General features: G+C 43.0%; 1 pseudogene; it reads left to right on the top strand.

The window, feature by feature from the left end:
• Nucleotides 1–13,592: 13,592 nt before the first annotated feature.
• LOC125446467 (zinc finger protein 91-like) lies at nucleotides 13,593–34,269 on the top strand (annotated as a pseudogene).
• Nucleotides 34,270–72,089: the final 37,820 nt, after the last annotated feature.

Here is a 72,089-nt window from a genome sequence, read left to right on the forward strand (position 1 = left end):
TAGGCAGCCCTGCCTTACTCCAAATCTGCTGAGGCAGATTTCTGGCTCTTATCCATTGATTGAGACTGCACTAATGATGTTGCCATGGAGCAGTTCGATCAAGTTGTGGATTCCCTCCTAAAAGCCCATTTTAAAGAGCATGTCCCACATCTACGTGAGCTATATCCTGTCAAACGCCTTCTCCTGGTCCAAGGAGATGAGGCAGGCGTCCATCCTAATGTCCTGCACTTAGGTGATTGTATCCCAGAGAAGCATGAGGCTCTTAGAGATCATGCTACACATACAGCATAGGCTTGGTCGGAGTGAATCACTGATCCTGGAGCAGACCTGACCTGGTTGTTTTCTAGGCCCGAAACGTCAGCTTTTGTGCTCCTGAGATGCTGCTGGGCCTGCTGTGTTCATCCAGCCTCACATTTTATTACCCTGACCTGGTTGTTGATGGCTTTGGACAGGATTTTTGTAAACTTTATTCAGCAGTGAAATTGCTCGCCAATTTCTATTTTCCTCCCTCTCCCAATTCTGCTTGTAGATGAGCGTGACAATACTTTTCCTCATGGATTTGCACATGCTACCTGACAGAAACATACTGTTGTACACCTCCAGCAGGTCATGGCCAGTCAAGTCCCTCAGAGCTGAATACAACTCAGCTAATAAGCTGAAGAAGGGTCTCAACCCAAAACATTAACTTTCCTGCTCCTCTGATGCTGCTTGGCCTGCTGTGTTCATCCAACTTCACACCGTGTTATCTCAGATTCTCCAGCTTCGGCAGTTCCTACTATCTCTCAGCTAATAAGCTGTTGCTTCTGGGGTTTTATTCTTTTCTGAGGACTCAAGGGCCTTGATCAGCTCATCCAGAGATAACAGCTGGTCTAGCCTTTCCTGTGCTATCATCTAAGACCTCCATCATACGGATAGGAATGATTGGGCTTCATGTCATACAAATCATGATAAAAGGATTTGCTGATTCTCAGGATGTCACACAGAGTTGACATTGCCAAGCTATCATCTTCCTGCAGGCTGCTCAGTCAGAGCTCTGCCTGTGCACCTTCTGGAAGAAGAAATGCGAGCGCGTCTCATCCACAAAGCGGACCCTGGACCAGAGGATTATCTTGGAGGCCTCCAAAGCAAAGAACAAGGCTTGCTGGCTCCTCACCTCCTGGAGATCCTCCTTGACATCGGCCCCATCATCTGCAGCAACAGTAGGTTCTGCATGCTTTTCTGCAGTTGGAAAGATTCCCCGTCTCTCTCTCTCTCTCTCTCTCTCCCCGTCTCCCCTTCTTAACACCTTTCAGGATAAAGAACCCCTTGATGTTCCCCTTGACTGTTTCCCACCAGTTCTCTGGACACTGAAAGAGCCGTTGTCAGTTCTCCAACCTGTGTAATTCCTTTTGAGCTCCCCGATGTTTTCCAGGACCAACAGTTCCATGTTCAACTTCTACACTCTCTTGTAGATTGGCTGGTCATCCTTCTCGGTGACAGTCAGCCAGCAGGAGACAGTGGTCAGAGAAGAACAAAAACAAAGCTGCTAGAAAAGCTTAGCCATTCAGAGAAGAACATTGGCTTGACACTGGTACATCTGATCAAGAACATGCGAGGTGCAAATAGGAAATTTATCCTTGAGTGGATAAACCCGTCTGGTAGCATCCAACTGTAGCTCAGTAAATCACCAACACACATGCGTCATAAAGTTAACCATGTATCTCCAAAATGTCCCACCATCTCCTTTTCCACTGATTCTTTCTCAAACATTTTCCCTTACTCTTCAAAGTTTTCTCAGCTGATTTCTGAACTGATACACTTTCAGCAAGTCAATGATTTCTTTTGACTCTCCATAACTCCTCCACGTGCATGAAAATATGTTCAAACTGACATCCCACTATCATATCCCTGCAGTATCTGATTATACAATTACAACTTGCTGAGCCAGTAACTAATCAGGACACTGAAAGGTGAACCAGTCAGAGAAAGTGGAAAAAAACAAAAGAACTGCGGATGCTGTACATCAGGAACAAAAACAAAGTTGCTGGAAAAGCTCAGCAGGTCTGGCAGCATCTATGAAGGAGAAAACAGAATGTTCTGAGGAAGGGTCACTGGACCCGGAACGTTAACTCTGTTTTCTCCTTAACAGATGCTGCCAGACCGGCTGAGCTTTTCCAGGGCAAATGAAAAGACGTCCACTGTCAATGTGAGTTTGGGAATGAAATGTGGTCAATATTTATTCCAAAACCAGTCAGTGGCGTGAGAAACTTCGGGGTGAAAAATAGTCAGATGCTGCACCATTTTTTTTTGTGAAGCAACATAGTGTAAATAGTTTGCCCCTGCTTTCCTGTGCTGATCTATCCAGTGCATGCTGTCACTGTCTTGGAAACTTTCGCTCCACCCTGATTTGCTGTCAAGGACATCAAGGCTACACATCGCACGTTGAAGTTGTCAATTTGAAAGCCTCTGAGATTGAAAAGTGCTTTTACAAGTAAAAAAAATTACCAGGGGATCTGAGACTGCTGCAAGTAAGGTTTTATTCAGATGAGGCTGATCCCCCATACTGTGCACTGCCGCCTCAACACTTCTCCTTATTGCTATCACATCTGTGACTAAATTCCTGTCCAAGTGTTAACTGTTGTGCCTAAGTTTATGTACTGGTGTTAACTGTAGTTTAACCACTGTCCTGTAGCACTCCATTTCTATCACTACTGAGTGAATACCGTTCTTCATCTACTGAGGCTTTCAACTGACATCCACGTGAAATGCGTAACTGTGGATGTGTATGACAGTAGATGAGGAGAGGTAGACTCACAGCATCAATGGCAGTGATAGCATAGGATGATGGGATCAACCCATGCATTGAACATCCAGCCTCACATTTTATTACATTGAACGTAGGAGATAGGTAGAAAATCAAAGGGGTAGGGACACTGACACTCAGTCTAAACTGCGGTATTGGATTTGATTCTACACTGCAAAGTGACTCACAATTCCCGAAACTTTGATTCCTCACTCCTCACAAGGGCTCTCCACTAACCTTGCCCCTCACCTGACATCCCACCCCTTTTCTAACCCCTTACTTTGCCCTCAGCTTTCATCTGATCTGTGTCCTTTTGCAGGGTTTGGGAAATAACAGCTTATTGAAGGATTTTGGACCGGAAAGGGAAATTGGAGATGGGACAGTATTTTTACAAGAAAGTAAGACATGAATATGTTAATTCTTCACAGGATGGTATCAGCAGACTCAAAGGACAGGAGGACAATATCTGAACAGTGAGAACAATGAGCAACCTCAGCAAATGTGAACCAGGAGGGAAAGTAAGTAATCAGTTTATTTAGAGTAAGGAAGGCTCACAGCATCCAAGACAGTGATGACATGCAGTTTTGTGTTCAGCACAGACACAGGAGGGATGGACACCAGCAACAGTAACAAAAAGAAAGGGGGAGATGAGATTGACTGATGGTTTCAATGAGGTTTTTGAGCTTGTTTTCAAATCCCTCTGTGCCCTCATTGCTTCCTCTCTATAATGTCCTCTACCCCTCAATACTGCACTGGAGTGTCACCTAGGATTTTGTGCACAAATTCCACTCCCAAGACTCAGATCCCTCTGACTCATGCATTCAAGTCAAACTCCAGATGAATAATTCAATGGATATGGATTAAAATTGTTGCCAGGGTCACATGAATAATTCTATATACTCTGGGCTGCCTGTACAATCCCCCCATGTTCTGACATCTGTTAATTGAAACCATCATATTACAAAATGAGTGAAGAAATTCGAGACACTCCCCTCTTTTACCCGGTCTGCCCACCTAGCTCCTGGATAAAAATTTGAGGAATGGGGCCCAAATCAAGTTCATTCAGAGCAACAGCAGGTGAGGAGCGGAGTGGAACAGAGTGAGCCTTCACTGAATCCAGAGGCAGAGCTCCTGAGGTGACATATGGAGACATGGCTGCTTAGCAATCAACTTTGGTGAGTGAGAATCACCGAGAGGGAATCAGATTGTAAAATCCTTACAAAAACAAAGTTGCTAGAAAAGCTAAGCAGGTCTGGAAACATCTGTGAAGGAGAAAACAGAGTTAACATTTTGGGTCCAGTGACCCTTGCTCAGAACTGATAGTGGCTGGGAAAATGTCAGTTTACAGGGAGAAAATAGGGAGGTGGGTGGGGTAGGGAGTAAACGATAGATTAGAGCCCAAAGAGAGAGAAAGACAGTTAGTCAGACAAAGGAGTTGCTAATGATCAGGTTGGGAGGGTGAATAGTTGTTCATGGGGGCTGTGAGTAACAAACAACAAGGGGTGTGTAATGGGAGGCTATGTGATAACAAGGCCTGGTGTGTGGAATGGGGGCGCTGGTACATGGGAGAGTTTAGGCCCTAAAATTATTGAACTCAGTACTGAGTCTGGAGGGCTGTAGGGTCCCCAAACGGAAAATGACGTGTTGTTCCTCCAGCTTGCGTTGGGCTTCACTGGAACACTGCAGCAAGCAGAGACAGAGATATTGGCCAGGGAGCAGGATGGTTAATTGAAGTGGCAGGCAACATATAGTTCAGGGTCTATTTTGTGAGCAGAACGTAGATGGTCGCGAAGTCTGCGCTTAGTTTCCCCAATGTAGAGAGACCACATTGTGAGTAGCGAATGCTGTAACCTAGATTCTGGGAAGTGCAGGTGAAGTGTTGCTTCACCTGGAAGGTACGTTTGGGCCCTTGGAAACTGGGGAGGGAGGAGGTGAATGGGCAGGTGTTGCACCTTCACCGGTTATAGGGAAAGGTACCGTAGGGCTGTGGGGAGGTTGTTGGGGGTGAAGGAAGTTTGGACCAGGGTGTCCCGGAGGGAATGGTCCTTGCAGAAGGCAGACAAGGGAGGGAAGGGGAATATGTGTCTGGTGGTGGCATCTTGCTGGACGTGGCTGTGCTCCACTCCCGCCACCTTGCTCACATTGTTTTTGTTCCTGATTTACAACATCCACAGTTCTTTTGTTTTTTTTGTAAAGTCCTTACTAATATTTTTTGTAGTTTGTTAAGAATTGGAGAGAGAGAAAAGCTTTGGTGAATAGTAGGCAAGATTGAGTAATTGGTTCCAAATTTATTGTCTGGAGCTGATAAGCTTCACAATGGCAGGAAAACTTGGCGCTGTGGAGTGCTCCTGCTGCAATATATGGAACATTTCCACTGTCTATGGTGACCACGTAAGCAGGAGGTGTGTTCAGCTGCTGCTCCAGATTTGATGCATGAAATGACTGGAGCTGTGGATTGACTCACTTTGGAGTATCCATAAGGCTGAGATTGTTGTGGATAGCACTTTTAATGAGCTGGTCACACCACAAGTAAAGGTTTACAGGCAGGAAAGATTGGGTGACCACCAGAATGATGAGTCAGCATGGACAGACAGTGCAAGTGACCCCTGTGGCTATTCCCCCTCTCAGACAGGTATAACATCTTGGATACTGTTGAAAAGCAATGGACTTTCAGATGAAAGCCGTAACAAAGAAGTTTTTAGTACCACAGTTTACTCTGCTGCATAGCAGGAAGAGGGTGGCATGGTGGCTCAGTGGTTAGCATTGCTGCCACACAGCACCAGAGATCCGGGTTCAATTCCAGCCTTGGGTGATTGTCTGTACAGAGTTTTCACATTCTCCCCGTGTCTGCTTGGGATTTGTCCAGGTGCTCCAGTTTCCACCCACAATCCAAAGATGTACAGATTGGCCAAGCTAAATTGTTCTTAGTGTCTGGTGATGTGTAGATTAGGTGCAATAGCCATGGACAATACAGTTGGGGGTGGTGTTGAGTCTGGTTGGGATGGTCTTCAGAGAATCTGTGTGAACTTGTTGGACTGAGTGGCCTGTTTCCACACTGCAGGGATTTTATTGATTCTATCGAGTAAAACTGGAGCGTTTTAGTGATTGGGGTTTGAATTGGCAGGGGAATTGACAGGCAGTGCTGTGGCACAAACAAGGCTCTGAAAAAGTCTCAAAAGTCTCCCCTTGCCTCACTGCATCCCAAAACCAGCCCAGCCTGTCTCCGCTTCCTTAACCTGTTCCTCTTCTCACCCATCCCTTCCTCCCACCTCAAGCCGCACCTCCATTTCCTACCTACTACCTCATCCCACCTCCTTGACCTGTCCGTCTTCCCTAGACTGACCTATCCCCTCCCTACCTCCCCACCTATACTCTCCTCTCCACCTGTCTTATTTTCTCTCCATCTTCGGTCCGCCTCCCCTTCTCTCCCTATTTATTCCAGAACCCTCTCCCCATCCCCCTCTCTGATGAAGGGTCTAGGCCCGAAACGTCAGCTTTTGTGCTTCTGAGCTGCTGCTTGGCCTGCTCTGTTCATCCAGCTTCACACTTTGTTATCTTGGATTCTCCAGCATCTGCAGTTCCCATTTTCACTCTCAAAAAGTATGTTGCCTCCTGATGCTAGGATTGGGGATGTCTCAGAGCAGCTGCAGGGCATTCTGGAGGGGAAAGATGAACAGGCAGCATTCATGGTATTTGTCGGTACTAACAACATGGGCTTTTCTTAAAAAAGAACCCTACATCAGGAATTTAAAGAGTTGGGTAGTAGATAAAAGAGTAAGATTACTAAAGTTGTAATCTCTGGACTGCATCCAGTGCCATGTCCAACTGAGTACAGGAATAGGTCAGACAACCATGTGGCTGAAGGGATGGTGTAGAAGGGAGGGCTTTCGATTTTTGCATCATTGACAAAGCTTCTGATGTAGCTGGTACCTGTACAAGCTGGATGAGTTCCACCTGAACCAGAATGGGTCCAATGTTCTTGCTGGGAAGTTTGCTGTTTGGGAGGCTTTAAACTGATCTGGCAGGGGCAGGGGGAACAGAGCGAGATTCAATCAGATGTAGAAGGAATGCTCAAACTGTCTAGTAGGTACAGAAGACATGGGCAGTATCAGACATATAGAAAGTCTCAAAAGCTCTGTTGTATCTATTTTAATGCAAGGAGCTTGACTGGTAAAGCAGATTAACTTAGAGCATTGATCAACACGTGGGAATATGATATTGTTGCAGTTGCTGAGACATGGTTGAAAGAAGGACAGGACTGACAGCTCAACTGTCCAGGATTAGAGATTTCAGGCACAACAGGGTGAAGCAAGAGAGGTGGGGTCACTGCATTACTGATCAAAGAAACCATCACTGCACTAACAAGGAAGGAAGTCCTTGAAGGGTCTTCAAATGTGGTCACCTGGGTGCAGCTTGGAAATAAAAAGTGAGCTGGCATTATACGACAAGCCTCCCAGCAGTCAGAGGGAAATGGAGGTGCAGATAAATATGTAAATCTCAAAATGATGTGAGAAAATCAGGGTTATATTTGGAGAGGACTTCAACTTTGCTGACATTAACTGGGATCACCTCATTGTGAAAGTATTAGATGGAGTGGAATATTTAAAGTGCGTTCAGGAGATCTATTTGTGCCAGAACGTATATAATTCTACTAGAGTGAAGCAGCGCTCAATCTAATTTAGGGAATGGATCTAATCGAGTTGAAGTTTCAGTGAGCGAGCATTTTGACAAGTTTCAAAGTCATTATGGAAAGAGGCAAAGGTAGTACAGAGGTTAACTGTCTAAACCGCGGAAGGCTGATTTCAATGTCATTAGGCAGAATCTGGCAAACGTGTCTACATTCGGAAAGTGGGAGTCTTTTAAAGTAGTATTGTGAGAAACAGGGACAGCAGGTTCCTCTTAAGGGTAAAGGCAGTAAATCCAGGGAACCTTGGTTGTCAAGAGATATCAAGAGTTTCATAAAGAAAATGAAGGAAGCGTATGTCAGGTATAGCACATTAAAAACCCAGAGACCCTTCAAAAATACAGAGAGTGGAGGAGCTGCTTAAAAAGAAAATTAGGAGGGCAAAGGGGTCACAAAATATCTTTGGCAGATGGATCAAGGAAAACCTTTTTTATAAGTATGTTAAGAGTAAGAGGAACCTTTTTGAGACCAATGGGGACTGTGTGTGGAGTCACTGGATGTGGGTAAGGTCTAAATGGATTATTTTCATCTGTATTCACAGAGGAGAAAGACATTCTAGCCAGGATTTTAGTTGATATTGGGACGTTCTAGAACACATTAAGATTAATAAGGAAGAGTAATTGGATGTTTTAGTAGGCATACAAGTCCATATCCAGGGCCTGATGAGATGTCTCCCAGGCTACCACGGGAGGAAAGGGAGGAGAATCCTGAGACTTTGGTGGAGCTATTTCATACTTCACTGGCCACAGGCAAGGTGCCAAATAACTGGAGGATAACAAATGTGGTTCCTTTGTTCAAGAAGAGCAGCATGGAAACACCAAGTAATTACAAACCAGTCAGTCTGACGTCAGTGGGAAGGGAATTATTGGAAAAAGTATGAAGGAGAGGATTAATTGACACTTGGAAAGGCAGAGATTGATCGGGGTAGTCAGTATGGACTGGTTAGAGAGAGACACTGCCTAAATCAGTTACTTGAGTTTTTTGAAAAGGCGATTAAATATATCGAGAGAAGTGCAGTTGATGTAGTTGACATGGACTTCAGTCAGGCCTTTGACAAGGTCGCACATGGAAGGCAGGTCCAAAGCCCATGGGTTCCAAGGCAAGTTAACAAACTGGATCCAAAACTAGCTTAGAAATTTGAGGCAAAGCGTGATGATGGTGGGTTGCTTTCGAATTTGGTAGTCTGTTACCAGCAGTGTACTACAGGTTTCTATGATGGAACCTTGCTGTTTGTTATTTACATTAACAATTTGGATGTGAAAGTAGGTGTAATTATTAAATTTGCATTGACATGAAAATTGGTGCTGCTGTTGATGGTGAGGAGATGGTCTGAGGCTACAGTCTAATATTGATCAGCTGGTAAATTGGGCAGAACAAGGGCAGATGGAATTTCAACCCAACAAATGCAAGGTGATACATTTTGGGAGGTCTCATAAGGGAAGGGTATACACAATGTAAGGAAGGTCCTTCAGCAGTATGAAGGAATAAAAGAATCTTTGTGTAGAAGTCCCTGAAGGTATCACAACAGGTCAGTAGGGTGGTGAAGAAGATTTACAGGATGCTTGTCTTCATGAGCCGGGGCATTGAATAGAGGAACACAAAGTCTTGTTACAAATTTATAAAACATTGATTAGTTTGCAGATGGAACACTTTGCCTCAAATTTCTAAGCTAGTTTTGGATCCAGTTTGTTAACTTGCCTTGGAACCCATGGGCTTTGGACCTGCCTTCCATGTGTGACCTTGTCAAAGGCCTGACTGAAGTCCATGTCAACTGCATCAACTGCACTTCTCTTGATATATTTAATCACCTTTTCAAAAAACTCAATTAACTGTTTCAGGCAGTGTCTCTCTCTAACTAGTCCATGCTGACTACCCTGATCAATCTTTGCCTTTCCAAGTGTCAATTAATCCTCTCCTTCATACTCCTGGTTGTCACACTGTCAGAAGAACGTGACTGTGGGGAAGGTATAGAAGAGATTCACCAGGATGCGGCCTGGGATGAAAAGTCTCTGTTATGAGGAGAGATAGTAGGAACTGCCAATGTGGAGAATCTGTGATAACACGGTGTAGAGCTGGATGAACACAGCAGGCCAAGCAGCATCAGAGGAGCAGAAAAGCTGACATTTCAGGTCGAGACCCTTCTTCAGAAATTCAGATTTCTGAAGAAGGGTCTCGACTCGAAACGTCAGCTTTCCTGCTCCTTTGATGCTGCTTGGCCTGTTATGAGTAGAGACTGGATAGACTGGACTTGTTTTCTTTGGAGCAGAAGAGGCTGAAGGGGAATTTTATTGAGGCATACAAAATTATGAGAAGTATAAAGTGACTAGATCATGATAATCTCTTTCTCTTGGCAGGTGTATTTAATACCAGAGGGCATAAATTTAAGGTGAATTGTAAGTAGTTTAGGAAATCCTAAGGAAAAAAATTTTCACCCAGAGGGTGATGGATATGTGAAACGTGCTGGCTGAGAGGATGGTGGAGGCAAGTACTTCTTTAGGAAGCATCTGGATGAGTACTTAAAATACCAGAGCACAGTAGACTATGGACTAAATGCAGGTAAATGGAATTAGTGTACATTGGTGTTTATTGGTTGCAATAGGTATGGTGAGCCAAAAGGCCTGTTTCTATATTATATGCAATGTATACATATGGAGCTACTATAAATAAACTCTCAAAACTGGTATTTGGCTCTTCTATGTGATAATGGTCTGTGCTCAGGTGATGAAAACGTTAAATAAACCTTTTCACAATCTCATTGATTGATGTTTACAGTCATTATTGTCGTCCTCTCTTCAACCACTCTTTTGTCTATTCCACACCTGTTGGGGGTGGGGGAAGTATCTACAATAGAGTATGTAAGTACAGAATTTGGTACAAAACACAAATAAAAATGAACTCACAAATTATTCTGATTAAGATTGATAGGACTGAAAATTATAAAAAAAAAGGAGAGGCGTTTAAAATATCTTGTAAGTCTGACAAAATGATCCAGTCAGTGTTTACACACTGCACTGATCATGAAGCCAATCAGAAAATGACGTACTTCTTTTTTATAAAGCTGCTTTCATTGAGTACAAACAATTTTTTCAATGTTAGCTTCCGTAAAATTTATCAATTATATAACAGCAAGCGCAAAGCTTCTGGCTGAAAATTTACATTAGCTTGTGTCTGTTTTAATCTGTGTAAAAGTGACTGTAATTGGACTTGTCATTTTAAGTGTTAGTGACATCAAGTATAAATTGAACACTTGTGATCATTGATACTGTTTTGTTAATCATCAACTAGATAAGTCCCCTGGGCCGGATGGGATTTATCCTAGGATCCTCTGGGAAGCCAGGGAGGAGATTACCGAGCCTTTGGCATTGATCTTTAACTCGTCATTGTCTAAGGTATAGTGCCAGATGACTGGAGGATAGCAAATGTGGTTCCCCTGTTCAAGAAGGGGAGTAGAGACAACCCTGTTAATTATAGACCAGTGAGCCTTACCTCAGTTGTTGGTAAAGTGTTGGAAAAGGTTATAAGGGATAGGATTTATAATCATCTAGAAAAGAATAAATTGATTAGGGATAGTCAGCACGGTTTTGTGAAGGGAAGGTCGTGCTTCACATACCTTTTTGAGTTCTTTGAGAAGGTGACCAAACAGGTAGATGAGAGTAAACCGGTTGATGTGGTGTATATGGATTTCAGCAAGGCGTTCAATAAGGTTCCCCACAATAGGCTATTGTAAAAAGTGTGGAGGAATGGAATTGTGGGAGATATAGCAGTTTGGATCGGAAACTGGCTTGCTGAAAGAAGACAGAGGGTGGTAGTTGATGGGAAATGTTCATCCTGGAGACCAGTTACTAGTGGTGTACCGCAAGGGTCGGTGTTGGGTCCACTGCTGTTTGTCATTTTTATAAATGACCTGAATGAGGGCGTAGAAGGATGGGTTAGTAAATTTGCAGACGACACTAAGGTCGGTGGAGTTGTGGATAGTGATGAAGGATGCTGTAGGTTGCAGAGAGACATAGATAAGCTGCAGAGCTGGGCTGAGAGGTGGCAAATGGAGTTTAATGCAGACAAGTGTGAGGTGACGCACTTTGGTAGGAGTAACCGGAAGGCAAAGTACTGGGCTAATGTTAAGATTCTTAGTAGTGTAGATGAGCAGAGAGATCTCGGTGTCCATGTGCACAAATCCTTGAAAATTGCAACCCAGGTTGACAGGGCTGTTAAGAAGGCATACAGTGTTTTAGCTTTTATTAATAGAGGGATCGAGTTCCAGAACCAAGAGGTTATACTGCAGCTGTACAAAACTCTGGTGCGGCTGCACTTGGAGTATTGCGTACAGTTCTGGTCACTGCATTATAAGAAGGATGTGGAAGCTTTGGAAAGGGTGCAGAGGAGATTTACTAGGATGTTGCCTGGTATGGAGGGAAGGTCTTACAAGGAAAGGCTGAGGGACTTAAGGCTGTTTTCATTGGAGAGAAGAAGGTTGAGAGGTGACTTAATTGAAACATATAAAATAATCAGAGAGTTAGATAGGGTGGATAGGGAGAGCCTTTTTCCTAGGATGGTGACAGCGAGCATGAGGGGGCATAGCTTTAAATTGAGGGGTGAAAGATATAGGACAGATGTCAGAGGTGGTTTCTTTACTCAGAGTAGTAAGGGAATGGAACGCTTTGCCTGCAACGGTAGTAGATTTGCCAACTTTAGGTACATTTAAGATTTCATTGGACAAGCATATGGACGTACATGGAATAGTGTAGGTTAGATGGGCTTCAGATCGGTATGACAGGTCGGCACAACATCGAGGGCCGAAGGGCCTGTACTGTGCTGTAATGTCTATGTTCTATATTCTATGAAACTGGTTACCAGCAACAGAAATGACCATGACTCCAGATGGGAATAATCAGAGTGGTGAGTTTCTGCTAATTGTCTGAGGCAGCTCTTCAGATTACAGTTGGGGTTTTTGGGAGTTCATGCACCAACAGTCATTCATATTTCACAACTCCAATCTACATGCTCGAGCCAACCTTTTTTTCAGCAAACTACAGGCCCACAGATATTAGTCTATGCAGTTGTATCACACTAAGAGAAGAACTGGTTGACCATTCAAATATCCTGAGACAATATGTTCCAAATCCCTGACCATTTCTATCTAGATGGACAAGGACAGCAGATGTAAGGGAACACCACTACCTGCAAGTTCCCCTTCAAGCCAATCACCATCCAGACTTGGTAATATTCTTTTACTGTCACTGGGTAAAAATCATAGAAATCCCTTCTGAACAACATTGTTCAGCAGCTACCTACAGCATGGACTGCAGCAGTTCAAGCAAGCAGCTTTCTCAAGAGCAACTAAGACGGGCAACAAATGCTGGCCCAGTCAGAAACATCCATCTACCATGAATGAATACAATAAAATAATGTAGTCAGGATGACAATATTATTCTCAACAACATTTATAGAATTTTTTTTTCAAATTATGATAACGGTTTAAAATAGTACACTTTGTCCCTATCCCTCATATCTGTCAAATATACGATGAGATAAAGAGCAGGGGACAGGGAGAGGATTGAGGACAAAGGAAAGGTAGGAAACAGGATGGGCTGTGAAGAAGAAAGGAGCCAAGTTAGATCAGAGAAGAAGGGGAGATATAAAAGGTTGGAGGTGAGATATAGAGAAGACTAAATTGCTCCTCTTCCCAATGTCCCTTCCACCTCTGTCCATCCTTCCCGTGCTTGTGCTGATCCCACCACTGCATGTCATCACTGCCTTGGCTGCTGTGGGTCTTCCTCTTCTGAGCGACTGTCAAACACATCCGAGGATACACATCACACACTGATCCTGTCAGTTTGAAATTCTAAGGATGAAGCATGCTAATTCTACACTAGAAATTTCTGTCAAACCATTACCAGCAGAACAGAGACAGCAGCTGCAGTGAGGTTTTATTCAGGTTGGACAATGACAAGTTTATATCCCCACCTGATCTGCTGCTCAAAGTCACTTCCATTTCACTGGTCAGTTTCACAAGCTTCCGGAAGCTCATGTTGCTGCAGAAATATTTGGATTGACTGTGAGAGACGTCAATCAGAGAGCCCACCCACTCTGCCCATTCTCTCCTCTTCCTCTTCCAGAGCTGGTTCACTTCCTTTAGGGACTGAAAACCAAGTGAGGAGATGGTGAGTGAAGGAGCAGCTTTTATACACATTGTATCCCATAATATCCACACCAGTCTTCAGGCAGTCTGACTGTCCTGTGGGTAATCAGGGGTGGAAATGTCCCTTATGCTGTGTGAGAAGATCCAGCTGAGAGAGCTGTTTACTCGGTGCTTTGTGCTGAACTGTTAGACTGTAGCTGTGTGTTGGATATTGTGTGTGTTTGTTGGAAGCATTTCCCTTCTGATTTCCAGGCCGAGATTTGTTGATCGCTCATTCCCCAATCTGAGGAGGTGAGATGTAATTATCTGGGAGGTGCAGAGTGCCTGAGGATTCTTACTGATTTCCTGTTGTTGAGTTTTGTGTGTTGTGAGCTGGTTATCATCCTGTGGACAGTGAATAGTCACTGCTCTCTGTGTGTTATAATCTAAATGTATCTGACTTTTCAAATCTCTCCATAACATCTGGCCACACTATATTTGTAAATCCTTGCACAACATAAAAAAGCAAGGTTATGTAATTATGTAGATTCCTTCATGACCACTTTATGTCCCAAAGCACTCTGAAACTCACCCACTTAACACTGTTCCCTTTTCAATTGAGCTGCCATACCTGGACAGCCATTGATTGTAATGTCTTTGTCTTCTTTCATGACTTTACATGAAGGCCTTGAACTTTCCCTAAAGTGTAGATTTGGATTTGATAGTTTTGCCCAGTGCTGTGACTGAGAGCTGAATTTGGTGTGTCCCATCTGAGCATGTGCAGTGTATCTAATTTTCCAGGATAAACTTTTCAATCAGGCACACTGAAGCAATATTTTCTTTTAACTTTGAGCTCTTTGTGCCCACTGTGGTTTTGTAATGTAATTTTGGAGACCAAGGGTGGATGTGGTTGCATCTCCAGTGAATCAACACTTCTCCTGAGCTTTTTTCAAACTAAACACATACTGTTGGGGTATAAGCAGTCTTCATCAGCACAACCCAACCTCATAGTGGCATGTTAACTTATATCTTCCACCTTCGTCGGTCTTTTCCATTGCCCCACTGTGATTGTGAAGATGGAGGGTCAGGAGGAGAAAAGGAAAAAGTCACACTGTCTGCTCATAGTCACTGCCCCACCCCGCAACACATGCACACACACAGAGAAATTGCAGACTAGAACTCACGTGGAACAGTCTCTAATTGAGGAGTCAGCCTCTTCAGCAAAGGAGGAGAAGGAATTTTTGGAAATCATGTTTCCTTTTCCTGTTTTACAGAAGGATTGAGCTGTACTAAACCAGAGAATACAACAAGGATAGACACCTCAGAAAGATTCTAACCATCACCCAAGGAACAACTGCACAGCTGTGGGAAGATATTCGGTCCCGTCATGGCTTTGTTCAGTGCAAAGAGAGCTTGGCAGTGAAACCATCATCTGGAAATCAGTCGGATCAGGAGAGCTTTGACATATCATCAGATCTGACACTAGTCAGTGGGTTGGAGCATTCCATTAGAACCAACCTTTCTTAACGTTTGGCTATGGGTGTTCAGTCAAGCTGAGGCTGGGAAGAACTATGAGTGGTTCCAAGTATGATGAGAGCTTCAGTTAATCATTGAGCTTCATGAACCAGTGACTCACTCCACCAGATAAATGTCTGCTCAAATGTGACTTTATTGGCTCATAAATTTCGGAAATCTCAAGGAATGTTTGTTGTACAACTATAACAGAAAGGTACCCTCATGGCGGAGAAACCCTTCAAGTGTAAAATGTGCGACAAGTCATTCTCACGCTCATCCCAATTCTGCCTGCACCAACGCAGTCACACAGGGGAGAAACCATTCACGTGCGAGATGTGCAACAAATCATTCTCACAGTCATCAAACCTCCGTGCACACCAACGCATCCACACAGGGGAGAAACCGTTCACATGCAAGGTGTGTGATAAATCGTTCTCACATTTTTCAAACCTCCGTGACCATCAGCGCATTCATACAGAGGAGAAACCATTCACATGTGATGTGTGTGACAGATCCTTCAAGCAGTTATCGAACCTCCTAGTCCACCAAACAATCCACACAGGGGAAAAACCCTTCAAGTGTGAGATGTGTGATAAAGCTTTTGCAACATCTACAAAGCTCCTATCACATCAGAGTAATCACACTGGAGAGAAACCGTTCAAGTGTGAAATTTGCCAAATGTCATTCACCCAATCCTCTGATCTCCTGAGACATCAGAGAATTCACAGAGGAGAGAAACCCTTCAAATGCGAAGTGTGCAACCGAGCCTTCACACAGTCATCAAACCTCCGCGCACATCAACGCATTCACACTGGGGAGAAACCGTTCAAGTGTGAGGCATGCAACAAATCATTCTCATGCTCATATGACTTTCGTGTTCACCAACGAATTCACACACGAGAGAAACTATTTACCTGTGAGGTTTGTGAGAAGTCATTCTTGCGGTCATCAACCCTTCGTGAACATCAACGCCTTCACACTGGGGAGAAACCGTTCACATGTGAGGTGTGTAATAAGGACTTTGCACAACAATCAGGCTTGTTAAATCATCGGCGCATTCACGCTGGAAAAAAACCTTTCAAACGTAAAGTTTGTGACTAAGCCTTCACTCAGTCATTGACGCTCGCGAAACATTGATACATCCACACAAGGGAGAAGCCATTCAAGTCTGAGGTGTGCAATGCAGGCTTTACTCAAGCATCAGGCCTGATGAACCTCCTAAAGTTCTGCAAAGGAACTATTCACATATGAACAGTGTGACAAAGCCTGCATTAACTTATCGAAGCTGATGGTCCATCAGATGTTCTTCACAAGGAAAACCCTACTAGTGTGAGATTTACAATAAAGTCCTCCTGAAGTCTTCAAAACACCCTAGCACATGAGTAGATTCAAACGGAGAAACAATTCACATGTGACTGTGTTTCAAGGCTTATGCTTAAACTTTATCAGTATGAGTTCTGTATTAAAACCTTCACACTATTATTAAACTTCCTGGAATATCAGAGAACCCACAGTGAAGACAAGCCCTTGCAATGTGATATGTGTCCATATTGTTTCACCAAATCTTGCTGTCTTGCCACATAACGATGTCTCCACATGGACCTGCAGCCAGATCTGTCTCAAACCTCTACCACCCTCAGACCAATTATTTCAAGAGGACTAATTTAACTTTTGATCAAGTTGCCAAAAATCACCAGAAGAAGACATCAATATATATAGAAGTCCTGTATTTCCTCAAGCATTCTTTCAAGTGTGAAATTTATGTCCAGATTTCACCCAAATCTTTGCTTTCCTAAAGCACCAAAGACACCATACAGGTGCAAAACCATTTGGGAGACAATTGATGCAGATATTATAATAAAAACTTTACACAGCCATCAGACCTCCTGCAATATCAATGAGCAGGGATGGGACAGCACAGCTCCCAATGTGATGTATATCAGGATTGTTTCACATACTATTTGTCTCTGATCTCTCCCAACACCAGGTCAATTATTTCAAGAGGACCAAGTTAACAAAGAGAACAAAGAACAATACAACACAGGAACAGGCCCTTTGGCACACCAAGCCTGTGCTGACACATTTGGCTATTCTACTCTAAAACTGTCTCCACTTACAGGATTGCTGTATTCCCTTCCCAGTCATGTGTTTGTCCAGATGCTTCTTGAATGCTGCTATTCTGTCTGCTCCCACCACCACCTCTGGCAATGCGGATCAGGCACTCACTACCCTTTGTGTGAAAACCTTGCCTCGCACAAATGTTTTTTAAACCTCCCACCCTCACTCATTAAACCTGTGTCCCTTAGTAATTCACCCTTCCACCGTGGGAAAAAGCCTAATGTTTTCCACTCTATCCAAGCCATTCACAATTTTATAAACTTCTATCAGGTCACCCCTCAACTTCCTGTGTTCCAGTGAAAAAAAACTCAGCCTATCCAACCTTTCTCCATAAGTAAAATCCCCGCTACCAAGCAACATCCTGGTAAACATTTTTTGTACCCTCTCCAAAGCATTCACATCCTTCTGGTAGGGTGGTGACCAGAACTGTGTGCAATATTCCAAGTGTGGTCGAACTAAAGTTCTATAAAGCTGCAGCACAACTTGTCTATCTTTATCCTCAATGCCCCTTCCAATGAAGGCAAACACGCCCTAAGCCTTATCTACCTGCGCTGCCCCCTTTAGTGATCTGTGGACCTGCACATCTAGATCCCTCAGCATATCAATACTCCAAAGGGTTCTGCCATTCACTGTATAATTCCCACTTGTACTTGACTATCCATTTAAAAGGATTAAATTCCGTGTGCCATTTATCTGCCCATGCCTCCGACCGATCTTCGCTGCTTTCTCTTGACAATCCTCCTCACTATCTGCAAATTGACCAATATTTGTTTAGTCTGCACACTTACTATTAGACCAGCTACCTTTTTCTCCAAATCATTTATGTGGATCATTAACAGCAAAGGTCCCAGCATTGATCCCTGTGGAACACCACTAGTCACAACCCTCCATTCCAAAAAGCATCCTTCCACCGCTATCCTCTGTGTCCTATGACCAAGCCAGTTCCTGTATCCATCTTGCCAGCTCACCTTGGTACCATGCGACTTTACCTTTTGTACCAGTCTGCCATGGGGGACTTTGTCAAAGGCTTTGCTGAAGTCCATGTAGACAATCATCAATAATCTTCATCACCTCCTCAAAAAACTACATCAAGTTAATGAGGCACAACTTCTCCCACACAAAAACATGCTAATACTAATAAGTCCATTTGCTTCTAAATGTCTTGTACCTGAGAATCTTCTTCAGTAGTTACCCTACCATCGATGTGCGTAACTTCCAAGATTATACCTATTGCCATTCTTAAACAATGGGAAAATATTGGCTCTTCTCCAGTCTTCTGGGACCTCACCTGTGACCAGAGAAGATGTAAAGATGTTTGTCAATGCTCCAGCAATTTGTTCTCTTGCCTCCCATTAATATTCTGGGATAGATCTTATCAGGACCTGGGGACTTATCTACCTTAATGTTTTTTTAGGAAACACAACACCTTTTCCTTTCTAATAGCAACTTGGCTTAGAACTCAAAACTCCCCTGAGATCACCTTCCACCAATTCCTTCTCTTTGGTGTGTATTCATTCAGGACCTCAATTACCTCTTCTGGCTCCAGACATGGATTCTTTCCTTTATTCTTGAGTGGGCCAACCCTTTCCCTGGCTATACACTTGTTTTTATATAAGTATAAAAAGCCTTGGGATTTTCCTTAATCCTGTTTGCTAACAATTTTTCATGACCTCATTAGCCATTCTAATTCCTTGTTTAAGTGCTTTCCTACTTCCCTTATATACTTCAAGGGCTTCATGAGTTCCATCCTCCTAGACATTACGTATGCTGCCTTTTTCTTTTTGGTTAAGGTCATAACATCCTTGGTCATGCAAGGTTCACATAACTTGCCATACCTGTCCTCCATTCTTGCAGGAACATGCCGCCCCTGAACTCAAATCAACTGCCATTTCAAATACTCCCACATGTCCGATGTAGGTTTACCCTCAAATAGCTGCCTCCAATCGGCATTCTCCAGTTCCTGCCTAATATTGTTGTTCACCTTGCTCCAATTTAACAGCTTCACCCACGGACTGATGTTATCCCTATCCATGAGTATCTTTAAACTCACGGTATTATAGTTGCACCTCCCAAAATGCTCCCCCACTGAACTTCACTCACCTGGCTGGGCTCATTTCCCAAAACTAAGTCCAGTGTAACCCCTTCCCTGTTTGGACTTTTTACATATTGTGTCAAGAAACCCTCCTGAATGATTCCGACAAATTCTGTCCCATCCAAGCTCCGAGCATAGTGAGTCCAATCATTACAGGGGAAGTTAAAATCATCCACCACAACCACCCTGCTGTTTTCACATCTTTCTGAAATCTGTCTCATTTTCTTTCCTCTATCTCGCGCTGGCTGTTGGGAGACCTGTAGTATGCCCCCAAGCATTGTGATTTCACCTTTCTTATTCCTGAGTTCTACACATGTTGCCTTGCTGCATGAGTCCTCTGATGAATCCTCCCTCACTTCAGCTGTGAGATAGTCTTTTACCAGTAATACAACTCCTCCAACCTTTCACATCACCTTCTATGACACCTGAAACATCTAAATCATAGGACATACAGTTGTCCAGTCCTGTCCCTCTTTCAGCCAAGTCTCTGAAATCACAATAATGTCATAGTTCTAAGTACTAACCAAAGCTCTAAGTTCATCTACCTTCCCTGTTATACTTCTCGTATTGAAACATATGCATTTAGACCAGCTCCCCCACTGTTTTCAGCAGCATTTCCCTGCCTGTTCTTGTCCTTAGTCATGTTTGTCTTGGTTTCTATCTCTCCCTCAATTTCTGCATCTACCACACTACTCGTCTGGTTTCCATCCAGCTGCCACACTAACTTAAACCCTCCCTAACCACTCTACTAAGTGTTGCCCCCAAGGACATCAGTCCTAGTCCAGTTTGTACGGGTTCCACCTCGACCCAAAACCAGTCCCAATGTCCAGTGAATCTGAAACACTCCCCCTCACACCATCTTGTCAGCTACATGTTCACCCTGTATATCCTGCTGTTTCCACTCTAACTTGTGGCGCTGGTAGTAATCCTAAGATAACTACCTTTGAGGCCCTACATTTCAACTTTCTTCCTATTCTCTATAGTCTGTTTTTAGGTCTTTTCACATGATGACAAACATCACCAAAAGCAGACATCAGCATGTATAGAAACTCCTGTATAAACTCAGCATCTGTTCAGTGCAGCACCAAATACAAATGACTCACTGAGTCTCATTCTGATGAAGAAGACTACCAGATACTCAGTGGTTAGAAAAACAAGCACCTGGGAGAGGAGCCATTCCAGGGGTATTAATGAAGGTACTTCAATTAGCCTTGATGTCTCCGGTCTCTGGAAGAGGAGAATCAGCCAGGAATCCTGTTACTCATCAGTGAGCCCAACTGGGGAATTGGGGGAGGGCGGAATATTTCAGCTGTGACAGTCTCCATTGTCCCACACCATTCACTGTCTGGCTTTTCAGAAGCTGAACAGCCACTTGAACAGAGCCATAGAGGCCAAACTACATCCCCAGTCTGTCCTCCAGGTCTGTATCTTGAGGAGGGGATCAGTTAGCTCATTTGGCTGGATGGCAATTTGCGATGCAGAGTGATGCCAACAGCATGGGTTTAATTCCCACAATGGCTGAGGTTATCATGAAGATCACTCCTTCTCAACCTCTTCCCCCCTCCCAAAATGTGGTAACTCTCAGGTTAAACCACCACCAGTCATCTCTCTAATGAGAGTGTAGCCATTTACCTTTACCTTGTAGATTGGAGAGAACGTGATGTGACAGCAGCTTGCATTCACGTCACATCTTAATATACTTAATCATCTGACAGTGTTTCGTCAAGATGTAATCAGACAAAAATTAACACCAAGACAGAAGGAGGAATGGCCTTCAAATGCAATCAAAGAAGTTGAATTTAAGGAGAGTCCTAAATTTAGACAGACATAACTATGCAGCGAGGTCGAAGGAGGATATTCAAGAGGTCTCTTAAAATGCAAGGTGTGTCTGTTCCAACGACTGTTAACACAGGGTGTGGGTACTGTATAATGGAGAAACATTTTTACTGTAAGATATACATTAAAGTTTTTGTGTTTACTTTGAGCCTCCTGAGACTTCAGATTGTTCACACAGGAGAGGACCATTTCTGTATGTTGTGTGAGACAGACTGATCGTACTTCATAGAGTACCATGTCCCAGTCCTTCCCCCAGAGCACAAACGCCCTTTATCAGATAATCCAATTCCTTTTGAATGCCTCAATTGAAGCTGCTTCCATCTCACACTAAGGCAGCATATCCAGACTAGTGTCTGCATGAAAGTTTTATCTTCCTCAGCTGTCTCTTGCTTCTTTCTTCAATTCTCTTAAATCCCTCTCACTCTTGATCCTTACATGAGTGGGAGCAGTTTCTCCCATTTTGTTGACTGCCCCCTCATGAGTTTGAAATCCTGTACCAAATCCCTAGTCAACCTCTCTTCTTCAAGAAAACCATTCCCAATTTCTCCAATCCATCTACATCCTCATCCCAGATCTACATTCCCTTAAATCTTCTCTGCACCCTTTCCAATTTCTTTACATATTTCCTGAAGGATGATGCCCAGAAATAGGTGCAACACTCTGCTAGAGGCCAGACCTGTATTTTATCACTTGAACGAATAATCTATTGCTTTTATATTAATGTCCATGCAAATAAAGCCACTCTGTCAACCTCTCCTGGCAGCTTCAATGATTTTGCACATATAAATCCAGCTCCTTCTGCTCCTGCCCCTCCTTTAGAATCGTACCATTATTTTTAATCAGTGTTTGAGATCCTTCAACCAAAATAAATCATCTCCTACTTCTCTACATTAAATTGCTGCGGTTCATGTTTCTTACACTCAATTGCTCCTCATCCTTTTCCAACCTAACCCTAATGATACAATGGTGACTGTCTCCTAAGTGTTTCCCCACTGACAGATGCAGCTGTTCAGCGACATCCTCAACCCTGGTACTAAGGAGGTAACACACTATTCTAGATACACATCTCCAGTGGTGAAACTTGCCAGGTCTGGCAGCATCTGTGGAAAGAAAGCAGTGTTAACATTTCAGGTCTGGTGACTCTTCTTCAGAACTGAAGGTAGCTAAACAATGGTGGTATGTATGCTGAAGATGGGGTCAGGGTGGGTGCGGTGGTTTAAGGCATATGCAATCAATTGAAACAGAGCCCACAGGAAGAGGGAGAAACAGGCTGACAAGTGGGTGGATAATCAAAAGGAAGGAAAGCTGACAATCAGGACCAATAAGTAGTGAAAATGGGTCGGCCATACTAAAAATAGCCCATGTAAATGACAGGTTCCAATGAGGCAAGAACAGGCAGTAATTATGGGTCTGACCAGGCAATCCTGTTTGTGGATTTTGAGAAAAAGCCTCCTATCCTTATTACTGTGTTTACTGTCTAGCTCCGTACAGCTGAGTCAGCTGGGGTGCCATTAACTCCCCAGATCACCCATCACTTTCATCAAGATTCAGAGCTCAGTACTGCAGGGCTCCTGCACTACCTATCTTCCTGAGGCACTTCGTAAGCGCACACTGAACAGCTCAGCTCCCAATTTTAAAGCTGTAGCCTCTTGTGCTTATAAAATGAGTCCTGCTGTCAGGACTGGGTAAGGGATAAGATTCAGACTCTGCTTTAGTTGGGGATGTGAATTAAAGACAGATCCCGTTCAGCTGATGAGTGTTTAACTAATACTGAGGGGAATGTTTGTACAGTCCTGTCTGAGAGAGTTATAATCCTGAGTATGGTGAGTGAGGGGGTGGTGAGTCTCTGCAGTGCTGCATTCTCTCGGACCATCAAACCTCAATGTCTTAATGGTGTGATATCTTCATCTTACATTCTTCCAAGATTCATTTCATGTTCTAGGAATGATCTTGAGTCATTTTCAAATGCTTTGTTATTTTAGTTGATTCAAAGTTTGCTGTAACCTGTTTGTCCAATCAGTGTTCTGTATAGATTTTTAACTCAGAATAAATTATTTTTTATCTCAACCCAAACTAGATGATTTGTCAGCATGGCGTGTTTCCATTTACTGAAATACTCAGGGTCCTATAATTAGAGCCCCAGACATAATCAGTTGGTCAGGGTCACTGTGGACTGAGATATTTTCCTCATCAGTGGGTTTCTAATTTCCAGGAAGCAGAACATGTCTGAAAGAAAGAAGGAATAATTCACACATACTTTACAGCCTCAGGGCATTGAAAAGCTCTCCACAGCTAATTAACCGTTTCATCAAAGATAATGCAAATGTTTGATTTCATCAATCAAATGTAGCTGCAAATGTGCCAGCATCAGTGCTCAGGTCTCTAGATTTTCTTTATTCATTCAAGATGTCATTGGCTGAGCCAGAATTTATTGACCATCTCTATGTGCCCATGTTAAGGTGAAGGTGAGCTACCATCTTGAATTGGAGCAAACCATTTGCTTGGAACGGTGACAATTCCATTGAGGAGAGAGTTCCAGTATTTTGACACAGCAATATTGAAAGAAAGGTAATATATTTCCTATTTATGATGAGGAATAGTTTGGAGGGGAATTTGCTGATGGATTTGCCCTTGTCCTTCTAGTTGTAAGCAATCATGAGTTTGGAAGTTGCTGTCTAAGAAGCACTGATGAATTTCTGGAGGGTATCTTGTAAATAGAACACTGCTGCAACTAAACATCAGTGGTGGTGGGAGTGAATGTTTGTGGATGTGGTGCCCTGCTAATGTAAGCTTCTTGACAGTTATTATACCTATACTCATCCAGGTAAGTGGACACGATTCCATCACATTCACTCCTTATGTCTTGCCGATGGCAGGCAAGAGCAGCATTCACTATATACATAACATGCACTTCTGCTCCAAGGTTCTGTGCATAGCAATCAGTGTCATCATGACAGTTACAGCATTGACTTCCAATTCAGGGCATCATTGCCATTCATAGACCTAGGAGGGCGCACAAAGCCAGAACAGAGGTTAGAGGGAACATTGGATAGGAGGTAAGTTGCTCACTTTAAGATTCCTAGACTTTGACCTGCACTTGTAGCCAACGTATCATCTGGTCAGTGATGTTGCCAGGATATTGATAGTGGAGAATTCAATAATGGTTATGCTACCAAACATCAAGAGGCTATGGCCCCAACTCTCTTCTATTAGAATAAAGCAAAGGACTGCAGATTCTGGAGATCTGCAAAAGAAACAGAAATTGCTTTGAAAACTCAGCAGGTCTGACAGTATCTGTGAATTTAAAAAAAGTTTCAAGTTTAGTGACCCTTCTTCAGATCTTAGGCAAACATAATTCATGGTTGAAACAGTCCCAATAGCTGCCCCTGCCACTTCCCTGTCTTCCTCCAGCCCACCTGTACAAATCTCCATTAATGTCCCCCCAGCCTGAGCACTGAAATATCATCTTTCCCTTCATGCTATCTTTCTTCATGCCGTCTCTGAGCTCATTTTGTCCATGTGACCCACTTCCCTTTCCCACAACCCTATTCTTAATAAAGTGCTTCCACTCCACTTCCACTTCCAATAATCCACTTCCACTCCAGGTTGCAATGTTCACTGATCTTGCTTATAGTTTCTTGCTTTGATACTGTCCCTCTCTCCTTTATGTCTCATCAGCCTTCCCTTCTAAAAACCGACCCATAAACCCTTCTTCTTTACAAAATACTTTCTCCGGTAAACCTCACTTTCATGTCCAAAGTTCTTATACAGATCGTTGCCTCCTAAATCCTGGATGGGACATAGGGTCAGGTCAGCGCTGTGGAGTCAAGAATGGTGCAGCCTCATGCAAGGGTGAGAGGCCAAGAGAAGGTTGGTCATGAAAGGGACCGCTCCCCAAGTCATTGACCCAATAACAGAATCAAAGCATAGTCACTGTCCAAGCACAGGCCAAAGCACAAGCTCAATCCCTGAGCCGTGCTCCCTGTGCGTCTAACATGTACACATCCATCCAGTGTCTCGTCTCCCTTCTGTTTCTCCCTGCTGTACTCCATCATCCTGCGGCCCCTTTCTCCTCTGAACGCCACGATTATGTCGCTCCCCTCTGTGCCCCTCTCTGCTGTGTCCCTCTTTCCCCTGCTGATTCTACCACTGCATTATCGCTTTCTTGGGTGCTTCAGATCACCTTATTTCTGATTTACTGTTGGACACATCCGAGGCTACCATCCGACACTGATGCTATCAGTTTGAAATCATCTGACGATGAAGAATGCTATTCCCACACAAGAAATATCTGGCTCCCAAGCTTTACCAGGGGAACTGAGACAGCAGCTGCAGTAAGCGAGGTTTTATTCAGATGGGACAATGACAAGTTTAAATTTCCACCTGATCTGCTGCTCAAAGTCACCTCCATTTCACTGGTCAGTTTCCCAAGCTTCAGGAAACTCATGTTGCTGCAGAAATACTTGGATTGGCTGTGAGAGACGTCAATCAGAGAGCCCACCCGCCCTGCCCATTCTCTCCTCTTCCTCTTCCAGAGCTGGTTCATTTCCTATAGGGACTGAAAACCAAGTGAGGAGATGGTGAGTGAAGAAGCAGCTTTTATACAAATTGTATCCCATAATATCCACACCAATCTTCAGGCAGTCTGACTGTCCTGTGGGTAATCAGGGGTGGAAATGTCCCTTATGCTGAGAGAGCTGTTTACTCGGTGCTTTGTACTGAACTGTTTGATTGGAGCTGTGTGTTGGATATTGAGTGTGTTTAGTGGAAGAATTTCCCTCCTGATTTACAGACTGGGTTTTGTTGATGGTTTATTCCTGAATATAAGAAGGTGAGGTGTAATTATCTGGGAGGTGCACAGTGTGTGAGGAGGATTCTTCCTAATTTACTATTTCGGATTGCGTGGATTGTGAGTGGTCAGTTTTCTTTGTGTTGGGAACTGGACGTTGCCTGGCTCTTCAAATCCCTGCAAGACCTCCCAGAACTCTATTATCTGTTATCTCGGTGGAGAGCCTTTTATGACTGCTAGATGATGTAAAGGTCACTTCAGCCTTTTGAAGTATGGTCATTGTTGTTTTGTGAGAAATGTGACAGTCTGTGCCTGCACAAAGATCCTGCCACTTGTCACTTCACACGATAGGGAATCCTCTGTCAAGGTGCCTCTGTGTTGCACCATCCTTCCACGTTCCTGCAGCTTGTCTGCAATCACTCTGTGAACTCCACCATCTAACAAGTATCTTTTTAGTCTGTCCTTTGCTTTGTCGGCAAGACAGCAGTGCAAACATGATCAAATAATCTGTGTTGCATGATTTTGGCAAGAACAATATGTCCCTTGCTCTGCTTCATGTACTATTTTTTGTAAATACCCACCAGGTGAATGGAATTCTTGTTTTTTTATTCACTCATATGTTGTGGGCATCACTGGCTGGACCAACATTTCTTGACAACACCTTTGAGAAAGTCATGGTGAACTACCTTCTTGAGTTGCTGCCATCATAGCGTTATAGAGTCATAAAGATCTAAAGCACAGAAACAGCTCTTTGGCTCATTGAATCTGCACTGGTCAAAAACAACACCAAACTATTCTAATCACATTTCCGGTACTTCACCATAGCCTTAGCATGGCAAGTGTGCGTCTAAATACTTCTGGAATGATATGAGAGTTTCTGCATCTACCACCCTTATAAGCAGGGAGTTCCAGATTGACACCACCCTCAGATGAAAAAGAGTTCTCCCATATCACATTTAAACCTTCTACTTACTTTAAATCTATGCGGCCTAGCCATTGATCCTTCCACCAATGAGAAAAATAATTTTGTGTCAATCCTGTTTCTCCCCTCTTTATATTATTCATCTCAATCATGCGTCCCTTCATTCTTCTCTGCTCCAAGATAAAAACACCAATCTCTCTTCATAATTAAAATTCTCCAGCTCAAGCAACATTCTGGTAAATCTCTGCACCCTCTCCAGTGCAATTACATCCCTCCTAAAATGTGAATTCCAGAACTGCGGACAATACTCTATCTTCAACCTAACTAAGGTTTATACAGTTCCAACATCACCTTCCGGTTCTTAAAATTCATGTCTCAGCTAATGGAGGCAAGTAATGGCTTTGTCTATCTGTCCCACTATCTTAAGGAACCAGTGGACATGCACAGTGAGGTTCCTCTGATCCTTGGTGCTTCCCAGGGTCCTGTTGTTCATGATGTAATCCCTTGCCTTGTTTGTCTCACTCAAGTGCATCATCTTAGTCATCCACTGAATTCCCATTGCCATTGATTAGCTCACCTGACCGGCCTGACTATATCCTCCTGGATTCAAAAAATGCCCACCTCACTATTTATCATCCCACAATTTTCATATTTATGAAATTATTGATCAACCCTCCTGCATGCAAGTCTGCAGGACCATTTTCTCTCCGTAGACCTACAAAGCATCTGAGGGAAGGAATTCTGGGATTTTGACCTGTGCATGCTGAAGAAATGATAACATGGATGTGAGTTTGCTCGCTGAGCTGGAAGGTTCGTTTTCAGACGTTTCATCACCATTCTAGGTAACATCATCAGTGAGCCTCCGGTGTTCCGCTGAAATGATAAATGTTTTCAAGTCAGGATGATGAGGAACTTGCAGGTTATTGTGTTCTCATGGACCTGCTGTCCTTGTCCTTCTAGAAGGGTTTGGAGAGTGCTATCTAAGGATCTTTAGTGAATATCTGCAGTACATCTTGTGATGGTGCATAGTGCTGCTACTGACCATCAGTGTTGGATGAAGTGAAAACTTCCAATGCTCATCAAGTGAGCTGCTTTGTTCTGAATGGCATTAAGCTTCTGCAATGTAATTGAAAGTGTCTTGACATTGACTTAAAGTTTGGAGCTCTGCAGATTAACGGAACATTGGTGGTGGAGGCTTGGCTGTGATGCTAATCAAACAGACTGCCTTGTCCAGTGATAACAAGCTTCTTGAGTGTTGTTGCAGCTACACTTATCCAAGTAAGTGGGAGTATTACATCACAGTCCTGAGTTGCACCTTGGAGAGAGTGGACAGGCTTTGGTGTGTCAGGAGATGAGTTACTCCCGACAGTAATTTGAGCCTCTCCCCAGCTCTTGTATCCACATTGTTAAATGGCAGTGGCTCAGTGGTTAGCACTGATGCGTCACAGCGCCAGGGACCTGGGTTCAGCTCTACCCTGGGGCGAAAGTCTGTGTGGAATTTGCACATATTCCCTTTGTCTGCATGGGTTTCCACTGGCTGCTCTGGTTTCCTGTCACAGTCCAGAGATGTATAGGCTATGTGGTTTAGCCATGGAAAATGTGGGGTAACAGGGATAGGGTAGGAGAGTAAGTCTAAGTGTCATGCTCTTTAGAGGATCAGTGTGGATTCGATGGGTCAAATAGCCTGCTTCCACACTGTAGGGATTTTATGAGTCTAATTCAGATTCAGGTCAATGGTAACTCTCAGTATGTTGATAGTGGGGCATTCAGTGATGATAACGCCATTGAATTTTAAGTATCGGTGGTTAGATTGTATCTTGTTGCCAATGGTAAACATGTGACATTTTGTTGCATGAATATTACTTGCCTCTTGTCAGCACAAGCCTGGATAATGTCCAGACCTTGTTGCACGTGGGCATGGATTGCTTCAATGTCTGAGGAGTCAAGAATGATGCTGAACTTTGTGCAATCATTGGAGAACATCTCCATTTCTGATCTTATGGTGAAATGAAGGTCATTGATGAAGCAGCTGAAGATGGTTGGGCCAAGGCTACTAACCTGAGGAACTCCTGGAGCTGAGATAACTGACCTCCAACAATTGCAATCATCTTTCCATGTACCAAGTATGACTTTAACCAGCAGAATGTTTTCCTCTTGATTCCTGTTGAGTCCAGTTTTAAGTAGACTCCATCATGCCACATTCTGTCAAATGCAGCCTTGATGCCAAGGGCTATCACTCTGAACTCACCTCTGCAATTAAATTCTTTTGCCCATGTTTGAACAAAGGCTATAATGAGGTCCGGAGCTGAGTGGCCCTGGCCTTACCTAAACTGGGTATCATTGACCGGGTTGACACCCTGAGCTACTTGATAGTACTGCTGATGATCGAGAGTAGACTGTTGAGGTGATAATTTTCTGGATTGGATTTGTCCTGCTTTTTGTGTATAGGACATAGCTGAGCAATTTTTAACATTGTTGGCAAGATGCTAGTGTTGTACCAGTACTGGTATAGCTTGGATAAGGGTGCAGCTAGTGTTCAGTACTGTTGCTGGAATATTGTCAGAGTCTGTGGCTTTTACAGGATCCAATGCCTCTATTGAATTGGGTGAAGACTGGTGTCCGTAATACTGGAGCAGGCTGAGATGGATTATTCACTTAGCACATCTGGCTGAATTTGTCACAAAGTCCTCAACCTTATTTTTTGTACTGATATATTGCGGCTCCCTTATCTTTGAGAGTGGGGAAACTGAAAGCTTTGCTCTGATACATTGGTTGTGGGATTGCTTAGCTCTCTCTATCACATGATAATTATGCTGTTTGGCACATAAGTAGTCCTGTTTGAGAGCTTCAAGAGGTTGTCAGCTTATTTTTACGTCCGCCTGCTACTGGTGTGTCCCCCTACACTCTCTATTGAACCAGAGTTGATCCCCTGGCTTGTTTTTTGTGATTGAGTGGGTGCTATGACACACCATGAGGTTGTGGACCGTGTTGGAGCATAGTTCTCCTGTTGCTCATAACTCACAATGCCTCATGAATGCCCAGTTTTAAATTGCTAGATCTGGTAAAAGTCTTTCCCAGTTAGCATGGTAATAATGCTACACAATACGATGGAGATTATTGTCAATGTGAAGGCAGCACATCATCTCCACAAGGACTGTGCAATGGTCCCTCTTACTGATTCTGTCATGGACAGATGTATCTTCACCAGACAGTTAGTGAGGATGAGGTCAAGTATGCTTTTCCCTCATATTGGTTTCTTCACCAGCTGCTGCAATGTCTGGCATCTACATCCTGTCAACTTGACCGGCTCGATCTGTAATGCTGCTACTGAGCCACTCTTGGTAATGGATATTGCAATCATATATCCAGAATACATTCTGTGCCTTTATCACCCTTAATGCTTCTCCCAAAGTGTTCTCCAATATGGCACTGATTCTTTAGTTGCAAGAGGATGGTAAGTGATAATCTGCAAGAGGTTTTCTTGTCATACTGCACCCGATGCCAACAGATTTCAGGTTGAGGACACCCAGAGAAACTCCCTCCTTACCAGGTGTCCCTGTACCACCACCTTTGCTGGGTCTGACTTGCCAGTGGGACAGAAAATAATTAGGGATGGTGATGATATTGTCCGCAACATTTCCACAATGACGTTGAGGCTGTTGCTTGATTAGCCTGTGAGACAAATCTTTCAATTTTGGCGCTAGCCCCCAGAGGTTCATAAAGTCAACCTGCAGTTTGAATAGGGCTGCATTTACTATTGTCATTTCCAGTGCCTAGGTTGATGCCAGGTCTACCGTTTTTTTTTCCTTTCTAGCAGTTGATATGAATGACTTGCTAAAACATTTCAGGGGGCCAGTAGTGTTCACCTGTGTTGCTATGCATCTGGAGTTACTTATAGGCCAGACAATGTAAGAACAGTGATAACAAGGTGTAGGGCTGGATGAACACAGCAGGCCAAGCAGCATCAGAGGAGCAGGAAAGCTGATTTTTCAGGTCAAGACCCTTCTTCAGAAAGTTTTCTGAAGAAGGGTCTCAACCCGAAACGTCAGCTTTCCTGCTCCTCTGATGCTGCTTGGCCTGCTCTGTTCATCCAGCTCGACACCTTGTTATCTCAGATTCTCCATCATCAGCAGTTCTGACTATCAGTGTAAGAATAGTTGTTGTCTTCCCTAGAGGACATGAGTGAATCTTATAGGTTATATGGAGAGCAATGTATAATGCCGTGCTTTGTACTGTTTGCTGATCAATCAACTCTCTTAACCTTCTTCTCTCTAACGAAAACAGCCTCAAGTCCCTCAGCCTTTCCGCATAAGACCTTCCCTCCATACCAGGCAACATCCTGGTAAATCTCCTCTACACCCTTTCCAATGCTTCCTCATCCTCCCTATACTGCGGCGACCAGAACTGTACACCATACTCCAACTGCAGCCGCACCAGAGTTTTGTACAGCTACAACATGACCTCATGGCTCTGAAACTCAACCCCTCTACCAATAAAACCTAACACACTGTACGCCTTTTTAACAACCCTATCAACCTGGGTGGCAACTTTCAGGGATCTGTGTGCATGGACACCGGTGACCTAATAGAGACATACAAGATGATCAGAGGATTAGATAGGGTGGACAGTGAGAGCCTTTTTCCTCGGATGGGGATGGCTAGCATGAGGGGACATAGCTTTAAATTGAGGGGTGATAGATATAGGACTGATGTCAGAGGTAGGTTCTTTACTCAGAGAGTAGTAAGGGTGTGGAATGCCCTGCCTGCAACAGTATAGACTTGCCAAGTTTTTCAGGCTTTTAAATGGTCATTGGATAAACGTGTGGATGATAATGGAATAGTGTAGGTTAGATGGGCTTCAGTTTGGTTTCACAGGTCGGTGCAACATCAAGGGCTGAAGGGCCTGTACTGCGCTGTTATGTTCTATGTTCTAACTCTTTGTGGAATTAGAAATAGCTAGTTGATCTGTAGTCTTGCTTATGGAGACTGCTACAGTTCAAGAAGGTGGCTCACCATGACCTTCTCAAGGGCAATTTGGGATAGACATCAAATACTGGCCTTGCCAGTGATCCCCAGTCCCTGTGAAAATACGAATTATATAAAAAAAACTGAGGAACTCAGCCGCTTTCAAAAGGGAGGTTTGGAGGAAATCATGTTTCTTTTGGCTCTTTTACAGAAGGATTACACCATCCTACATCAGAGAATACACAGTGGATAGACACCAGCGATAGATCCTGACCATCACCAAAGGAGCAACTGCAGAACTGTGGGAAGCTATCCAATCCCTTCATAGCATTGCTCCACATGGAAAGGTTGAGCAATGAAACCATCATTTGGAAATCAATTGGATTGAAGGAGTTTTGATGTATCATCAGATCTGAAACTGGTTCCATCAGAACTAGCCGTTCTGAAGGTTCGGCTGTGGGTGATCAGTCAGTGTGAGTCTGGGAGGGAATGTGATGGACTCTAAATATGGTGAGTGCCACAAGAATCACTGACTCATTCCTACAGGAAATAGGCTGTTCAAGTGTGAGGTGAGTGAAGAGGTCTCCACAGGCTTAGAAAATCTCCTAACACACAAAGTGCATTGTTAACCTCCTGCAACACAAAGATAGCTACATGGAAGAGAAACCCTTCAAGTGTGACATGTGTGACCAAGCTTTCAGACAGTCATCAGTACTTGCTACTCATCGGCACACCCACATAGAGAAAAAGCTGTTCAAATGTGACCATTTTGCACAGTCACCTGGCCTGATCAATCACCGACCTGTTCACACTGGGAAGAAACTGTTTGCATGCGAGGTGTGTGACAAATCATTCTCATGGCCATCAGACCTTCATACACACCAGCACACTCACACAGGGGAGAAGCCCTTCATATGCGAAGTGTGTGACAAATCATTCTCAAAATCGGGAAACCTCCACATACACCAACGTATTCACACCGGAGAGAAGCCATACAGATGTAACGTTTGTGATCAATCATTCTCCCAGTTATGGAAACTTTGCAGACACCAACGCATTCACACAGGGGAGAAGCCATTCACGTGCAAAGTTTGTCACAAATCATTCTCTTATTCAACAGCCCTACACGTTCATCAACGTACTCACACAGGGGAGAAACCATTCACATGCGAAGTGTGTGACAAATCATTCACTTATTCGTCCGCCCTCCACATTCACCAACGCATCCACACAGGAGAGAAACCATTCACGTGCAAAGTGTGTGACAAATCATTCACCTGCTCAGGTGCTCTCTGTACACATCAACTCATTCACACCGGAGAGAAACCATTCCTGTGCAACGTGTGTAACAAGTCGTTCTCACGGTCATCGAAGCTCCATGCTCATCACCAGATTCACACTGGGGAGAAACCATATAGGTGTGAAATATGTGACAAATCATTCTCCCAATTAGGGAACCTCCACAGACACAAACGCACTCACACAGGGGAGAAACCGTACAAGTGTGAGGAGTGTGACAGATCATTTTCTGACCCATCAACCTTGCTGCTCCATCACAGAACACACACGGGGGAGAAACCGTACACATGTGAGGTGTGTGATAAATCCTTCTCACAGTTGGGGACCCTCCACAGGCACCAACGCATTCACACAGGGGAGAAAGCATTTACATGTGAGGAGTGTGACAAATCATTCTCTGACTCATCAAGACTGCTACTCCATCAGAGAATTCACACAGGGGAGAAACCATACTCATGTGAGGTGTGTGACAAATCATTCTGTCAGTTAGCACACCTCCGCAGACACCAACACACTCACAGCGGAAAAAGTCGCTTACATATGACATGTATAGCCGATCATTCTTAGTCTCATCCACAAACATGAGCAGATGACTTCTTCTGATTGATCATCCTCATGGATGAACTTTCCCAGGTGATTTGGTCATTTTGAGGCTGATCCAGACATCACCTCTGTGTATTTTGAACGTTGGTGTTTTAGTAAAGTGAGCTAGTTCTCAGTAGGTGTGGGATAAAATCAGACCCTTCCCCAGTTGATGATATGAGTTATGGACAAATCCTCATCAGATATCAAATGTTTGATTAATACCGGGGGGGTATATTTGTACTCTTCTGTCTAAGAAGACTACTATCTTGAGTATGGTGACCAAGTGGGGATGAGTCTATACAAACTCAAGTTCCCTCAGCCCATCGTACTTCATTGTAATAGTGGTACCTTCCACTCTTCCAAGTTTAATGTCATTTTCTGGAAATAATGTTGAGTCATTTTTCAAATGTTTTGTTATTTTGGTTAGTTGAGAGTTTTGTATAAGTTGAATTGTTGTATTGTTGTTTATCTGCTGTTTAATTAAATCTCATGTGTAGATTTATTCAATAAATTGGACCCAACCAAACTAACCCAGATTACTGCTGATTTGTCAGCATGGTGTGTACCCTGTTCAATAAAACTCTCAGGAGCTCACGGTAAGATTGTCACTTTTTGTAATGCAGAATACAATGGCATTTTATACATTGCATGCCCCCATGGATAGTAATGTGTTCATAACCAGCAAATCTGTTATTGAGGCATCAATATTATGATCCATTTTAGCCAGAACATCAGATATAACTACCATGGTCCTATATACCATAGTGTCATGAGAGCTTTTACATTTATTTGATAGCCCTAACACATCTGCAAGTTGATACCTGCGACAGTGCAGCTCTCCCTTAGCAATGTGCTATAAGCGTCAGCCCAGGGATTAATTTTCTGGGGTGAGATTTGAATCCACAATGTCTTCACTCAGAGACAAGAATGTTAACTGAGCTACAGCTGATGCTAAACTCTTCTGTTTCTATTTTATTAAATTCAAGTTCTTGGGGTGACAGCCCCTAGGCTGTGGAAAGAAGGTTTAAACTGGCAGCAGCAAGTTCAATTTGTTTGAAAGTGGTAACGAGTCAGAGCTGCAAATGTCTCCATTTTTTTTGTGTCCTGGTTCCTGTAGATGTGAAAGTTGGTAAATCCCTGGTGTCAGGAGAAGTAAAACTGATGGAGAAAAGTGGGTAGACTCTGGGAGTGAGGAACAATCTACAAATGAGTTACTGATAGAGGATTCCCATATCAACAAAAATACAACTATGCGAAATCCCACTGGTTCAAAAACAGCCACACTCCAGAATAACCATCTCCAATCTAAAGCCCCTGGTATTCTTCAGTGAGAGGTTAGCAGCACACCCTTCCATCATGAGATCAGTTGAGTCTAGAGGTCTCTCTCCCATATTCATCCAGATCCTGCTCCCAAAAACATGGCATTGATGAGGTGAAGGACATAGATAGAGCTTGCTTTGTCTTTTTTACTTACACATTTTGTGGGATGTGGGCATCACTGATTGGTCCGCATGTATTACCCATCCTCAGTTTCCCTTGAGAAGGTGGTGGTGAGCTACCTCCTTGAACTGCTGCAGAGGACCAGCTGTGGCTTGACCCACAATGCCATTAGGGACAGAATTCCAGGATTTTGACTAAGTGACAGTAAAGGAATGGTGATATATTTCCAAGTCAGGATGATGAGTGGCTTGGAGGGGAACTTGAGGGTGGTGGTGCTCCCATATATCTGCTGCCCTTGACCTTCTAGATGGAAGTGTTCATGGGTTTGGAATGTACTATCTGAGGATCTTCAGTGAATTTCTGCAGCGAATATTGTAGATGGTACACACTGCGGCTACTGAGCATTGGTGGCGGAGCGAGTGGATGCTTGTGGGTACCGTGTCAATCAAGCCGGCTGCTTTGTGTGGATGGTGTCAAGCTTCTTGGTGTCGTTGGGGCTGCATTCATCCAAGCATTGGGGAGTATTCCACTACACTCCTGACTTGTGGGCAGACTTTCAGGAGTCAGGAGGTGAATTACTTGCTGCTGTATTCCTAGCCTCTGACTTGCTGTGGTCAGTGATACCTCCCAGGATGTTGATTTTGGGGGATTCAGTGACGGTAACACTGTTGAATGGGAAAGGGCGATGGTTAGATTGGAAGATAATCTGATTAGATTGATCTGATGGGACAGTCAACAAGGAGAAATTATTATTTCAATACCCTAACCGAGTGTTCTTAAATGTGATGAGGGTTTCTACTGATATCACTTTTGCATACAGTGAGTTCCCAACCTGCGCCACCCACCAAGTGAAAATAGTAGTCCTGTGGTCCCTCTAATCCTATCATCCATTCCCTGAGAACTCTGCCCAGGAAAATAAGAGTGAAACAGTTCTATCAGTTGTCTCTGCCAGTTCCCTCCCTTCCACTATCCTGCCTGGACAAACTTCTATTCATACTCCCCAAGCTTTCACTCTGAAATTACATCTTTGTCTAGTTTCTCTCATAACTGAAAACCAAGTGAGGAAGTGAGTGAAGGAGCAGCTTTTATACAAAATGTATCCCATAATATCCACACCAATGTCAAAAATCATGTGTCACCAGGTTATAGTCCAACAGGTTTAATTGAAAATGCAAGCTTTTGAAGCTCCACTCCTTCCTCAGGCACAGTGTGAGAGAGGAAGTATAAGACACAGAATTTATAAGCAGAAAAGTAAACCCTAAAGTTAGGAAGGAAACTACTGATCGAAATGCAGCATCTGGATTTATTTCAAGATAACTAACCCGAGATAATTAAAGGTTTTATCAATGTACACAAGAGGCGACATCTCAGGTCAGACAATGCATTTTAGGTATGAGGTTTTGCTTTGAGTCTGTTTATGTTTTAAACTTGGGTCAGGTTTTTTTTTGAGCAAAACAGAATGTATCTTTAAGTGCACAAACATATTGGATGAAATAATTCATGTCTGTGTATGTGCATGTATGTGGTTGTGTCTGTGGGTGAGAGAAGAAGAGAGAGGGTGAGTATGTGTGTGCACGCATTTGAGAGCATGTGTGTATGAGAGAGGGTCTGTAAATGTGGGTGTGTGTGAGTGTTCATGTGAGAGTGTGTATATATGTCTGCATATATATGACTGTGTGTAGTGGGGTCACATATAGTGTGACATGAACCCAGCGCCATGATTGAAGCCGTTCTCATGGGTATATAACTTGATGATCAGCCCCTGCTCAGAAATCTTGCATTGTTATGTATCTCAAAGTCCACGTTGCAGCACACTTACCTGAAGTTTGGAGGTTGAATGTCCTTGACCTCTGAAGTTCTCCCCCACTGGGAGGGAATACCCCTGTCTGGTGATCATTGTGCAGTGACCTTTCGTAGCGTCTGCATGGTCTTGCCAATATATCATGCCTGAGGGCATCCTTGCCTATACCATATAAGATAGACAATTTTGGCCGAGTCACATGAGTATCTACCATGTATGTGACGGGTGGTGTTCCCACATGTGATATATGACGTAGTAACTATGCCGATGATCTGACATGTCTTGCAGAATTTGCCATGGCAGGGATGTGTGGCGTTGTGGTCCTCAAGGCTGGGTAGTTTGTTGCAATCAATGGCCTGTTTAAGATTTGGTGGTTGTTTGAAGGTGGGAAGTGGAGGCGGAGGGAAGATTGTGCTGACGTTCTCATTGTCGTTCTTAATGTGTTGAAGGCTGTGAAGAACATGGAGTAGTCTCTTTGCTGCAGGGAAGTGCTGGACAATGAAGGGTATCCTATTGGTCATATCTTGTGTCTGTTTTCTGAGGAGGTCATTAAGGTTTGTCATTCTGGCATGACGGAATTGGCAATTGACGAGTTGAGCATCATATCCCGTTCTTATGAGGGCATCCTTCAAAGCCTTCAGGTGTCCATCGCATGCCACATTTGGTCACATTTACAATATGCAGTTCTGGTCATTACAGTATAGGAAGGAAATGAAGTATTGGAGAGGGTGCATAAGATGTTCACCAGGATGTTGCCTGGATTGGAGTGTATTAGCCATAAGGTGAGGTTGGACAAACTTGGATTCTTTTCACTGGAGCATGAGAGGCTGAGGGATGACCTGAGGTTAAGCAGTTGAAGCCTTTCTCCTAGTGTAGAGATATATAACGGTCAGAGATATAAGTTGAAGGTGAAAGAAGGAACATTTAAAGGAGTTGTGAGAGGCAAGATTTTTACACAAAGGGTGATCAGTGCCGTAATGGTCTGCTAGAGGAGCTGCTAAAAACAAATATGAAGCATTTGGACAGTCACATGAACAGACAATGAATAGAGGGATATGGATCATGTACAGGCAAATGGGAGTAGAATGCCATCATGGTCAGTGCAGACATGGTAGGCCAAAGGGTCTGTGTCTGTGCTGTACTGTTCTTTGTTCTATGTTCTGTGCTGTATGTTTTATGTTCTATGATTACATTGTCCTCTCCTGGTGATCAGAGGCATTGCCACTGTCCTGTCTGGATCAAGGTGATTGTTACCATCTGCACTGCCCTTTCCTGGACCTAAGCGATTGGCATTGCCAACACTGTACACTCCATGGCCACAGTGAGCAGGACCATCTGCATTGCCCACTCCCAGTGATAACCACCATCATCTGCAACATCGTCTCCTAGGCCCCGATGACTAGCACGGTCTGCACCACCATCCAGACCCCAGAGAACCAGTATATTCTGCACCGCACGCGCCCAGACTCCAATGATCTGAACAGTCTGCATGACCGTCACCCAGACCCCAGAGAACAAATGCAGTCTGCACTGCCCTCACTCTGACCCCGGTGACCAGCATAGTCTGCACCGTGATCAGCACAGTCTGCACTTGTCACGGCCAGACCCTGTGACCAGTACAGTGTGCATTGCCATTACACAGACCCCAGTGATCAGCATCATCTGTACCTCCCTATCCCAGAGCCCATGGATCAGCACCATCTCTACCACATTCTCCTTGACCTCTGTGTGACATACTCTGGCTTTAAGAGGTCTATTTTGTCCTTTATTTTGAAGAATGATGTTAAGTCAGATGTACTGAGCAGTCTCCACAGAACCACTAGAGTAAACAGCTTGTGAGGCCTTTGGGTTTTTTAAAGTTGAACCAATAAAAGCAGCCTGAATGGGTGTGGTCAAGCTCTCACAGAAGCAGAATTTTTCGTTTCTTTTCTTTTAGTAGCAGTTGCTGATTTGATTTTGAAGAAGAATTTGCTACTTTTTCCCTCTGTTGTTGACAAATAAGAGCTGAGGCTTCTTTTCCTGATGCTGGAGTTGCATGTGAAACAATGTTATCAAATCAAGTACACATTCTTGCCAACTCCTGATAACTGCTGACTCACTTGTTAGTAAGAAGTCTACCTAATAACTAACTGAGCCTCTTCATGGCTCTGCCTCCATGGCTCTCATGCCGAACAGAATCAAGAAATTGGAAATTTCAGCAAAAGAGGAGGGATATACTTACAATGGCACAATTCTGAAAAGTTCCAAGAAAATACAGACTGAAGCCTGCGTATGTATAAATCTTCGAAGGTGGCAAGATTTATTGAGAGAAGGATAGAAAATGTTTCTTAAATGCATTGACAAATAATGTTGAAATTTTAGAAACTTCTGGTATTGTACCCAGAACTGGTCACTGCAGTTTGATAACATTATACTAGTCCTCGATGTGAGACAGAGGGGATCACCCAGAATGTATTCAGGATGTACAGATTTTATCTGTAAGGAAATGATCAAAAATTTGGGTTTAGTATTCTTGAAGAAATTAGGTTTTTTGTGGAAGTATAGTGGATTAGGTTATGGTTTGTATACCTTAGACAAGGAAACCCTGTTTCCATTTTCTGATCAAGCAAGTGTCTCATATTTAGCCTCATTGGCAATTTAAAATGAATTACTCATCAAAATGTAGCATTTGTGTAATATCTAAAAACTCAAGTGGAAATTAAGGTGAGCAGCAGGAAATTTGATTTAAAAAGGATTTCTGGTCAAGTCCAATGTGAGCTGGGGACTTGAGTTTAATTGATAGAGAGCAGTGCCAGGTGTTAAAAGAAGCAACAAAAGGATGGATGGAGTGTTCATCACGGAACATATGGATATAACTTTCACATGTTAGGTAAGGGGGAGGATGGCTGGGAAAGGATCTGCAGCGTGTAATGGGCATCAACAAAGAGAGCTGGGCATAAATTTACACTGTGACATGTTCCTCAATAAATGTTCACGTGGAGAATAGTGAGTCGTTCACTGTGATTTCTATTCTGATCCACTTTTAAAACAGATGCATTCAAGCCTGCCTGCCTTGGCATGGGCATTGGGTGTATGTATGTTACTCAAAAGCTAATGGGAAAGGAGACAGTAGAGTGAGTGGTTACAATGAATTGCTTCCTTCGAATTTGATTCTGTTCTAGTCTCTTACAAATGCAATTTTATCCCTTTTATTGATGCAAGCTGTTCAGGAAGCAAATGGAATACCGTGTTGATCTAACTCTCCTATGTAGCCTAGGATGCAGCTTACTTGTTCTGAAGATCAGGTACCAATATTCAGCATTGTCACTTATTTATGTGAGTGAAATTACTGTCTGCTCATGCATACATTTGCCCAACCTCATAAAAATATTCAGTAAAAAAAATTGAATTTTCCATGTGCATTCTTAAGTTTTTATTTCATGTCATACACAGGTTCTTCCTGTCATGCATCAACATCAATATCCTGCCAAAATAATTAGTTCATTATGCACAGTTATCAAAAATATTGTCAAACATAATAAATCTTCTACTTAACCTTCACTTGACCTCAAGACTATAAATGATACTTAAAGTTATAACCTCTGCTCCGGATCAATTCCGGATTTCTACTGTTTACATATTTTCCCATTTAGAGTAAATAAATATTTCACACCATTTTTCAGCTCCTCTCTGAATTTTCTCTGAGTCAGTCCATAGATACAAGTGTTTGTGCAGCAACTGAGAAGCTGCAGCATGAACCCAACTTGCTGGGTAATATAAATTGGGTTGCTATAATATTTGTCGATGTAAAAAAAGTTGATCACAGGCCAGTTAATCGAATGTACAACATATAAAATCCACAAGACAATGAAATTGGCAGATAGACTGAAAAGTAAAATCATAGATTTTCTCCGATTTTTCATCTCAGAATCATTCTGATCCTTGGTTTTACTCTGGAGACCCCTGCGGATTCTATTAACCATAATAATATTTCTCACCGTTAAACCATTGAACAAGATAATTAATAGGATTGGTGTTAGAGGTGTGATGATGCTGTCTATCCACTCGAATGCCTTCCACAAAGGTGAAATGAGATACGCATCTGTTACAACACAGTGCCATGGCATGTTATCAATGGTGTAAGCAGGCTCAGTAATAAAGTAAAATGGAATACTCCTTACACAGCTAATCACAAACACAGAGGCGACAACCACATTTGCTGTTTCAGCAGTACAGTACCTTAACTGCAGTTTCGGACTGCAAATAGCTACAAACCTATCAAAAGTGAAAGTGACAGTGAACCAGACAGAGCAGTCTACAGCTACAATGTAGGCAACAAGATTTACTTTGCACACTGGAGTCAGAAGGAGGAAACTAATTGGTAAGTACATGCTGTTAATCCGGTGTAATATGACGTGGATGACCACCACGATGAGATCCGCTACAGCCATGGCCACCAGATAGTGAGTGATGCATTTGGAGAGACCACATTTGCCTCGTAACAGAATCACAATTGCCACCAGGTTAACTGTAAGAAGCAGGAAGAAAGAGATTTAACAACTTGACTGATATCATGCAGCATTGCTTGCTTTCTACTTCCAAATAAAACATAGTTAATTTAAAGAAAATACTATTCATGATTAGGGAAATCTATGGAGGAAAACAAATTAAGATGTGAGATGCAGTAGACAGAAATAATATTCATGATAGCAGAAGAGCAGATGATGGATGAAAAAGGCATCATTGTTCTGTCTGAAGAACTGAAGAAAAACAGAAGTTACTGGAAAAGCTCAGCAGGTCTGGCAGCATTTGTGAAAATAAAATAAATTCACAGATGCTGCCAGACCGGCTGATCTTTTCCAGCAACTTCTGTTTTGTTTCCCTTGTTTACAGCTTCTGCAGTTCTTTTGGTTAATGTTTGAAGAATTGGTTGTCTGAAACAGACAACTGTTATCACACAATCTTTGGCAAGTCCAATTGTCACCCAGTATTTTTTACCTGTTTAACTGTGGTCTCCACAGCCAAGAGACTAATGTGTCATCAAGACGCACTTTGATAGCGGAAATCAGGAGAGCACATTGTCACCCTGATTTGAAAAATTAATACAATTAATTAATACAATAAATAAAATATTGCACTCTCACTCTCTCACCAAATGTACAGTACAATGTGGAGAGCATTCATCATAGAGACTGCACTATTGCCTTGTGTTGAGCAGTCTGTGCACTAGAGAGTGCACACAAAAATTGCTATTTTGATTGCCAATGAAACCTACTTTGTGATAAAGCAAGAAACTGTGGATGCCAGTAATCTAAAACAAAAATACATGTTGCAAGATATGCAGATTTTCTCCAGCAATTCCTTATTTAAGCCCTACTCTTGCCCTGGTTATTCGCTTCACCTTATAAAATGGCTTTAAATTATCCTAAGTGTTAACCCGCTAGTGTTGTTTTAATGTCCCCTCTTCACGCTCCTAATTTAATTTTAGGCAATACTTTCTATGTTCTTCTAAGGCTTGCAGTCTTCTGAGCCTTACACATCTACCATAATAATCCGTTCTTATTCCTTGTGCAATCCTGTACATCCATTGACATCCAGGGTTCTCAATACTTTTGTGTCTCACCCTGCTACTTTATTGGAACATATTGGCCATGCAGTCCCATTACCCTTTTGAATACCACCCCCTACCTCACTTCAGATGGATTTTCTAAAAGATACATGGTCTCAGATTATGTTTTATCTTACAAAATTTTGCCTTGCCTAAATTCAGAATCTTTACTTCCTTTTCGCGATTGACATTATCCTTAATTACCTTAATTTCTACTGAATTATGCTGGCGAGCCACCCAGGTAGATAGAGTTGGCAAGAAGGTGTATGGTATGTTAGCTTTCATTAGTAGACGGATTGAGTTCAAGAGCCATGAAGTTCTGCTCCAGCTGTACAAAAGCCTGGTTCAGCCACACCTGGAGTATTGTGTCCAGTTCTGGTCGCCTCATTACCAGAAAGATGTGGAAGCATTGGAAATGCTGCAGAAGAGATTTACTAGGATGTTTCCTGAAAAGCAGGGAAGGTCTTGCTAGGAAAGGTTGAGAGAGCTAGGGCTTTTCTCTTTAGAATGACGAAGGATGAGAGATGACTTGCTCGAGGTGTACAAAAGGATCAGACGTATAGATAGAGTAGACAGCCAGAGACTTTTTCCGAAATTGGAGGTAGCTATTGCGAGGGGGCATAGTTTTAAGGTGAGTGGAGGTAGATATGGGGGAGATGTCAGAGATAGGTTCTTTACCCAGAGAGTGGTAGGGGCAGAGAATGCATTTCTCAAGAGGGTAGTGGAGTCAGCCTTATTAGGGGCATTTAAGCGGCTAATAGACAGGCATATGGATGATAGTGTAAGGTAGGAGTGGAGGTTAGATAGACCTTAGTTTTAAGGGAAAAGTTGGGCCCAACATCTTGGGCCAAAGGGCCTGGGCTGTGCTGTACTGTTCTATGTTCGAGCATCAAAATGCTTCATAACTTCTCCATCAGCAATTTGCCTGGATGTGTTCCCCAAAATCAGGCATCACAGTCCCAGTCAAAGTCGGACTTTGTATGTACTCACTTAAGAGGCACTTCCTGGACACCTTTCCTGAATTCTACCACGACCGAGCCTTTCACACTTTGTCTATCCCAGTTCATATTGGGAGATTGGAATTATCACCTTTTTTTTACATTTCTCTGTAATTTCCTGACTTATTTGTCTTTCCATCTCTCTCTCACTATTTATGAAACAACACTGCACCTCCAACTTTGTAATTGCCTACTTTTTTAGTTCATAACTCTACCCTCATGACCTCTTTTAAGGAAGCGCCTCAGATACTCTACCTTATTGCAGTCATCGGCATCTTGATCAACGTTACAATACCATTCCTTTTTCTCTTGAATGTGCACTACATTGCCTCCAAATTATGCTCAAGTACTCCAGCCCTTTATTCAAGCAGATAGAATCCACACTTCCTGCAGGTGTAACCATCCAGTTTGTCAGGAGCATCTAAGATTTCCCACAAAGTACAGGTCATGCAACACAAGGTTCTGAGCTCTCCTGCCACACCTAGTCTTAAAATCACATCCCTTCTGTGAACTTTAGTCTCCTTCCTTTACCCCGCATTTGACTCAGTTCTGACACAACATGGAATACTCCTTCCACACAATATAAGCATCATATAAACTGAAATTAAGAGCACACAAGCAAGAAAAAAAATTGCAAAGAAGCTAGATATAAATACAAAATAAAGTCTAAAGGATTTCTTATGTGCTAAAAAGCCCACATAACAAACATAACCCACTTGCAGACGTGAGGCGATTGAAAGTACTGATCGATTCCTGATCTGATATTGTTTTACCTCTGAGCATGAGGTTTGAAATGATATCAACATCACTTCAATATTCACTTCTAAATTAAAACTCACATAAAGAAAACAAAGCAATTATATTCCATTTGACTCAGACTGCCGAACGGGAATATATGACATCGCACTCTCACGTACATATACAATGTGTACTACCTTGTATCATTGGCTTACCAGGGATACTGAGGGCAGCAAGCATTGGGTAGTAAATCCGATCTATCTGGTAAATTACAGGGTATGCCATTGCTTGTGTTAAGCACTAGTGCCTGCCTTGTCAGACAAGGAACTTGATGATATGAAGAGAGATTTAGACCGATGGAGCCTACTTTATGGAAAGAGGATTGTCCACAGAGACCGCCACCAAGGCAGTTTGAGCAGAGCTATCAGTAACACTCCACGCGGTGAACCGTATTGATGAATCACCATTACTTCAGCAATTTGTACTCGATACAATAAACTCATTATTATGAAGTCGGCACTGACCCTCCAAAGAGCATCACACCCCTTCACTAACACTGTAACCCTGCATTTGCTATTACTAACCCACCGAGCCTGCACATCCCTGGACACTACGATGCAATTTAGCACAGCGAATCCGCCGAACCTGCACATCTTCAGACTCTGAGGGAAAACCAGAAAACCTAGTAGACACCCACATGACGCAAGGAGAATGTGTAAACTCCACACAGACAGTCACCCAAGGCTGGAATCAAACCTTGGTCCCTGGGTGCTATGAGGCAACGGTGTTGACCACTGAGCCACCATGTCACCCTCTTCCTGGAGACTTCCTGGCACCTCCATGCAATAGGGGGACCAATAAGGCACTTTTAGTTTGTGATTTCTCTTTGCAGGCTCAGTGTCTTTCTGTTACAATGGCCTCATACATCAATGGTCAGCTGGTCAGAAGCCAATGAAAATGGTCCTGTTAAACACATATTCCCTCCGTTTTGAATCTGTCAGCTTTTGGGTATCTGCGTTTGCTCTCACTGTTCCTGCAAGACCACAAAACTGAAATTAATTCAGGATTTGCTCTGCGAAACTGAATTTTTCAAACTGTAATTATTTGTTAATATAGTACCCCTGTTTGAAAGTGGTATCTTTCATTTTAGTTCACAGTCCAAAATAAACAAAATTAAATGACAAGGTATTTTACATAACAGACTGGAGAACACTGAGCTGAACTCAACAAAAGCAACTGGATTATCAAGTGGTGTTTGTTGAATGTATGAACTAGATTCCTCACAGAACACAGAAACATAAATATAGAAATGAAAACAGATTCGTGCCCAGTTCTTCTGGGAGAAAATAAGGTTGGCAGTGCCTTATTTCTTTCTAAAATTGATCTACTGAAAGGTTACTGGCCGGTACTTTCAGCCTCAATTTCTGAATCGATATCCACCTTTATCAAACCAAAATGAATTATAATAATGTCAGCTCATACCGTTTGGTTTGAAAACGCTGCATCAATGATTCCCAATACTTTTTGAAATGAGTCATAGCTGATGTACCCAACTGTGTAGTTTACTTTGACAATGTTGTTAAAATACAGCAACATATGCAAAGAACATATAAACTAATTGGATGGTATGTGTAAGCAATTGTAGTTAACTGGCTTTATTTTAAATAAATCTAGCTGAAAATGATTCACACGCGTAACTTACCTCGCATGTACCATATCACAAGTCTAAATATTGTGTAGAGCTTCACGTATGAACGGTCCACTTGGAATTCCTATTCCTCAAATTTACTATCCCTAATACTGAATGGGAAATCAGAACGACTTTAGGAACATAGCCATAGTGTTAATGTAATAAATAGTTTGAATGACAGTGTCGCTGTCACTGGACAAACACAGTGAAAACAGGCCTGGTGTTCAGACTTCTGTTTTAGGTTTTCAGTATCTGTTTCGTTTCTAATTCTCAGCTGAGCAGTTGAAAGGCAATCTAAAAGTGAGTGAATCAGCTATTTCTGTTCATATGTCTTCTGGTCTGAAACAGGGACAAAAGTTCGAATTCTGTATAGTGACAAAAAAACACGTCTCAATATTTTCAGTCCAAGGTGTAAGCAAGTGAGGAACTGGAGGACTTCCTTGAATGCTTTCATTGCAGAGAAACCTGTCAGCCATGTTAGACTGGCTGGAATTAATTAGCTCTTTTCCATTTTTCAGTGTATTTCCATGTCACAGATTTAAGGTAAGGGAGGTCTGTTTTTTTGTTGCCATTGTTGTTCTTCTCCTGACTGTAACAAATGTAGTGGAACAGATTGGTTTTCCCAGGCAGGCATTTTGATTGTCTCTGATGTTCCCTGCAGCTCTGAGCAAGATCAGCATTGTTACTCAAAACTATTCACATAACTAGGCCTCAAAAACGTGTGAATGGAAGTTGGTGCTGAATGTTGTGAACATCTGGGCTGGTTTATCCACTGACTTTAGCTACTTGTACAAACTGGTGACTGAAATGAGAAAGAGCTATTTTAAAAACCAGCTTGAATGTGTGGCTGCAGCTTTGAAAGGAAGTAACCTCGTGGTAGGCATTGTAAAGAACTGTTTGAACAAGCAGTAATTGAAGTTCAAATTGCAGATGATCTGAAGTCAAGGATGCATGCTGATGCCAGTCTTGTTGGCAGCAAGAAGTTGATTGGTGTGTGGATTAGTGAGTGGCAGTTATCAAAGACAGAGGGCTTCAGCTAGTCAACAACTGTGTGATTGTTTGTTGGGCGGCCAAACAGGGAGATGGAAACAAGGTGCAGAGGCACTGAGGGATGTGTACACTTCTCTCCCAGCCCAGAAGCTGTCTGCTCTCTGCACTCAAAACTCCCATTTCATCCTGAAGTAAACCGGTTACTTTCCCTGCAGCAGTTGCTGTAAGCCCTAACTTTTGAGCTGATAAAACCAATGCATTTGTCAAGTGAATCAGCCTCTCTGTGCTTTGTAGAAATTAATGAAAGCATCAGAGAAAGGCATTTGAACAGGAAGGAGTCTGACCAGCAGAAGAAAAATCATCTCAAAGTTGGAACAGGGAGGCAAAGACCATTGAACTGACTCCACAGGATCTCAGTATCTCTGCCAGTAATTTATTTTCCACATGTATTTGTCTTTGTCTGTTTGTGAAGAGGACTTTATGAAATGAGTACAGTTTAATTTAGTCATATTATGTGCTAATTGTCTGCATCTGTTTCCCTGTAGTTATAATCTGATTACTTGCAATAAATCATTGCTGTTGTTCAGTACAGAAACTGTGTTTTCTATTAGTCTTGCTTTGGTAGTTAGGGACATTGGGGTGACGTAATTATATATATTTTGAAAAATTTTAAAATTTGGTGCCACTCCGGGAATTGTGGATCTTCATTCATAGTTCACGACCTCTTGAGGTCGTGTAGTTTGTTAGATCTGTCATCGAGACTGGAAGGAGTGCCAGAGCATTGCTGGGAACGGTAGACAGCTCTGGTACTCTGTGCTCCAGCATGTACTTCTCTCAATTAGAGCTTTGTGATCATTGTATAACCATTTAGTAAGACCGAACTTTAAGCAGAGGATGACACTATCTCATACCTTCCCCCTACTCCCCACCCCTTCGTGTGCTTAGTCTCCTTTTGAAGAAACTTTTTCTTTTGAATCTCAGTGCTGGGGTGAATTTGGCCTGGAAATGTTGCATTCTAAAGCGCATTTCCACTTCCTTGCTAAAAGTTGCAATGCATTGAAAATCTCCCAGTGCACCAGGGAGATGTTGGGGTGGGGGCAATGTCATTCAACAATTAGTTCAATGACTTCAGTTAATTCTCTGGTAACATGAGAAGAGCGGCCAGAACTATTGAGGAAACGTAAAATAAAATCTGGTTGACAAAATGTCAGAACAGAAATGGAACTGTGAAAGATGATGTGATTGATTTGCTAAACTAGGCTGTCGGGTCAACTTGTGGGAGATTGAATGGAATGGAAAGGTTCTATCGGTTTGTGATGGAGGGTCACTTGATGTTTAATCAACAGGCCATTGTTGAGATGTCAGCGACACGAGTAAGAACTCGCTATTCATTCTCTAATTCTTCTTGGCATTGAGGTGACGGCAATGCGCTTCATTCGCTGTGGTGCACGGTGTGTTCAGAGTCCCAGGGAATTGACCCAGTAATTATGAAGGAATGGTGAATATTTCCAATCACAGTGGACTGTATGATTTTATTGGAATTGTACAGATAAACATGTTTCCATGCGTCTGTTACTTTTCTTTATCCCCTGGCTGTATGCAGTCAAACACCATGGAATGTGCTTTGGAAGACATTTTGACAAGTTCAAATTTGCGCAGCATCTCGACATGCAGGTAATCCCTGGCTTTCCACAATCAAATGGGGCATTATCTACTGGGAATTACTTCTTCCATACATTGCGGCCAACACAGCAGCATTGCCAATGTTCACATCTGCTTCTTTTATTTCCAGTGCTGTTTCTTGCTTCCATTTGTAAGGTGTTACTGCGAGAAATTCAATAAAAACACCAGCATGCTTTTGTAAAGCATCGATGGAGTGGAAAAAGATAAATGATGAAATAATTAATTTCTGAGGTGCAGATGCTTGTTTAATATTAACAATGAATAAACACGTTGAGGCTGTTGAAGGTGGTTGGCTCGCCGAGCTGGTTTCTTGTTTCGCAGGCGTTTCGTTACCAACTTCAACAACCACAATACCCACAACCCAAGCTACAAATGTATGCCAAAACCTTAATGAATAAAGACATTAGAAAATGAGGTGCAGCCAAAGGAGAGGAATGTGAAAGGTTCAAAATGGCAGAGCGAGGTCAGGTAGGTTTGTGTTGAGCTGGTTGAACACAGCAGGCCAGACATCATCGTCGGAGCAGAAAAGCTGACGTTTCGGGCCTAGACGCTTCATCAGAAATGGGGGACGGGGAGAGGGCTCTGAAGTAAATAGGTAGAGAGGGGGACACTCACCCCCACTGGCTCCATCCCCGCCTCTTTAATCTAACTGCCTCCTCACCGCCTACCTTCTCCTTCATCCATTTTCGATCCACCTCCTCACTTATTGTTATTTACAGTGCCTCGGTCGAAGTCCCCTGGTCCATTCAATTTTTTTTATGAGTCATTCTCCTGATTTTTATGTTGTGGCTTGCTGGGCCGTCACAGGGTACGTAAAAGTCTGAAGTAGCATGAAAACCAGAAGAGGTAAGCTGTTTCCAAAAAGATATTAGTGAACAACATTTTTTTATACAGTTGACAATGGTTTCATCATCATATTGAGACAATTATATTTCAGTTTCATGGTCTGCTGATTCACTTGGAGGATGCATTAGGGGCCCTGAGCAGTCAGGACGGAGGGAGTGAAGCAGCAGTTGTTACACCTTCTGGGATTGAAGGGGAAGGTTCTGGAGGGTAAAACATGACAGTGACAGAGGAGGCAACAGGACAGTGTATCAAGAGATAGCAGGAACTGCGGATGCTGGAGAATCTGAGATAACAAGGTGTCGAGCTGACTGAACGCAGCAGGCCAAGTCGCATCAGAGGACGAGGAAGGCTGACGTTTTGGACATAGACGCTTCTTCAGAAATGGGGGAGGGGAAGGGGATTCTGAAACCATTTTAACCCCACTACGAAGCCGCTTCTAATTCTTACCTTGAAGAAGTTACCCTCCTCCCTCCGGAGCCTATTTCTGATAAAGGGTCTTGGCCCGAAATGTCACCATTCCTGCTCCCCTGATGCTGCTTGGCTGGCTGTGTTCACCCAACTCTGTACTTTGTTATCTCAGTGTATCAAGACCCATCAGCACTTCAGTGTTAATGTAGCAGCGAGAAAGGAGGCAACAAGAGGATACATTGAGGTCCATTATGAGGATATAACACTTCAAGCTGTATGAGATAGGGTTTGACAGATGCCACTTCAAACAACTGTTGCTTGAGAAAAAATTAAGCAAACAGCGATATCACAGAGAAGTGATGATTTGTGATTTTATACTAACTGCCAAGGACAGGAATCAGTGAATGTCAAGTCCATGATTACAAAGTAATATAAATATGAGAAAGCAGTGAAAGCGAAATTGAGCAAAGTTGGTATAACGGAAGTAAGTTCAATTAGATCGAGATAGGTGGAGACAGGTTCGGTGTTCCTTCCAAAAATCCACAAACCTGACTGCCCTGGTCGACCCATTGTCTCCAACTCCTGCCCCACCGAACTTATCTCCAACTATCTCGACTCCATTTTCTCCCCCTTTGCCAGGAACTCCCTACCTACGTCTGTGACACTACCCACGCCCTCCAATTCCTAGAGAACTTCCAATTCCACGGTTCCAAACACCTCATCTTTACCAGGGACATCCAGCTGCATTCCCCATACAGATGGCCTAAAGGCCCTTCCACTTCTTACTGTACTGCAGGCCTGACCAGTCCCCCTCCACTGACACCTTCATCCGATGAGTCAAACTCGTCCTCACCATCAACAACTTTCAATTCCTCCCACTTCCTCCAGACAAAGGGGGTGGCCATCGGCCTGTGCGTGGGCCCAAGCTATGCCTGCCTCTTTGTAGGTTACATGGAACAATTCTCCTTATGTACCGACACTGCCCTAAACCCCACCTCTTCCACAATTATATTGATGACTGTATGGTGCTGGCTCGTACTCCCATGAGGAGCTCGAACAGTTCATCCACTTCACCAACACCTTCCGCCCCAAACTTAACTTCACCTCGACCATCTCTGATACCTCTGTCACCTTCCTGGACCTCTCTGTCTCCATCTCTGGCAATCACCTAGAAAACAATATCCATTTCAAGCCCACCGACTTCCACAGCTACCTAGAATACACTTCTTCCCACCCACCTTCCTGCAAAATTTCCCAATTCCTTCGCCTCCGCTGTATCTGCTCCCAGGAAGAGGCATTCCACACCCGAACATTTCAGTTGTCCTTGTTTATCTAGTACCACAACTTCCCCACCATCAGTGGTCAAGAGTGCCCTTGACCATGTCTCCTGCATTTCCCACACTCATCCCTCACAGCCCCTACACGCAATAACAACCAGAACTGAATCCCCCTCATCCCCACGCAACACCCTGCCAACCTCCGGATCCAATGGTTCATCCTCTGACCATCTGCAATCTGACCCCACCACCAAAGACATTTTTCCCTCCCCACCCTCAACTGGTTTCCAGAGGGACCTTCCCCTCCAACTCCTCCCTCACCCCCATCCCAGGGCCCCAGATGACTTTCCACATCAAACAGATGTTCACCTGCACATTTGCCAATGTGGTATACTGCATCTGCTGTTCCCGTTGTGGCCTCCTCTACATCGGGAAAACCAAGCAGAGGCTTGGGGACCACTTTGCAGAACAACTACGCTCAGTTCACAATGAACAACTGCACCTCCCAGTAGCGAACCATTTCAACTCCCCCCTCCCATTCCTCAGACGACATGTCCATCCTGGGCCTCCTGCAGCAACTCATATTCCACTTGGAAACCCTGCAGCCCAATGGTATCAATGTGGATTTCCCAAGCTTCAAACTCTCCCCTCCCACTACCCCATCCCAAAACCAGCCCAGTTCGTCACCACCTCGCGAACCTGTCCATCCTCCCACCTATCCCCTCCTCCCACACCAGGCCCCACCCCCACCTCCTCCCTACTAACCCCATCCATCCCTTGTTAGTACATTTGGCTGGACTCAATGAAGTTAGTGAGTACAACTGTGTTGCTCTGTGTCCTCTGTAGACTATCAACTCGTGGAAAATATGTATGGAGCAGCAGGGGGCAAATGCTCCTGAACTTCATGCAGAAGTTCTTCCTGTTCCTGGTCCAAAAGGATGAAGTGTTGAACCAAGCCCTTGGAAACAAAGTGCACGGAGATGATCGTGTGTCAGTTGGAGAGCATTTGAGAAATAATATTTGATGTGTTGTAAAGTTCAGTGATGATGGTGGAGAATGACATACAGCTATCCACAGTAAGAAAAGTCAGTCAGTCCACAGCGAACTTCAATAGATCAACAACAGATATGGGTAGGATGTCCTGGAACCAGAGGTTTGCAAAACAAACAGGAATTCAGCAATGGGTCACCTTCAATGATGCGGTGGTTCGGGTAAAACCAAGGAATATTCCCTCAAACGGGAAAGTTAGAACAAATAAATTCAGGGCACACAGAATGGCAGAGGAGTTAGAAATTTAGACAATGAAGAAAAATTGTGGTCGTGACAAGTGTCAGGTAGAAAATAAAATTGAGAACCAAGAGGAGCAGAAGATTTGGATGGAGCTGTTTTGTAAGGTGTGTTCAGGAGGGTTTCCTAACTCAGTACATTGACAGGCCGACGAGGGGAGAGGCCATTCTAGACTTGGTACTCGGAAACGAGCTGGGGCAGGTATCAGATCTTGTGGTGGGAGAGCATTTTGGTGATAGTGACCATAACTGCCTCACATTCTACATAGCTATGGAGAAGGAGAGGATTAGGCAAAATGGGAGGATATTTAATTGGGGAAGAGGAAACTATGATGTGATTAGACATGAGTTAGGAAGCATGGACTGGGAGCAATTGTTCCATGGTAAAGGCACTATAGACATGTAGAGACTGTTTAAGGAACAGTTGTTGCGAGTGATGAATAAATATATCCCTCTGAGACAGGCAAGAAGGGGTAACATAAAGGAACCTTGGATGACCAGAGCGGTGGAGCTTCTCGTGAAAAGGAAGAAGGTAGCTTATATAAGGTGGAGGAAGCTAGGGTCAAGCTCAGCTCTACAGGATTACAGGCAGGCGAGGAAGGAACTCAAAAATGGTCTGAGGAGAGCCAGGAGGGGGCACGAGAAAGGCTTGGCAGAAAGGATTAGGGAGAACACCAAGGCATTTTACACTTATGTGAGGAATAAGAGAATGGTCAAAGAAAGAGTAGGGCCGATGAGGGATAGCAGAGGGAACTTGTGCGTGGAGTTTGAGGAGGTAGGCGAAGCCCTAAATGAGTTGTTTGCTTCTGTCTATATGAGAGAAACGAACTATGTAGTGAATGAAATCTTTGAAGAGCAGGTGTGCATGCTGGAATGGATAGAGATAGAGGAAGCTGATGTGCTGAAAATTTTGTCAAACATTAAGATTGACAAGTCGCCAGGCCCAGACCAGATTTGTCCTCGGCTGCTTTGGGAAACGAGAAATGCAATTGCTTCGCCACTTGCGAAGACCTTTGATTCCTCGCTCTCCACTGGAGTCGTACCTGAGGACTGGAGAGGAGCAAATGTAATTCTCTCTTCAAGAAAGGAAATAGGGAAATCCCCAGCAATTACAGACCAGGAAGCCTCACATCTGTCGTCTGCAAGGTGTTAGAAAGGATTCTGAGGGATAGGATTTATAACCATCTGGAAGAGCATGGCTTGATTAAATGCAGTCAACATGGCTTTGTGAGGGGCAGGTCATGTCTCACAAAACTTATTGAGTTCTTTGAGGATGTGACTAGAAAAGTTGATGAGGGTCGAGCTGTGGATGTGGTGTGTATGGACTTCAAGTAAGGCATTTGATAAGATTTCCCATGGTAGGCTCATTCAGAAGGTCAGGAGGAATGGGATACAGGGGAACTTAGCTGTCTGGATACAGAATTGGCTGGCCAACAGAAGACAGTGAGTGGTAGTAGAGGGAAAATATTCTGCCTGGAAGTCAGTGGTGAGTGGTGTTCCACAGGGCTCTGTCCTTGGGCCTCTACTGTTTGTAATTTTTATTAATGACTTGGATGAGGGGATTGAAGGATGGGTCAGCAAGTTTGCACATGACATGAAGGTTGGAGGTGTCGTAGACAGTATAGAGGGCTGTTGTAGGCTGCAGCGGGACATTGACAGGATGCGGAGATGGGCTGAGAGGTGGCAGATGGAGTTCAACCTGGATAAATGCGAGGTGATGCATTTTGGAAGGTCGAATTTGAAAGTTGAGTACAGGATTACGGATAGGATTCTTGGCAGTGTGGAGAAACAGAGGGATCTTGGTGTGCAGATACGTAGATCCCTTAAAATGGCCACCCAAGTGGACAGGGTTGTTAAGAAAGCATATGGTGTTTTGGCTTTCATTAACAGGGGGATTGAGTTCAAGAGTCGTGAGATCTTGTTGCAGCTCTATAAAACTTTGGTTAGACTGCATTTGGAATACTGCGTCCAGTTCTGGTCGCCCTATTATAGGAAAGATGTGGATGCTTTGGAGAGGGGTCAGAGGAGGTTTACCAGGATGCTGCCTGGACTGGAGGGCTTGTCTTATGAAGAGAGGTTGACTGAGGTCGGACTTTTTTCATTGGAGAAAAGGAGGAGGAGACGGGACCTAATTGAGGTATCCAAGATAATGAGAGGCATAGATAGAGTTGATAGCCAGAGACTATTTCCCAGGGCAGAAATGGCTAACACGAGGGGTCATAGTTTTCAAGCTGGTTAGAGGAAAGTATAGAGGGGATGTCAGAGGCGGGTTCTTTACACAGAGAGTTGTGAGAGCATGGAAAGCATTGCCAGCAGCAGTTGTGGAAGCAAGGTCATTGGGGACATTTAAGAGACTGCTGGACGTGCATATGGTCACAGAAATTTGAGGGTGCATACATGAGGACCAATGGTCGGCACAACATGGTGGGCTGAAGGGCCTGTTCTGTGCTGTACTGTTCTCTGTTCAATGTTCTATGAATATGGCACTCCCAAGAGAGGATATGAGAAAAGCAGGCAAAGAGGAATTATGAGGAAAGTGTAGCAGCTGGCATAAAGACACATGCCAAAGTCTTCAATAAAGCAATAAAATGATGGTCAGGAGGAAGGGGAAATATCTCAAGTGTTAAATAAATACTTTGCATCTGTCTTTCCTCAGAGAGATACCACTCAGGATTAGTGACGGAGCAGAGACCTCAGTTGTTATATTTGTTTTCAGACACCCTCACGGACTTGCTGCAATAACAAGGCACTGACCTGTTTAGAAAAACACAAATCCTTTATTAATAAGCCAGTACAAGCCGTGGAGGATCACTGTACTCAACCCGGCGCAGAGCAGCGGACAGTCCCTGCTTTTTATACCTTAACAGGTGCATAATACATGAATCAATTTTACATCTTACAATGGCGTGATACATGAAACAATCACTGTATCAGATAATGACATGATACATGAACAATTACTCGATTGAAAACATGAAGACAGCAAGATGCAGAATTGATTGTTCGCGAAGTGGCTGCGAAAGACAGGAGGGGACTTCCAGCCGCCGAAGTCTCTGGCTTGAACAAAGGTCAGTGCCCTGGCCCCTTTAGCAGAAACAGAAGTTACCTACTTTACAGGATCTCAGAAGTCTCACATCTTTACAAACTCTTCCCACCTAATCTTATTTGAGACAGCTTCCACATGCCCCTGTGCAGGAAGATAAAGATTTACAAAGTTTATACCTAATTCTCGTCGGGCAGGAAGTTTTAAGGCAAGGTCTGCATACCTCTGTGGAAGCAGATAAAGAGCATTAAATTATAGAGAATATCGAAATCAATGGTTTGTTATCCTAATAACATCTCACAGTCACCAGAAGGATTCAAAATGATCGATGAGAAGTACTGGATACATAATTGGGATTTAAGTTGGCAGGGTAATACGACCGATGAAGTTCGTCAGACGATGGATAGTTGCATGTCATTCTCTCCGATCCCAAAATGATGCGCTAAAGTTTGGGGGAAAGCCAGATGCTGACACGACATAATGACGCCCATTTAATGAGCCATTTGCGGCAGGATGGGCACAATAACCTTCTCTGCCTTAACTGGTACGTGATTCCGTGAGTTGAGGAATTTTAGGAGTGATGATGGAGTGGACCATGGGGTAGCAGAGGGAACAATATTTGCAGAATGCTGACGGTAAACAAGAGAAGATATGTTTGATGTGGCCATCCCACTCGAGTTAGCAGAAATGCCAGAGGCTTGAGTGGAGAGTTTTGAATGCCGAGATGGATGAGTTGGAAAGTAAGCACAAGGGGAACGCTAACGTTATTCTTGTGAGGGGGCAAAGGCAAGGGCAGAAATGTGTGATAGCTTTAGAATTCCATCAAAAGCTATTCGAACGGACAATGGCTCATTGACTTCTTACTCATGGTGGTTCACTCTACTTTCTTGGGACCAGATCCCCTGGATACTGGAGATCACAGACTGAAAACTCTTCACGAGCACACTGTCAACTTGTGTGCCCATATCCAGCATCACTAAACTGGCAGTGCTCCTGGGACTTCTAGGACTTCGCAGCAGCCCCAGCTAAGTGTTGTTTGTGGGTTTCCATTGCTGTACTAAGTTATTGAATAGACCCAGGCTCCTTCCAAGTCTCCACGGCACACGTGACCTTTAATCTAGTGAGCAACACCTCGCTCTATCTATTCGCTCTTTCGACTCGTACTCAGATAGAGCATCGTTTTTGGAATGAAGCAATCCCCTCTTGCCCCCAGGCACGTGAGTGGCCACAGTCTGAGGGTCTCTCCAGTAGTTATGTCAACTGAAGCTATAGACATAAAATCTGAGCATCACGCCACTGCAAATGGTCACAGTATGCATAGGCTGTGTGCTTTCAGGTTGTCCAAAAATGAGGAGGATGTCATTTTAGACCTTGATTAATTGGCATATTATTGGATTCAGCCAACCATCCCAATAGGTGCCAGCATGTCAGCAAATATTAATATGGTCAGCAAATATTAAGAGGGAGAGACATTGGCACAGAATTGAAGCAATCACCCCATCTTTTTCGAAGTCCTTTCGTCAACTGTAGGCTACATCTCCCTTCACGTTTCACTTCATTTCCTCCTCCATCACATCATTAATGTTGTTGAAGCTCTGTCACAAATTCTTCGTCTCATCACTCTTACTGCTCTAAATCTGACTGTCTGCACTTCCCCGTTTCTGTCTCTATGCTGTGTTTCCCGATCGCCCTCTCTCCCACACTTTCAGATCTCCCGAAAGGAAGTGATCAGGGGACTGGCAATCTGAATTGATACAACATCAGTAGCACAATGTCGGTGTGTGTTTGTGTTTGTGTGAGAGAGAGAGATACAGAAATGATGTGGTTCAGGGGTAGGGGCAGGAAAGAAAAGTGAGAGAGTTTCAAAGATGAGGAAGAGAGAATGAAGATAAAGATGGATTTCATTTAAAAAAAAGTGAAGCAGGGAAAGTATAATGGTTGGAAGAGAGCTGAAAGAGGAAGAAAGAAAACAGCGACAGATAAATAATAGAGGAGACTGGGGCCGAACGGGAAAAAGGTAAGTATGTATGGAGCAAGTAAATTAGAAAGATGAGAAAACAAGGAGCGATGATGGGAAACATAGAAAATTAGAAAAAAAGAGTAAATTCAGAAAGTGAGATGTGGAGACAGAAATCAACGGACATCCTGAGAAATCTGCCGGGAAAGATATTGTGTTAGGTATCGGTCTCTCTCTCTCATTGACACCCGCCCCGCCCCCGCCCCCACCATATCCATTTCTCCCACTCTCTCCTCTTCCTCTGTTTCCCTTTCTCCCTCCTCTCACCAACGGTTTTTCAATCTCCAGCTCTCTGCAATCTACCCTTTGCTCTGATCCATGTACTCTGGGGAATTCGGCCGGTTGGTTCGAGCAGGGCACGGTCGTGGGTTCGATCCCTGTGCAGGCCATTCACTTTTCATTCGGGAGATCACATGAAGAAGCCTTCAGCAGCAGGATCACCAGACCTGAAACATTAACTCAGATTTCTCTCCGCACATGCTGCCAGACTGCCAGAGATTTTCCAGTAACTTCCATTTCTGATTTCGGTTTTCTGTTTTCATTAGAGTTCTGTTGTACCAGTAAGTCCAGTCAGTCAGTGCGTGAAAGGGATCTGCGGTCAGAATGAGCCAATTAATGCCCTTTCATACAGCAAGTGGCTCAGTGGTGAGCACTGCTTCCTCACAGCGGCCAGGACACGGGCTCGATTCCAGCCTTGGGCGGGCTTTGCACATATTCCCCGCGTCTTCTTTCTCTGGGTGTTCGTCTCTTCCACAATCCAGAGACGCACAGGTTATTTGGATTGGTCGTGTTCAATTGCTCTATAATGTCCAGGGATATACAGAAGAGTAGCTGTAATAAAAGTGGGATTAGGCTTTGGTGGCTGGGTCTGGCTGGGATGCTGTTCAGAGGGTTGATGCTAACTTGATGGCCCGAATGGTATTTTCCTGCTCCAGAATTCTAATTTTGCTCGTTGGCTTTGCCCAAGTCTGGCCTTTCAGTGAGGCCATTTTAGAAACAGTGATCACTACTCCTTCAGTTTTAAGATAACTATGAATAAGTCAGGAGCTTGTGGCAAGGTACTAAATTGGGGGAGGGCAAATTACGTCAGTAATAGGCAGGAGCTCCAGTGTTAATTGGTAGGGGCCGTTATCGGGCAAGTCTACATTTGACATGTGGGGGTTGTTTAATGACCTACTGATGAAAGTGCAGGACTCGCATGTTCAAGTAAGCAGGAAGGACAAGGATGGCAAGGTAAGGGATCCTTGAATGCTGAGAGAGGTTGTCAATTTAGTCAAAAGGAGAAAACAAAGCATATGCAAGGTTTAGGAAGCTAAAATTGGATTTGGCCCATGAGGAATATGAAGAAAGCAAGAAAGAACTCAATCAGGGTATTAAGAGAGAAAGATGTGGCTATGAAAAGAACTTGGCAAGTCGGGTTAAAGAGAATCCCAAGACATTCTATTACATGCATTAAAAATAAGCGGATAATGAGGAGAAGGTAGGAACACTCAAGGATAAAGGAAGCAGAGGATGTGGACAAGCTCCTAAATGAGTACATTGTTGTCAGCATTCACTCAGGTGAAGGATATGGAGGAGAGTAAAATTTGTGTGGAGCATGCTAATATGCTAGGGTATTTGAGATCATGAAAGAAGTGTTGTTGGGTTTCTTCAAGAGCATTAACATGGATAATGGTATCTAGCCCATGTTTTGAGAGACATAAGAAAAGAGATTGCTGGAGCCTGGATCAAGGTCTTTGTATTCATGTTAGCCACTGGAGAGGTACTGTAGAATGAGTGAGGAGCTAATGTTGTTCCTCTGTTCAATCAGGAAAATAGTGATAATCCAGGAAACTACAGAGCAGTGAGTCTCACATCAGTGGGAGAGAAGCCATTTCAGAAAACTCTGAAGGATATGATTTAAGTGTGCTTGGAAAAATATGGCCTAGTTAGGGATAGTCAGCATGGCTTTGTGCAGAGCAGGTCATGCCTTACTAACTTGTTATAATTGTTGGAGGTGGTGACAAAGGTGATCGATGAAGATAAATCAGTGGATGTTGTTTACATGGATTTTAATAAGGCTCTTGGAAAGATCCTTTATGGTAGGCTCATCCAGAAGCCTAAGATGTGTGGGGTCCATCATGAGTTGGCCATGTAGATTCAGAATTTAGTTGCCCATAGAAGGCAGAGGGTAGTGGTGGAAGAGCATTTTTCAGGCTGGAAGTCAGTCACAAGTGGTGTTCCACAGGGATCCATACTGAGACGTCTACTGGTTATGATATATAAATGAATTGGATGAAAATGTAGATGGCTGGATCAGTAAGTTTGCACGTGTACAAAGATTGGTTGAGTTGCAGATAGTGTAGATGGATGTGAATGGATACAGAGGGATATAGATCAGTTGCCGATATGGGCAGTGAAATAGTAAATGGCATTTAATCCAGGAGGTGTTGCGCTTTGGGAGATCAAATGTTAAGGAAAAATATACAGTTAATGATAGGACCATGAAAGTGGCCATGCAAGTAGATAGGGTGGTGAAGAAGGTTTATGGAGTGTTTATCTTCATTGGTCAGGAAATCAAGTAAAAGAGACAGCATATCATATTGCAGCTTTATAAAACTGTCTTCAGGCCACACTTAAGAGTATTACATTCTATTCTGGTTGCCACATTACAGGAAGAATGTAGAGGTTTTGGAGAGGGTGCAGAAGAGGTTTACCAGGATGCTAGATAACAAAGTGTGAAGCTGGATTAACACAGCAGGCCAAGCTGCATCTCAGGAGCGCAAAACCCGAAGTTTCGGGCCTGGACCCTTCATCAGAGACCCGAAATGTCAGCTTTTGTGCTCCTGAGATGCTGCTTGGCCTGCTGTCTTCATCCAGCTTCACACTTTGTTATCTTGGATTCTCCAGCATCTGCAGTTCCCATAATCTCTTACCAGGATGCTGCCTGGATTAGAGGGTATGAGCAAAAACTAGAGATTTGGACTCAGGTCAGGCAGAAAGGATTAGTTGAAATTGGCATCATGTTTGGCACAACATCGTTCCTGTGCTGTAGAGTTCTATGCTCTATGCTTACCTGCCTCTAGAATTTCTTTCGTATCTCAATCGCTGTTTCTTTGAAATTTTGCTTTCACGTTTTCTTTTTACCATCCCCCAATCACCACCACCTCAAATCGATCTTTCGAATATTTGCCCTCTATCTATTTACCCGATTGTCCCTCTGCTATTGTTTTCCGAGATTATTCCTATTATCTTTCTTCCTCCTAGTATTCAGTCTCTTATTTTGATACCTCTGTCTCTAATTCCTGTTACTCACTCAGACATTGACTAATGTCTAGCCACTGTCTCCAGTATTTTCTCTCCATATCTTCATCTCTATTTTGGTCCTTTTCTTCTGTATCCATTGGTTCTTTTTTTCTGTATCTGCGAATCCAAATATAAAGCTTTTCTTTACTTTTATGTTGCTTTTGCCTCTGTTTTTGATCCATCTTCAGAATTACCATTGCTAGTTCACCCTCTGTGCATATAGAAATGGGCTACAGCAAAATACTAGCAGGATGACACCAGCTGTGCTCAAACAAAAATGACAGAAATGGCCTTTAAATGTGAAGTTTATGTCATCTTCGCACAGTGGAGTAAACGGTAAATGATGATACTGGTCTGTCACAAAGACCCTGTAAGTGTCAGAGCATGGCTTGATAGCGATGGACTGTGTTTCAAAATGGACAGGAGCATTTCCAGTTTGAAAGATTACAGTCAAACGGCTAAGGCAATGCTTGACCATTCGATTGCCTTCCCATTAAGATCAGACCTGAATGGCCTGGACAGAGTGGATGTCGGGAAGGTGTTTCCATTAGTAGGAGAGACTCGGACCCAAAGCCTTGGCCTGAGAGGAAAGGGAAGACTTGTCAGAACGGAGATTAGGAGAAACTTCTTTCACCAGAGAGTGGTGAATCTATGGAATCCACTGTCACAGAAGGATGTGGAGGCCAGGCCATTGAGTATGTTTAAGATGGAGATAAATAGGTTCTTGATGGTCAAGCGGATCAAGCGTTATGGGGAGCAAGCGGGAGAATGGGGCTGAGAAATATATCTGTCACGATTAAATTGTGGGGCAGACTCAATGGGCTGAATGGCCTAATTTCGACACCTATGTCTTATGGTTTTATGGCCTCTGTCAGACTGTGAATACTTTTTTTCAATGATGTGTTTAATGTTTCTCTGGCAATGTGACAGTGACTGTTTTGAAAACTCTGATGGCCTATCCAAAACAGTGAGGGAGAGCACAATAGCAAGAATATGAAGCAGGATTGAATGCTTCTTCTGAATGATCTTCAGTTTGTCTCAGGATTTAGTACATCTGGCAAAAAACTGCAAAGGCAGGTTTCATAGTGTTCATGGTCTTCATCATGAAGTGAGACTAGTAACTTCATCATTATGATTATCTGTGCAGTGACCTAGACGCTGGAGCATAGGTCCAATTTCAGGTCTGAGGTCATATGGTGATATGGACCGACAATACAAAACCCACATTTCCAAGCAGAATATACCATATGCAATCATCAAAATACTAAAACACCCCAAGGCAACAAACTGGAAGATTTCCTTCGGCACTCCCTCTCTAGATCTTTGGCACATTGTCTACAGCTGTGATTCTGGAGTCCCTTGCAGTCACTGCTGGTCATTAAAATGTGTCAGATTGTTCATGCTTCATGGAGCAGAATCAAAATAAGTAGAATATGATTCAGGAGTTGGATTATTGTCCAAACTCGGACTCACAAACATTGACTGGTACCTCATAAAACCAGGCAAGATTCAAAAGGCAATATTAATCTGTTGATATAAATATCCAGACGGTGTTGTTTGAACAGATAAGCAAAGTCACTGGTGCTGATGCAATAGTTGCTGGTTTTCACGTGCAATATTTACTTTAATTCTAGCAGCACATGGTCAAAAAGCAATCAAAGGTGAAAGTGACAGTGAACAGGAGCCAACAGCCTGTCACTGCAGTAAGCGGGATATTACACAAAAACTTGAAGTGCATCTTAAAAATTCCAAAAACAAACAGGAATGCCAATAAATGAGACTAACTGCTAAATAGAAATTTAAATGTGCAATGTGATAAATATTGAGAGCAGCATGTTTTTCCTTAAAGATTTTTGCTGAGCTGATTTTTTAAAGAAAAATAAGAGATAAGTTTTATTTAGGGGAAACAAAATTAACGATCATGTTTTTTAGTTACATTCTGCTTCTTGTTTGGATCTGTAAGTACCAATCTGGTTTGTGTGGATATTGGCCCAATTCCAGTTTCTGATAATTAACAGATGGTTTGGGTTCTTGTGTCAGAGCTTTCATAGTGCACCTCTTCCTGGTAATTATACTTTAATCGTTGGTCATGTAGAGATTCAGACAATGTTCCTCTTCTTATTCATCACAAGCAATAGTGGAATTTGGAAGAATTGCAAACAGACTGCATTCCTGCATCTAGTTGCCATCCTGTAACTCTAGGTTGATGCAAGAGAAAGAAGTCAATTCCATTAATATTCAGTGACATTGAATTTATGTCCTGTTCTGGATGATGACCCAGTGAAACTTGTAATTATGAGGGAATTACTCTCAGATTCTCAACTTCATGTCACTTGTCAAACAGAAAGGAATTCAGACAAGAGTGTTTCTGCCTGATCTCTGTTCAGTGATTGTGTAGAGTGGAGGGACAACAATCTGGAATGAACTGTGAGGAACAGCAATTTCACAAGACCAAACATATAAAACTAATTAAATAAGATAATATTCTGATGCATGGCTTCCATTCCCAATGCAAAAGCTGGTGGAAACTGAGATTCAATGAATTGGTGCAGAATTGAGGGGCTGAATGCCCTATCCCTGTTCTGATATTATCATCTGCAGCCAGCTCTATATTATGCTGTGTACATGACTCATATGGGTGAGCTGAGTCTAATATGGTGTCCTTGGAGCAACATACTTTCTCACACAGAATGAGGATGAGAAAATACGTATAGTTGCTATGCCATGGCTCCAAAATAAAATCGCCACTGAATTTAGAAAGTGTGATTGAAGTGTGAAGCACTGAATAGGAAATACAGGGATGTTAGGGTATAAAACAAGTAAGGTAAGCTGTTGGTCAATGGAGCTCAATTTCAACAAAAAAAACTACAAACACAAGAAAAGTAACAAAATGGCAAATATTACATTGGAACTGGTTAATGTTTTGCTTGGAAATCAGTCACCAATTTGATAGTGCTTTGATTTGAAATTGCAGCCAGAAAAGAGATGCTGCATGGTAAAAAGAAATATCTTCTCATAAATGATGATTTCTGCAAAAACCAATGTTCCAAGGTGGTCACAAATGAGGTTTGTGGTTATGCACTATTGATTCTGATGTAATATAAACATTGCCCATTGGAAACTGCAAGTAATTCGAGATAAACACAGTTTGTTGGTTTTACTGACTTGAATTATTTCTGAACCCGACCCCATCTCAGGAATAAATGCATTTTCACTGCTTCATAATGGGACATCATTTCTCTGTCAGTTCAGCTCTTTTGTCCATGTTTGAAGAAAGGGCACAATGAGGTGAGAAGCTGAGTGGTCCAGGCGGAACACAATTGAGCAGTTTATTGCTGAGTGGGTGCTACTTGACAGCACTGTTGATGACACCTTCCATCACTTTCCTCATTGTCAAGTGTAGACTGAGGGATTAGTAATTGGCCGGGTTGGATTTCTTCCGCTTTTTTGCACAGGGACCATATTTCTATCAAAGTGTGGAGGCATTCTCTCAACTTGTAACTTAACCATATCTCTTAAGCATCTCAAACTTCATGTTCTGAAATCTCTCTTTGATTGCAAGTGGCGCAGTCTTCAGAATAATATATTTTAATATTGAAACTCCTTCTGTGCTTCCAGCTACTCACTGAAGAATAACAATTCTTGTTAAAACTGAAATAAGCAAACTGCTTTCATTGCATGCACAACCTAGAATGCAGGTATTATATTCACAATTAGTTAACATGTGTTTAGCCTCAGTTACTTGTTTGCCTCTGCCTTGAAAGGCATTCTCTGTTTTCAATAGACATCAGTGTCATATGTAGTTTTATTTGGACAACATAACATATATCAAGTTGATGTGACAGCCAGAGGCTCATTTATTTTTCCCTATAGAACAACTTTGACAAGCAATTTAACAAGCAGGACGAATGGGTATTTCATCATATTCTTCAACTCTGCTCGGAATTTATTCTGCATCACTGCGTAAATACAGATGTTGGTGGAGCAACTTAACAGCTGAAGTATGAATCCTATTTCTCTAACTATGTAATGTAATCTTACAGAACTGTATCCCAACCACCTCATCTGATAATCCACAGGGTATGTCAAAAAAACAGCCCACAATACAAGAAAATTTCCGGATACAGCAAACATGATAGTGATGGATTTTTTCCGGTTCATTATCTCTGAATCATGTTGATTCTCTGCAATTCGTTGGTTCCGGAATCTCTGTCGGACAATGTTGGCAGCTATGACGTGCCTGACCGTTAAAATATTAAACAGTAAAATGAGGACAAATGGGATACATGGATTGCAAACATAATGTAGTAGTTCAATTATTCTCCACAGCAGTGTAAAGCGCACATTCATGGTTACATAACAAAACCACGGATCATTGGCTAGCCGATATTCACTTGTGTACATTAAGTACCAGAATATATTCTTGAGGCAGCTCAGCACAGCCATAACTCCGATAAGTATAGTTGCCATTTTCTCTGTGCAATACTTAGTTTTCATCTTCTGGCAACAAATGGCTACAAAGCGATCAAAGGTAAATATGACAGTGAACCAGACAGAACAGTCTGTCGCTGCGTATAAGAGAACAGCATGGATGTTTCACACAGGAATGGATTTCACAAAGTAAAACTTCCACCAGTGAGCGATTGGTATGTGTCTCAACATCAGATCAAGGATAACGACCAATAGATCCGCCGCTGCCATAGCCACCAGGTAGTGGGTGGTTGATTTGCAAAGTCCACATTTACCTCGTGAGAGGATTACAATTGTCACCAGGTTAACTGCGTGGAGAGGGAATTAACAAAATGATTGCATAGAAGTTTGGCAGTTGAAGGAGGAGTTCAAAAGAGCTCAGACTAAAATTTAAACTTTGAAAGAATCGATGGATTTAATGATGAAATATCATTCTCGACTGATTTATACCAAACTCACTGACATTGAATACGACAAACCTGGTAAATGGGAGCAAGATGCAGAGTTGAGCTGAAACAAAACATTGCTGAACCAGATTGTTAAGGGTTAATCATTAAGGGTTAATTGGACATGAAAATTAACCAATTATGTAAAAGGCAGATTTGGTGCAAAAACGGCCTGTTTTGGTTGGGTGAGAAATATAATACTGTGTAGCTGACATAGAGAAATCCGGGGTCGTTTGCGTAACAATAAAATGTTTGGGACAGAACTGACAGTAGTACAAAGTGGTGGTACAGCACAAAACATCGGATTCAGAACAGGATTGATATTAGGGAATTTCCTCACTCACTGGACTTTCAACATTGGGCTGGAGTTTGAGAAATAAAGAGACCATGGACCTTCACCATCAGATCGGGGTTCCTGAGACCAGCATCATGGAACTGAGATCGAGCCCCAAGCGCCGGCTGTCACCCAGGAGTGCTTGTAGCAGAACATCAGAAGCCACTTGCTGACGATGTCTAAAGGAGTTTGAGCTGATATAGTCACTTATTAGTTTGTTTATAAACATGAAGCAAGAAGATTTGTTCATTAGTTTATACATAAAGTACATTGAGGTAATCCATTCGCTCATAAACATTAAGTAGATTAATCTAATAAATTTCCTCTTATCTTGAAGCGCATGTGTCTTCGTGTCATCATTTTGACTAGACCCAAAAGAACCCTTTAAGTACTTTTATGCAAAGAGCAGACAAGAGTAGGCCATTCGGCCCTTCGTGCCGGCTCCAACATTTAATATGACATGGCTCGTCATGCAACTCAGAGCTCTTTTCCCGATTTCTCCCCATACACTTTGATCCCTTTCGGCCTGAGAACGCAGGATTAATTTACATTAACTACAAGGCGAAAGACAAGAGAAAACAAATTGTGCCACACGAGAAAATAGTACATTCATGCGAGATACAGTAATTCATTGTCTGAAAAAAAAAACATGTCAGACATCAGACAGGATTTTGGGAAAAGGAGCAAGTAGTAAATCACGAAATTAAAAAATGGACAGATGCCTTGAATATCTTTTCTTTTTTGGAGGCTGGAAACAGCACAGGTTCCGCTGCTTGACTGTACACACTTATCCTGGGTTTATGGAGAAGACTTATTAGACGATCCGGCTCCTGATCTTTGTACAGCTGCCCGCAGCCAAGGAGAAGAATCACCGCAGTTGCCTGTTTCTGATAATAGTTCAAAGTTCATGGTGAACCTGTGATCGAGAGGAATCAGTTCAGGCTCCTTTTCGAAAGTAGAATCAACACAGGTTCCGCTTTCTGATCTCCAGACTCTTATACTGGGTCAGAAAGTTCGCGGTGAATTAAATTCATTTTAAGAAAATAAACAGCTGATTTATAAGTTATTATTGTCTTTAACAAGTTAAATTTGGACAAATAAGTTCTAAGCAGCTGATGCAATTGCAAATTTCTCTTGAACAGAAGCTTCGGTATATATTTGGAATAAAACTGAAACTAAATGTCCAATAGGAACGCGATAATATGACGAGCAATGAAAACGAGTGGAGTAGTGTTGTTGCTGGGATAATAATCGAAGAAACTGAAGCAGTTTTCTGGAACTTGAGTTCAGATTCCACCATGCGAGATGATAAAAATTGAATTCAATGACATCTGGAATTAAAAGTAAAACATTTCCATATTATTGTAGAAAAAAGTACGACATCTCATGAACGCCCCTGAGGGTTGCTGGTCTGCTGGACAAATGATTCCAAACACACAACAAAGCGGTTCCTGTGTCCACTGCTCGCTGAAATGGCCTTGCAAGCTATTCTGCTCTATCAACAGCTACAAGGCCTCAAAAAAGAAATTAAAATAAACGAGTACCTGTCATGGACCTCATTACCATGAACAAGTCACTTTTAACAATATCTGGGGCGAGTTTCAAAACCGGGAGATCCGTCTGACAGAATTTACTAGCACATCACAGAATCATTCCTTGAAGACAATAACCAAGACTACGCCATCCCTCCTTGGATATGTCTTTGTCCCACTGCACAATTCCCATGGCAACAATGTCCAATATTCACATACAAGGTACTCTCTCTCTATGCAATGAGGCACTATCACTGTGCGAAATGGGAAAGGCTTCGAACAGCTCAGGAGTAGACATTCATGAGGTTTTGTGAACTATAAGTTGGAGGAGAATTATACTTCAATATGAACTGCAACTTCGTGGGCTAGTTTATCCCCGAACCGACCATTCCCATCGGACAGTGAATCATCTCGGCGTCAATGATATGTTCAGGAGGGAATATCAGAAACAGCTTGGGGCATGCTGAAAGTTGAGGTTTTCATCTGGTGAAAAATACACCAAAACTATTTACTTCCCAAACAGCCGAAGCAGCAAGTGAGAGACAGAGTTAAGCTGGTTTTACGAAGAACGGATCAGATCTAAGCTCTGCAGTCCCACCATGTCCAGCGGTTACTCGAATGGCTGGAGGAACTGGGTGTTGCAAAGACGATGTGAACTTGATCCGGAATTTGCTATGCGCACAGGTAAGCTGTTCCAAAACAGCTATCTAAAGGAAATTTACCTGGCATTGGAGAAATGTGCCAGGAATGTTCTGTATACAGCAAGCAGAGCAAACATAACCCAGCCATTTCCGGCTCCATTGACTAAACCCAAACATCAGAAAAGTGATGAAAGATGTCATCAACAGCACTTTCAAGCAGAACTTAGCAATAACCAGCTCACTAAACCTGAGAGACAAGAACCGAAATTACGGATAAAAGTTCAGCAGGTCTGGCAGCGATAGATAGTAAAGTTAATGCTGACAATGTCCAAGACCACCATCACTATCCCTGGATATGAATACAAAAACAACGTTCAGGAATTAACTCTGCTTTCTCTCCACGGATACTGCCAGACCTGCAGGCTTTACCCAGCAATTCTGTTCTTTTTCCGCCTGATTTCCAACTTCCACGGTCCGTTCAGTTTTTTTTTACTTCACTGAACCTCAGTTTGTGTTCTGCCAGGACTGCTCACCTCCTGACCTCATGACGTACTTGGTTCAAAAAAGAATAAAAGAGCTTAATTCAAAAAATGCACTGATTGGAGTCACACCGAGCGCAAATGCAAGATATTTGTGGTGGCTGGATGTCTATCATCTCAGCATTAGCACATCTCTGCAGAATTTCCTCAGAGCTGTGTTCGATGTTAGCCGTATTCAGCTGCAACATTACAAGGTCAGAAGTGGGAATACCCCTGATGATTGCGCAAAGATATGAAATACTCGCAACTTCTCAGATACTGAAGCAGTCCATGCCTCAATCCACAACGACGGGCACAATACAGAGCTTTGATCATCAGTTGGCCAGTAACATTCATGCCACACATATGCTCGCTCAACAGGAGGGAACGTGACTGTGGCCTCTTGATATTCAATGGTATTACATTCATGAAAACCTCCACAATCAATAAACTGCGTTTTCATTCACCGTAATTGCCAGATAATCAGTGTTTACAAGACTAGTCAGAGGCGAGGCATACCGCAAACAGTAACTCATCTCCTGATTCCCTCGTGACTGCCCAGCATTTCGGAGTTTTTCGATGTGGACCATGATGGAATAATCTCCACTTGCCTATGTTAGTGAAACCCAAACAACGCTCTAGAAGCTTCACATTATTGAGAAAAAATCAGCTTTCATGGTTAGTATCATATCAGCAATTATTCCTTCCACCATTTCCAGACACAGCAGTGCGTACCATCTGCAAGCTGCATTTAGAAATGTACTTATACTCTTTGGAAATCTCCTTTCAAGCCCTGACCAATACCATCTCGAAGGACTAGTGCAGCATTAGTTGGGTTCACCAGCAACTGCGGCTGGCCCCCAAGCCAGCCACCATTCCATTTTGAAAATATATCGTTTTTCCTTCAGTGATGCACGGTGTTAATCCTGGAAACTGTTCCCCCACAGCATTGTGAGGTTACCTACACGAAAATGATTGCAGTGGTTCAAGAAGGCAGCTCATTCCGCTGATCTCAAGGGCAAATAGCGATGGGCAATAAATGCTGGTTCAGCCAATGACGCCCCCATTCTGTGCAAATATGTGTGCAGGTCAAATAAAGTGAACACTGTCATCCCACAATTACGCCCTGAAGCAGGAATCGGATTGACTTCAGGCGTTCGAAACGATGCAGGCTCCCCCCAACCCGCGATATGTTACACTTCTGCTCGTACTTTTGGTATCAAACTTGATTCTCTTAGCGTTTCTTTTGTCAAATATTCCCACTCATCAGGGCTTTTTTTCAAAAGCACCAGTGAATTCAAGAATAAAGTGTGGAGCTGGATGAACACAGCAGACCAAGCAGCATCTCAGGAGCACAAAAGCTGTCGTTTCGGGTCTCTGATGAAGGGTCTAGGCCCGAATCATCGGATTTTGTGCTCCTGAGATGCAGCTTGGCCTGCTGTGTTCATCCAGCTCCACACATTGTTACCTTGGATTCTCCGGCATATGCAGTTCCCATTGTCAGTGAATTCAAGAACAGTTATTTCTGGATCACTGTAGGCATTCAGTCCGGAAACATGTTCTGTACATTCGGTCATTCTATATGTTCATCTATAAATATATAAATCTGAATAAATTGTAAACAGGTGGGAATGAGCTCCTCATAGAGTACTATAAATTTCATAAAAGTAATGTGGGTAAACGTGCTTCGTGAATTAATATGTTAATCGACACCGAATCAAACACATCAAGGACAGTAATGAGAGCACATTACGTGAGATAACAGGAGCAGTGCGCTTCAGGGGCACAGAATAAATCACTAAGTATAAAGACTTACAGCAAACGCCAACAGCAGCGAGGAGAGGATAGTATACCTTCTCGATTTTCTTCAGTGACTGCAGGATCTGAACTTCCAATGGAACTGACGGTTTTTGCGGCGCTGCTTGGTTCAAGTGCATTTTTGTCCCTGTGTGCGTTTAGTCGTTTGCATCTGTGCTTCAGACCGCACTTGGTGTTGATCAGGGAATATTGAGAGGAGTACATTATTTATCACGAAAATAAAATCCCTTGTGAAACGTACTGCTCCCAGAGAGGTAGGTGTTAATCGCAGCCACTAAACAAACAGTGGGCAAAGTCTATGCTATCAGTCCTCCAAACTTTCAGGTGTAATGTCAACAATTGTTGGAATATCACCAGCCATTTGTGAAAGAGAATTCGAAATACCTGCCGTGATTTGCATGAATAATTATTACCCAAATTAACTCACAGCCCTCACCTCTTGGCTGTTGGAGCAAGAAGTGTAAGGCAGTGACAGTAGAGACCTGCCTCAAACAAGGGTAGGATTGAATGTTAAATACTCTTCAGTCCTGATTGCTTATTGACGTTATAGAAGGAAAGGAAACGAGAAGGGGCGTGATCTACTAGAGGATATGACAGAGCTGAAGAAGAAGAAGAATGTCAGATAATCAGAGCATCATAGAAGCTCCACAGCGCAGATGGAGGCTATTCGACCCATGACATCCGTAACAGTGAAAGGGGAGTGACAGGTCATAGTCCTGACCCTTACGGTTCTTTCAGGATACATCCTCTACCTTACAATTGTGATTAGATCTTATCCGTCTACCAACATTTCAGATAATCTGCTCCATTCCCACATCATGACTGAGCGAAAGCATGTTGCAAAATCTCCCTTCTAATTCATTTGACCAATTATTTTCATTCTGTAGTTCTGCTGAGGTCATATGTAAGCCTCCCATTGGGTTATAAACTTCAATTAAGTCGGTTTGCTGTTTCCTCTGTTCTACCAAAGAGTATCCAATATTTCTTCACACTTCACGCAGTCAGCAAGAAGAGGTCCCATTCAGAATGAGACACAGCCCAAGTGAGTAAATAGTTCGGGACATTTGTTGGCAACGTGGGAATTCGGTGCAGAATGGTGCCTTTGGTTTCCTTTGTTCTGGGGCTTATCGTTTGTAGGATTTTTTTAGAACTGGATAAAGCCCAGGGTCAGAGCCCAGCGCCTGAATGACATCACAGGCAAAGCGGAAGTTGGTCAGAATTACTAATTTGACTATCTCTTCTCGGTCACTTTCAGACTGAAGGTATATGGGAGAAATATTTTCAGGTCAGTCCAAAATTTTGGAAAAAAAAATCAAGTTTAGAATCAAGTTGCTTCAATTGTTCCGCGGCGGGAGTTGGGGGGAGGGAGAGCGCGAGGGCGGGTTGGGAAGGGAAGCTTCAGTGAGAAAACTCTTCCCCTGCGTGACTGTGGCCTTCAGGTGTTCAGCGGAGGAGGGGTCCCAGGGCGGGAGCGAATGGGTGGCTGGGCAACGGTTATCTTTCCCGCAATAAATCTGGGAAGTAACGAAGGGCATTC

Source organism: Stegostoma tigrinum, chromosome 34 (assembly GCF_030684315.1).
Source record: "Stegostoma tigrinum isolate sSteTig4 chromosome 34, sSteTig4.hap1, whole genome shotgun sequence".
NCBI lineage: Eukaryota > Metazoa > Chordata > Chondrichthyes > Orectolobiformes > Stegostomatidae > Stegostoma > Stegostoma tigrinum.